Genomic DNA, 72,089 nt, shown 5'->3' with positions numbered 1-72,089 from the left:
TTATTAGGAGAAGGGGAAAGGGGAGGACTGGGGGCAGATCCGGGGTGACCGGCCAATCAGACACTGCTAAAGAGTTTGAGTTACATTTGGTTTTGCCCACGCTTAGAACAAAGGAGCTCAGAGCACGTGGCAGGAGCAAGTGTCTTTGGGAGGGGGAGGGGAAGCTCAGAACAGGCAGCAACAATTCCCTATTTTTTTTTCTTTAAAGCTGGGTTGTAACTCTTAGTAACTTAAAAGTGCATAGAACAGTAACAAAACAACAGTGCAAACCATAAGTGGAATCTATCATCCCTAAAACTCGACAGTACCTAGGATGCCTTTGAACTAGTTCCCCAGTCAAAACTCAGGGGTTTAGTCAGGACATCTATGGTATGGAGTATTAGGACGAAGATTTACAGAATACAGTGCAAAACCTGAGTGCAAAACAGTGCAACTTAATTTAAGGGATTAACATCAAAATCTGCAGTAGGGGGTTTACATGAGGGTGCAAAATCAGGATCCTTTTTATGGCATCTCTTCCAGGAAGCAGTTTTAACCTCCTTAACTTTTGAGGAAGTGACATAAGGTTTTACCCATTTCCCTGGGATCCATCTCAGTCCTTGAGGGGTAGATACACTGGCATACCCACATCCCCAAGTTACAAGTTTGTATGGTCCTTGGATTTTTTGAGTCTCTGGGTCCCGGATCAGGACTTCTGGATTTTCCTTCAGTTTCTGTCTCCTGGTGTTCTGGAAATGACGATAGATGGGAGGGTTTGGATCCTCAAAGGTACCATTCAGGAAGTTTATGGTAAACAATGCTTTGCTGAGTCTGAGAACAAGTGAGTTGAGTTTAGTGGCCCCTGATTGTTGTAGCAGCATTCGCTTGAGGGTTTGCTGGGCACGTTCAACAATGCCTTGTCCGGCTGGGGAGTGAGGAATACCTGTAACATGTCGAAATCCCCACTGCTGACGGAAGTTTTTAAACTCCTGAGAGGTGTAGGCAGGTCCGTTGTCAGTTTTTATCTCCTCAGGTATACTGAGCACAGCAAAAGCTTGGACAAGATGCTTTTCAATGTCCTTAGCCTTTTCACCTGCATGTGCAGAGGCATACATAGCACCAGAGAAGGTATCAATAGAAACATGAATGTATTTTAATCTCCCAAATTCAGGGAAATGTGTAATGCCCATCTGCCACACTTCACCACTATTAATGCCTCTGGGATTGACCCTCATGCTCAGTGATGGAAGCTGTAGCTTCTGGCAGTTGGGACATGTTGCCACTATTGCTTTTGCCTGTGTCCGCGACAGATGGAACATGCGGATAAGAGCAGTAATATTTTGATGGTACATGGCATGGCTCAATTTTGCTTGTTCAAAAACTTGGGGGAGCTTTGGCAAGTCAGCTGATAGAACTATGTCTGCTGGCATAGCCAGAGCATCAGCTCTACAATTACCTTCTGCAATAAATCCTTGCAGGTTTGTATGTGACCTCACATGCATGACAAAATAGGGATGCTCTCAGTGGGAAACCAGATTAATTTTGAGAGCAAATCATAAATCTTTTTGTTTGAGATTTCTTTTAGGAGAGCATGCTCAGCTCTAACTCCAGCTACATATGCTGAGTCTGTGACCAAATTAAAGGGTTCTTTGAACCTCTCAAATGCTCTAACGACAGCTGCTAATTCAGATACTTGTGGTGATCCTTGGATTACCTTGATGTCAGATTCCCACTTTTGCGTCTTTGGATTTTTCCATGTGACCACGGACTTTTTACTTTTTCCCGAAGCATCAGTAAAAACGGTAATCGCATCAAGGGGTTTTCTACTTTGCATCTCTCGAGGGATGAAAGAGAATGGCAGATTAAACATGCCATGTTTTGGGTAATGATTGGAGATTTGGCCTGAGTAACTATCCAATGCAAATTGTAAATTTATATTATTTTGGAGTAGGTGATCTAATGCATCAGTTGTTGCAGGTAAGTAGATGCATGCAAAGTCACATCCTGCCAGGGTGCGGAGCCTTGCTCTACCCTTCATGATAATTTTTGCCATTAGTTCTTGTGGCTGTGTGATGGTTTTAGGAGGTTGGAGTGGAAGGAATACCCATTCAATTATGATGAGGGGTTCCTTCTGCTCTTTGTCCCACTGAAATATGAGGCCGTGAAAGTGTGGTACCTTCCCTAGAATGACAAGCTTAAAGGGTAGGGAGGGCTGATACCTGTGTGCTTGTCTGGTGGAAATGAGCTCTTGTATCTTTTTGAGAGACTGCCTTGCCTCTTCTGTCAGGGATCTAGGGGATGCCAGACTGCCTTCCCCTTTTACCAGGTTTGCAATAGGAGCTACATCCTCTGTGGTGAATCCTAACCAGGACCTTAAACACTTTAGTGTCCCACAGATCTCTTGCACTTCCTCTAATGTTTTTGGGTTATTATTAATGGTGACAGGTGTTGGGGTGATAGAGGTTTCTGTGATTTTGAGTCCGAGGTATTTCCAAGGGCTTGTTCTCTGCATTTTTTCTGGTTGTAATTCAAAGCCCTTGGCCTCTAGGGCCTCAATCACCATGTTAAGTGTCTGCTCGAGATACTGATTATTGGGAGCACACACCAGCACATCATCCATGTAATGTAGGATGATGGCTTTCTCTGCCTTGGCACGGATGGGAGATAGAATTTTAGCAATATACTCTTGGCAGAGAGTTGGGGAATTTTTCATACCTTGGGGAAGCACAAGCCAATGATAACGTTCCATGGGAGTTTCACAATTAAGAGATGGTACAGAAAATGCAAATCGGGGGGCATCTACAGGGTGGAGTGGAATATGAAAGAAGCAATCTTTAATGTCAAGAACAGCTAAATGCCAATGTTGTGGGAGCATTGAAGGTGATGGCATACCTGGTTGAAGGGGTCCCATGTCTTCAATAACCTTATTAATTTCTCTAAGATCTTGGAGTAGCCTGTATTTGTTCTTTCCCGGTTTTTGTATTACAAACACGGGTGTGTTCCACGGGCTGTTAGTTGGAGCTATATTTCCTTTAGCCAATTGTTCAGCTACTAATGTTTTGAGTGGCTCTAAGTTTTCTTTTTTTAGCGACCACTGGTTAACCCACACAGGTTCATCTGTTTTCCAAGTTAATTTCTGTGGATGGCACTCTGCTCCAGTGGCCTGCAAGGGAAAATTTTGATGTCTAGGGGTGATATCAATTTTTGTTCCCCACTGAGACATGGCATCCCTTCTCCACAGGGTGAATTTGGTGTTTAGGACATATGGACAATGTGTCGCTATTTGTCCTTCAGGACCTTCGAGTGGTGTATTTGGATTGCTTTGCAATTTGGGTACCTCCAATCCCTTGTATGATGCCCTGAGACTACAATTCCCATTGCGCAGGCCACTTATCAAATGGAATGACAGACACATCAGAACCTGTGTCTATCATTCCCATTATACTGACTTTATGTGATTTGTAGCGGAGCTTACATTCTATTACAGGTTTGTCGTTTCCCAAAACCTCAGTCCAACAGATGGCTGGGATATGACCATCTGTGGGCAGGTATTTGGGCAGTGGAATGGCCTGTGCAATGACTTGACCCTTTGGCATAAAGTACGGTGGATATATACATTGTACAATTAGGTTAGAACACTCGTTCTGATCCATTTTCATGAGTGTGGGTGTAACCTCTATCCCAGCAGGTGTTTCCCGAGTGTCCCCAATAACAAAAAGGTATGTAAAGTCTTGCATGTGGTCCACATTCTGGAATGAGATGGGTATTACAGTCTGTTTGTTGTTGTTGAAATGGTGTGCTTTATCACAGGTTACCTTAAACCTGAGTCCAGAAGTCCAAGTTGCTTTGTCTGCAGCCCTATTTATGTCTGAACGCGGAGCTGTTAGGACACGTTGAGTCACTAGTTTCCCTGCTGTTGACCTGGGGAAACAGTCTTTGGAGAGTTTTTATCAGCAGTTATAATCGTTCTGCAATTGCGAGCTACATGTCCCTTTTTCTGACAATGATAGCATATAAAGTTACCTCGAGATTGAGTTTCCCCTGTACCCGTAGCATTCTCCACAACTACCCCAACCATCCCCACTTTTTTCAAACAGGGAGCAGCTGTGTTCAGCTGCACCTTCTTTGTACAGACTTCGAGGATGAATTCAACAGTAAGGGGAGGATGCAGAGGGAGAGTGAGGATGACTCGTTTGCAAGCATCATTTGTATTAACTTGGAGAAGTTCGAGTAAGAGCGCTTGTTGGAGGTCAGGATTAGGGACCTGGGAAGAGACAGCTTCGCACAAACAGTTATAAAAGTGAATAATATTTTCATTTGGCAATTGCTTGATGGTGGTATAATGAGATGTAGGAGTCTGAGATGGTAGTAATGTTAAGGCCTTTTCAGCAGCAGGTGTGATTTCAGTAAGAACTGGACGAGGGATAAGCATTGCTTGTTTTTGAGGATTTGCCATATTATTGTCACCAGATAAAAGGTCTAATGTGATATAATTGTTGTCAAAGTCAAGGTAATTGTCTGGAGTTTGCCACAAAATTTTCAATAAATCAGATAAAATTATTTTCCATTGCTTTTTCCACATCATAAAATCACCAGGTGTGAGAAGAGTTTGCATCAATGTAATTAAATCATGAGGTACAAGTAAGTGAGTTGCAAAAGTAGCACTTAAAAGGCTCTTAAAATAATTACTCTGCATTCCAAACTCCTTAATTGCCTTGCACAAATCCTTAATATTAGACTAAGGAAAGGGTTTCCAGTCAGGGTTCGCTCCATTGCTAGTACGAGAGAGTGTAGTAGAAGCAGTTGGAGTTACTTACTGGTAGCCATGGGTTCCAGGATTTAGAGAGGTAGTCACAGGATTGTGGGAAGCAGGGGCAGGGAGTGGAGGCTGTTGGGGTTTCCTCCCCCTGCCATGGAGCCCTGGGAGAGGAGCCCTGGGGGGGAGGCACGGGGTTTCCCTGCCCCTGGTCAGCCTCATTCCCCATTGGTTGTTTTGTGTTTCCCTGCACAGGCAAAGGACCCTCGGGTCCCGTGACTGTAACAGTTCCTCGGCAGAGCCCCGGCCATGCGGCTGGAGAAATAAACATCTCTCTGAAACATCTATCAAGAATCTGTCTGTCCATATATATTTCTTTTCCACGGGACTCCTGGTTTGAGATATGCGTGTTACAGTAATCCCCGCTGTAAAAGGAGGCGGGGACACAGCTGGAGGAGGGGAGGGGTTGGGGGCGGGGTTGTGGGAGGCAGGGGCAGTACTTGATTCATGGGTGGGAACAGAGGGAGGGGTGAAACACGACGCTGTGGGGGCGGGGTTGGGGGCGGGGTTAGGGGCGGGGTCAGGTTCTGACACTGGAGTGGGAGGGGATGGGGACAAGAAGGGATTTGTGGGGTGGGGAAGAAAGGGATTGTGGGAGGTGTAGTTTGGGGATGAAGAAACATTGCATCCGCCATTATTGGAAACAAAGAAACTTAGAGAAAAGGGGTTGGGGGGAGGGGTTTTTTCCCGGGCTGCGTGCACATGGCAATGGCTGGCCCTGGGAACAAAGAGATCAGGGGAGAAGGGGTTTTTACGCGCGCTTGAAACATGAGGGCTAGAAACTGGGGAAAAGGGAGTGGAGAAGAGGGGTTGGAAAGGTGCTGGGACGGGCTCCGGATTCCCATCTAAGGCAGGGTGCTGAGGAAACACGGGTGAGCCAGGAGGTCGATAGCTCTCCTGTGCTAAAAAGCAGTCTGCTCTAGCTGTGTTTTCCAGCGTAGGGGAAGAGGGGTCCGGGACACAGGGGTTGGAAGAGGGTATAAGGGAATTAACAGGGGGGTTTTGCAGTGGCTTTTCATGTACTGCCTTTTTCTCCGGCAAAGTATAACTTAGTAACAGGAGAGGAAAGAATTTTGAAACTGTTTCGTCTCCTGCACGCCTAAGAAAGGTGAGTTTTCTCCCCACCTTATACCAAAATTCAGCAGATCTTTTGTCTTCAGAGGTCAGATTAGGAAAGTACTGAAAAAGCCATTGTACAAAAGATTGAACTCGATTTTTAGGGTATTTATGCCCAGTTAAAGAAAGGTAGCTTTGAACTTGGTGGTATATTTCTCTATGGTGTGCAGAAACCTCAGATCCCATTATGAATACACCACCACCTCAAACCTCAACCCCAACTCGCCAAAAAGGAGGGAAAAAAAGAGAACGTTTGCACCGGCACCAGCTTAAGACAGGAGCCCCTAAACCAACAGGGAAATACTCACCAGAATTCTGGATTTACCACAGGAAAGCAGGTCCGGAGAAAAAAAACATGCGAGAAGGGTCTTCTGCTTACCAGCTGTTCCCTCGCCACGTGGTGTGGGGGAGGGTACAGGCTGAGGCTCTGGGCTCGATGTTACACAAAAAGTAACACCTCGCCACACAGAGCTGGCACAGCAGGACGTGCAGAGCTAACTCCAGCAGACACACAGCTGCCGGGACACCCTGAAAGTCTCTCAGAACCGGAGTTCAGAGATAGCACGTTAGGCACCAAAATGTGGAAGGTATCTTTTCAGCTTTATACCGGCTAGGCTAGTACTTTAATGCCTTAGAAAGCCTCGAGCAGCCTAGAGAGGTAGCACGGGCGATCTAGCACTTTAGTATCTCTAAAATCGGTACCTGTATCAGCTGCAAAGCAAATACCATCAGCAGAAGCAAAGAGGGAGAAATATAGCTCCCTGCTCGCTCAATTTCCTGCAGTTAGAAGCTTTCAAATGAGACAGACAACCAGAGATGTTCACAGGAAGATAGCTGAGCCAAGAGAGAGCGGGGCCTCCCTCGACCATCTCTTTTATTAGGAGAAGGGGAAAGGGGCGGACTGGGGGCGGACCCAGGGTGACCGGCCAATCAAACTGCTAAACAGTTTGAGTTACATTTGGTTTTTGCCAGCGCTTAGAACAAAGGAGCTCAGAGCACGTGGCAGGAGCAAGTGTCTTTGGGAGGGGGAGGGGAAGCTCAGAACAGGCAGCAACAACTGTTAGCTCTTCATTTTGATCTGCTGAAACAATTGATGGAAAAACAATGAACCCTAGGATGCTACATCTTTTCTTGCCTACTATTAAAAAGTCTTGTCTCTTCCAAGAGTTTCCAGTGACCCCTGTTGGTATCACTCCATTATTTTCATTCATAAAACATACTAATTTGGAAGTTGCCAATTCGCATTGCGCCCCTGGTGGTAGCAACTCTGGGTCGCTGGGGAATCTACAGATGGTCTGGCTAATGGAGTTTGAGTGACCTTCTCTGATAATTGTGTTCCCTGTGGGATCACGGATTGAGCCGTTGCCATAACTTGTGTCGTAGCGCGTTGGCGTCCCGCGCTCCTTTTCATATTCCCGGAAGAGGTAAAAGATTCCCATCCACATCTGTTCTGGCGCAACATTGATTGGCATGATGCTTTCCTCTTCTACATCTTGGACAGAGGCCTGACGTTTTCACATTTTTTTCAGGTCCTGGACAATACGTTTTTAGGTGTCCATATTTTCTGCATTTAAACCATAGTCTCCCAGTGAATTCTGCAGCCATCACTTCTGTGGAGTTACTTTGTTGCAGATCTGAACAAAGGGCTGCTACTTGCTCTTTAAGAAGTTTTCCAAGTTCTTGTCCAAAAGCATTTGCTTGGACTGCTGCAACATGCTGAGGTGTGCCCACCTTACTGCATGCTTCTATCATTTCAGCTACGGTCACTTGACCAGGTATAGCACTGATTATACGTTTGCACTCTGCATTAGCGTTTGCAAAAGCAAGACCTCATAGCAGATATGGTTTTGCCGCTTCATCACTAACTTGTCTATCCAAGGCTTGCGTTAGACGATTGACGAATGAGGTAAAAGTTTCAGCAAGACCTTGCTTTATTTCTGTGTAAACGCCTTCTGGGGTTCCAGTTGGTGGAATTTGTAAGATTGCTTTTTGCGCTGCTTCTTTGATATCTATAAGCACATTTCGAGGCAAAACCACTGCCTGATCTTCTGGTCTAGCATGAGGTTCATCACCAGCCAATTGCTCTAATGTGAGAGCTGCATGTGGTCCTCCTGCATATTTTTCTCTCAGCTCACAAAGTGCTCTTCTCCATCTTGCATCCCATAGCAGGAGTTGTGCATCTGTAAAAATTGTCAAGGCAATACTTCTACAGTCAAAAGCTACCAAATCATAATTGTTAAATGTGCCTCTCAAAAGTTGTTTGAACTATGGACTTCCAAGTCCATAATTCTTTACTGCATCCATTAAATCTTTGATAACTTGATGATCCATAGGTTGCCATACAGGAGGATTTTGATTTTGTCTGGAATACGTAACCGGCATTACAATACTATCTGTTTCAGCCATAGTAAAATCTCTGTCTTTGAGTCCTTTTTTCCTAATACTTGACCAGTCTGTTGTAGCAGACGTATCTCTTGAAACATATTTGTCAGGTGAAACCATGTCCATACCAGCATTTCGTGAACTTGCAGCTTGATTGGACTGCAGGGATGCAGGTTCTACTTCACTGAAGAATCCATGCATTCCATCTTCTTCTCCCCCTCCTGGATGAGGAATAGGGGACGATATTCGTGGTTGAGCACTGTAAAAGGTAATAAACGAGGAGTGGCTGAACCTGCCATCGCAGGTGGCTTTGATCTGGACACGGGAGGAGAGGGTACAGTGGATCTGGACAGGGTACTGCCACCATGCAGGATGGGTGAGGGCTGGGGACCCAGTGCACCAACCTCTTGAGGTAGATAATCTCTTGCACATTCTCTGAGTCAGAAATAAAGATGATGAACAAAGTCATCCAAAAGCTGAAAGCAACAATGGAAAAATGAGGGATTAGATGCCTGTTGTTGTGGAATTCGAAGCCTTGAAGGAGGTATACGAGAAGTTGGAGTTGTACTGCTTGTTGTAAGAAAATAAGATGAAGATTTAGAAGATATAGGAATGCCTTCTGAAGCTGTGATGGTCACCATATCCTCCCCACTGAGGTCCTTGTCTTGGGGTGACCTTATGATGTGTATCCCATATCGCTGCCTATGCCCAGAAATTAATTTCTGTGTCTTTCTATGCCTCTAAACTGAGCCTGAGAGGGGGAAGGAAAAAAACTGATCAAAACTTTCTCAAAGCAGTTTGCAGCTTGTTCAAGGTCACACAGAGATAGCAGGTTTTTTCCCCCCCAGCTTCAGCAGGGGAGCGAGGAAGCACCCGGCTTGCTGCTTTCCAGTCAGCTTTTGGCCAGTTGTTTCAGTTTCTTGTTTTCCGGAGAGAGACTGAGAGTTGGATTTTGCTTTTCCTTCTCTGGAATTCCGGATTTTCTCCCTTTTCTACTGGACTGCTTTCAACCTCAGAGCACATCGGGAGGACTTTCCATCGGGCACAGAGGGCCTGGCCCTGGCCCAAGCCCCAGCTCCGAGGAGACCAAAGGGAGGACTCGAACACTTTCCCAGGTTTTTCCTCCACAGCAAAACATTTTATTATTTAGCCTTATTTTCCTTTCCCGTGTGTTTGGTAAATAAATAGTTTTATCTCCTTCACTTTCCTTCGAGGAAAATTTATTTTTTCCCGAACCTGAGGGGGGGGGAAAGGGGTGGTTGTGCCTTCTCTCAGAGGATATATTTCTAAATTTGGCCAAACCGGAACAGTCCTGAACAGGCACTTGAGGATGAAAAAGTCCCATAAAATCAGCTGAGCGTCCCTGAGAAGTTCGAGAAGAATGTGCATGAAGTGGAAAGTTTCGCTCCAAGACTTCACTTTTAATAGGAATAATACGTGGTTTGTCCTGTTGTGATGGAAGGGGTGTCAGTATATATTTGAAAAAGTCCTCTTTCTCTTCTGGAGATAAAATCGATTTTGTCTCACTGTGAAAAACGAGGTTCACTCTCCTGTGAGAATTTAAAGAGTTTAATATAAAGACAATAAGAGACACATAAAATAAAGCAAAGGGATAATGGCCAGGTGCCTTGGCACTCTGCCAAGAGCACACGATGCTAGAGGTGAGTCCTTTTTATACCATTTTTACTGTCTGTTCTCTATTCATATTAAAACTTTTCCTGGAGCTGCTCTGCATGGCCACTCCTTGGTTCCGCCTTTTTAGAGCATGCGTAGTCTTCTGCCTTGTGGTTTTATTTCTTTTGATTCTTGGGGTTGGGCCCGCTAGGTAAGAGTCGATGGTAGGGTGGATCTCTTAATTCTCCAGACAGTCAGGGCTGATTGCAGCTTTGGGCCTCTTTGCCCCCTGGGCAGAGCGGTGATAAGGGCTCTCGGACTCTCCTGGCCTCCTGTTCTCCGGGCAGAGTAGCCTTTGGGCCCTTTTGTTCTCTGGACAGAGTGTTGATTAGCAGCTTCTCGGGCCTCATCCTCTGCTCGCTTGGAGGTTATCTTACTTGCTCATGCTAACATTTTTGCTAAAACGAGAGAAAACTACATCCACACAGCAAAAAAAGCATTTCTAACATTATATAATATCTACCTTAATACTTTGCGAGAAGCCAATATTATAATATATGTTTATAACACTCACTGAAACCGTGTGAGAGATGTGGTTTAACATCATGTGATTGTCGTGATAATTCTCTGAGTGGTGTTGTCAGAGGAATGACGGGGGTACATGCGATGGTGACACGGTAGTTGCTGAAATGCCTCGGCTGTATGCCCTTGGCCGTGGCTGCGGTGCAGACATGGGCTGTGTTGACACAGAGCTGGTGGGAGCTGTAGCTGCTGAAGGCATGTACGATGGAGCTGCAGTAGCCGATGGAATTGCAGTGCTGGCTAGAGGTGCTGTGCCTACCGGCGGTGCTGGCGTAGCAGCTGAGGCGTCCGTGTCTGGCAGACGTGCGGGGCTAGCAGCTGGGATCGGGGGTGGGGCCGGCCTGGTAGTAGAAACGCTGGGGCAGGGGACCAGGGGCACGGCATGGCTGGAGCCAGGGGCGTGGCTGACGCCCTGGCCAGGGCTGGGGGCAGGGCTAGGAGCGGCTCGAGTCGTGAGCGGCGTTGCCGGGGTAACCGCGGTATCTGCGGATGGGGGGGTTATGCCGTACGGCGCAGGCGTGGAAGCGAGGTTCCGCAAACGCAGAAGTAAAGCTGGGTTGGCAGCAGTGGGAGTTATGACGTCAGAAGCAGGCGCCGCCGCCGCCGCCGTGGCGGGCAGTTCAAACGCGGAAGCGGCCGCGAATCCGGGCTGCGTGGGGGTAGTGGGAGGGCTAGATGGAAGCTCCGGGACCGCCCCTGGCCACGCACATGGTTCATCTGATGGGAGGACCCCAGGTTCGGGAGGTACAGATCTGCCCCTGACTTGCGCTGTAACGGGTGGTTCAGGTGAGATAGAAACCACGCCCTCCGAGGCAGACTCCGTCTTCAGGGAGATGGTTAGGGACCCCCCCCTCCCCCCCGGGCATGCGCGCATGAAGGGAGCTCTAAAATTGCCGTATCATGCTCCTCCGTCGGACCGATCAAAAGGTTTCATTTTGGGTCCGGCAAAAATTCCCGTTCCGCCTCTGGAATGGCCACACTTCCCCCCCCCCCCCGCCGCCTGTAGTGCGTGCAGGAAGGGATAATCACTTTTGCTAGGAATCTCGGGGACTTTCGCACGAACATCGCGTTTTCTGCCCGTCTCTGAGGGTGGGAAGGGTTTGAGCGGGGTTTTAAAATCTCCCGCTGCTTTTACGGGTGTCAGCGAACTCTCTGCAGGAGTTTTAAACATCTCCGTCAGAAGCAGGAGGTGCCAGCTCTAGAAGCGTTTCATAAATTATTCTAGCTGGACATATTAATTTCTGAGCCGTTTCATCTCTTAGAGACTCGCGTAATGATATAGAATAGAATTAATATTCTCCCAAAAAAATGGTAAATACAAATCTCCAATTACTGCATCAGGAAACTCTCTTTTCACCCAGGACAGCAAACAACGTATTTCTTTTTTAGATGCTGGTAAGGGATGGTTACGAACTAGGTTTTCAAAACTATGTATTATATTTGCCTCCGCTTGGGACGGAACTGCACCCATAATTTGTTTCTTGGTCTAGTTATGGACAGCTTACTGTGTTCTTGGTAGATGTTATCGGCTCGTGAAATCCCAGTCCGAGTTCCGTCCTCCCCCCTGTGCACCGAGGTTAGGAGATCCTGGAGCTTCAAGGCCAACCCCGGGGTTTCTTTTCTTTCTGTTTCTAGTCGCGTGCTGCTGTCCAAAACGTTCTGGGTTGCTTTGTTCCGATGAGGCCGAACACGGGGCACCAACTGACACTGAACCGTGCCATAAATCAAGTCCCTCCTGATGGGAGAGAATTTTCTAAAAGTTCTTGCAAGGAGTTTCAAAGATAAACTGAGACTTTTCCTGGAGTTTCAATGCTGCCGGATAGTTGTTTATTAAGTCTTATCAGAGGAACAGAGCCACTAGCGTGACCCAGGCATAACATAGAGCACAGAAAAGCAGGAGTGGAGCCTCTCTATCAAGATTTACACAGCCTTTTAAAGATATTTTAACCAATAGTTACTAAAAACATATATTATTTTCACTTTCCTACCAATTATTCAGTAACACAGGCAGGAACTGTGGAATTCTCTATCCAATCATTCCAAACTACTTTTACTGCAGAACATGGAGTAGTAGAAGAAGGAGAAGAAGGTTTAGAGAACAACAACAATCCTCCATTTTGATATTTTTTACTCTTATCTATTTACTACAAAGAGAAGCCCAAAACCTCTAAATTTTTCACCCTGTGAGATCTTACATAGTAGTCTATCACCTAATTCACACCACTGTATTTTCTAGTTCCTGTCTGATCGTTGGTAATTTTTTCCAAGGTTGAAAACAGTGTTGTTCAGGGGGGTAAGAACCCTTCAAAACAGGCAGAGAAATATTCTGGGCACTCTGGGTTCCTAAAGGTGCTTCACACACAAAAGGTATTCATCACCCCGACAATTCCATGTGGCCGCCAGGACAAAGACAAGAAGGCGGATGCTCCCCGTAAGTCGCAGGTATCAGTCATGTCCATGTGGCCCCCTGGGACAAAGACAAGATGGCAGGCACTCCCTGCACCTGGCTCTCCCCGTCCCTGAGCTTGAGAGAATGGATAACAATGATGGGAAAAACCCCTAAAAGCTAGATCATCCGTGCTGCAACATGCTGCCGCTTCAGACTGCTGCACTGGGCTTGGCTCCACTCTGTTTCACTACTGCTTTGGACCGCTCTGCTAGGCTCCATTCCGTGTGGCTGTTGCCGCTTTTCAGAGTTATGTCCCAGAGCCGCATTTGCTGCTTTTCAGAACCACATTCCAGAGCTGCGTCTCAGAGGAGTGGGAAGGGAATGGGCGGCAGCAGTGGCAGAGGACGAGGTGCAAAGGGCTGATCCCAGCAACCCCCTCCAATGAAGAGAGGGAGACAAATGGTGCCATTTCCAGGGGTGTGCTCACCTTTTCTTCCCCCCCAAAGCTACACCCCCCAGCAATGATGTAGGTGATATAGAATAGCAACCTAGCCATGCCCACATGGCTCTAAACTCCACCTCCTCTCTGCAACCAGAATAAATGCATATTTAAATGAAAAAAAAAAATTTTTTTTAAAGCAAAAACACAAGATAGTGAAAGCTATTCCAAAGGAAACAAAGCTGGTTAATTTTTTTTTCCAAAACTTCAACCTAAATGAGTATGTTAAATAAACACCCAGAGAACAGTAAGTACTCACTGTATTAGCAGATACACAAGTAATTTCACCAAATGAGTAAAAATAATTTACATGCATATTTATAACGCATGTTCTTTACAATAGCCTTTTGGGAAATATTTCCTATTTGTTTTTGATAAGGGGTTCTACTCAGTCTAACCAATAACAGGTAATAGGAAGAAATACAACTGAATTTGGCAGCAACTACAATGGTGTTATAAACATATATTATAATATTGGCTTCTCGCAAAGTATAAAGGTAGATATTATATAATGTTAATGTTTTTTTGCTGTGTGGATGTAGTTTTCTCTCTTTTTAGCAAGAATGTTAGCAAGTGTGAGCAAGTAAGATAACCTCCAAGCGAACAGAGGATGAGGCCCAAGAAGCTGCTACTCAACACTTTGTCCAGGGAACAAAAGGGCCCAAAGGCTACTCTGCCCGGAGAACGGGAGGCCAGGAGAGTCCGAGAGCCCTTATCACGGCTCTGCCCGGGGGGGCAAAGAGGCCCAAAGCTGCAATCAGCCCTGACTGTCTGGAGAATTAAGAGATCCACCCTACCATCGACTCTTACCTAGCGGGCCCAACCCCAAGAATCAAAAGAAATAAAACCACAAGGCCGAAGACTACGCATGCTCTAAAAAGGCGGAACCAAGGAGTGGCCATGCAGAACAGCTCCAGGAAAAGTTTTAATATGAATAGAGAACAGACAGTAAAAATGGTATAAAAAGGACTCACCTCTAGCATCGTGTGCTCTTAGCAGAGCGCCAAGGCACCCGGCCGTTATCCCTTTGCTTTATTTTATGTGTCTCTTATTGTCTTTATATTAAACTCTTTAAATTCTCACAGGAGAGTGAACCTCGTTTGTCACAATGGTATATCCTAGGAAGACTAACATGATTATATCGGTTAAAAAAACTAGCAGTTTGTTGGGGTGTTAGGAGTTCTCCTTTTGTTTTTGTTTTCTTTTTTCTCTTAAGGAATTTTACCCCATAGTGTTGCTAGGAGACAATAACGACTGGATACTTAGACAAAAGACAGCTCGGGGGAGGGGTCCATCTGGCTACTCTTTTACCTGGGGTTTTCTTGTGTAGGGCAGAGATGCCGTGAGATTTGGACTGGGAAAAAGGGGCTGGGTGGAGCCCCTAGCTCTCTTGTGCTCTCAGCATTTGGAGGGGAGAGAAGCTGCAGTTGCTGTGGGGAGAATTCATCACCACTGTGGGGTTCTGCCTTCTGCTGCCTTCCTTCGACCGTGAGTGGAGCTCTGCTTGCTGGAGCAGCCATTGTACTGGGACCCTATTTAACACCCTACCTCACTAAAAGTGGGACTTTTTTTCACCATCTGCTCGGGTGCCTCAGGGGAAAACCCTGGGATACTGAGCTTGCCTTTCCCTGCCCTGCTCAGAGCTGGGCCGCCGCTGCCCTACCCCTGCCCTGAGTCTTCGCTACACTGTAGCTACACACCCCCTTCCTGCTGAGATGTCTCGGGGTTCCCACTGCAGCTATGGAGTTTGATACATCTTGTCTACCACCCGGGATTTTGTGCTCATTCCTGCTGTTCCAGTTTGCTGCTCCCGAGGGTCCCACTGAGGCACCGCGATCAGCTGCCCCTGGGGGTTTGTGAAGCAAGCCTTTCTTCCATCCCTTCCTGGCTTGTCTAAGCTGTCATTACCACGTGCTCCCCAAGCTAGCGCCACAGTGCCCCCTGCAGCCGCGGGGAGAATCATTACACCTGCCCTGCCCACCGGGAGCCGCCAGCGCCCCTGCCGGCTGTGACCATAACTACACCAAAGGGGAAAGTGCCTGACAGCCGAGAAGGCTGTCACTGGGTTTCTGGTTCTGTTTGTTGTTACTGGTGAAAGGAATGAGAAGGAGGTGTCTTTACAAACAAACTGTGGGTCTGCTGGTAGATAAAGCCAGATACTGAGAGGTGAAAGAAGCAATGGGAGGAACCATAAATTCCGTAGGAATTCCACTAAATTGACACAGACTGTTACTCACTCAAGACTGCTAATCCTTGGATTTAGAGAAAAAGAAGAGAGACACAAGGAAAAGAATAGGGGGGGTGGTTTACACATTAGAAAGGGGTTTGTATTAAGCGATTTGGGAAGTCTGTACCTCTCAAGTACCTCAGCCAATGGGGAAAGAGAGAGGGCAATGCTGCCGGGAAATTAGGATAAAAAGGAGGCTGTGTCCTCCAAGTATTTGAGAGACCCCATGGGAAATGCCCATGACCTCTCCCTTTATTCAAATAAAGTAACAGGACTCCTCTGTCTCCTTTTTGGACATAAACCTCTGGTGTTTGAGGATTAATTTTCCTGATGCTGACATAGTTATTGTTGTTTGTTTACCTTGTTTTATATATATTAGTAAAGAACTGTTTTTCCTATTTCTCATATCTTTGCCTGAAAGCTCCTTAATTTCAAAATTATAATAATTGGGAGGGAATGGGGTTACATTTTCCATTCTAAGGGAGGTTCCTGCCTTCCTTAGCAGATACCTGTCTTTCAAACCAAGACACAGTTGACTTCAGAATGTTAACATTTATGAAATATGAGTTTACTCAAAATACAAAATTAAACTATATAAAATAACTAGAATAATGGAGAAAGTGACAAGGATTGCTGAAAGATTAGACATGTTAGATACTTTCAAAAAATATATCAAGCACTGCACATACTCGTGGAGAAGCATGGGTTAAAACATAAATATATTCATGTAGTCTTGAAGAACACAGCAAATTACAGGATAGTTTTTGCTTGTAAAAGTTGAAAATAAGCTTACCTGAACCAAAGGTCTTGAAAGAATCTGACTTCCAAAACTGCTTGGTTTTTCACATATCAACATGTAACATGTTTATTCTAGGAAAGAGTCCAGACCTCACATATATGTGTTTTAGAAGAGGAAGGAAAAGGAAAAAGGAAACCAAAACTCCCCACAAAAATAACCCTTCACAAACCACTTATCATGATTTCATGATTGTGATCTACAGAAAAAAACCCAAAAAAGTCATTGATCATGTGCTCTTTAGTCAGAAAAAAAGTTAAATACCAGATCCTGTATATGGTAAAAAGGATATGTCCTAGTGTATACTAAACCAAGCAAGCAATTAAATTGAAATTGATTTATTCTTCCTCTTTTTTCCCCCCTAAGGGTAATCCTATGGGACAGCTCCCCATTAAATTTTCATTTCCATTACGATACTTTTAAAATCAATTTTATTGCAGCCAAACATTGTTCATATACCTGTCCATAAAATAAATTGTGATATATACACAACACTACGTTACAGGACATAAGTTTATAAGTTTTGGCAGATTCTGTTTAACAAAATGGAAATTGAATAACTTTAGTACTTGGAGGAAGTGAACTTCCTTATTTTGGTACAAATGTTTTTTGTCTCCCTGTACTCTAACCATACCTAAACTGGTTTAATAAACTAACGTTATTGTGTAACATCTCACTGTTTTCTCTTATGTTCTGATTCTAGACAGAATTTTTCATATGCTTCTTCAATTTCTGGATCCATCTTGTTATCAAGGTCATTAAAATACCTAAAAAACAAAACCAAAACCCCCCACCAAAACTGTTAAGTTTATGTACAGATTTTCAGAAACAGTAAATAGGTGAAATATTTACATAGATGTCAAGGATAAAACAGAGCTTATGGGCACTAGGAAAACAAACAAAAATCCCAAAGCGGCATAGATATGTACAAATTACTACAGTATTTGTCACCATTTTAGATCATCTTAGGCTGCCCACAGGTTAAAAGACAGAAATATTTCCAAGATGACAAAAAAATGCAATAATGCAATACAAGCTTTCAAAAACGTAATAACACATTTGCACAGATGCATTTACAAAAAATATTATTAGCATCATATTAGCAAAATTTTAGTTGGTTAATGTCCCAGTTTGTCATGGTTTAGCATAGTTTGGGTTTTTAGTTAAAGAGGGCTCCATCAGCCACAGAAGTGATTCTTTTGCAAAGAGGTGCTTACAGCTTCCTCTAGACCTGACAGAACCAATCAACTGGCTAGTTTGAATATTGGCAACTTTTTAAAGCCACTTAAGAAGCTTGACACGCCTCTGTGATCCACATTTAAGAACGAACAAACCCCGGGAAAGCTCTCTTGCTTCTGGCTTTTGGACAGGTAACTGGGGGGGCCTGCGGCACGGCCCAGCGGGGCCGGGCCAGGCCCTGCTTGGCACGGCCTGGCCGGGTCGGCCGTGGTGCGGCTTGGCTAAGATCTCAGCCGCTTCTGCTCACTGGACACCCAGCGCAGCCCCTCAGTGCAGCCCAGGCCAGGCAGGAGACAGCCATCCTGGAGCCGTGCGGCCCTGTTCCACTCGCAGCCCTGCTCCGTGCAGGTGGCCCGGCGGCGTGGCTCGGCCAGGCCGGCCCTCACCCAGTGCAGCCGAAGATTCATCTGAGGCTGCTGCCCTGCAAAGATCATGTGACCAACAGCGATAAGCAAATTCCAGCTGCGGGGTCCAGGTGAGATTAACCCTTTTAGTGTTGTAAGATTCCTCCAGAACAGATGAAGCCTGCAGACATCAATCCTCTCCCAAGTCAAAAGAAAAGGAAGGGTGAGGGCACGTGAAGAAAACACCATAAACACACCAAAGTCAGTGAAGAAGGAAGAGCTGAAACCCCGAGAGAGGAGAAAGAGGAGATGCTTCAAACCTAGAAGCTGAAATTCTGTTGTAAAGCTGTGGTGATGGACTATGATACATCGGAGTACCCATTGTAATTTCATGAAAGCATGGGGGGTGGAGTGTTCAAACTGCAATTGTGAGCAAAAGTACTTGTGCTGAAATAAGCAAATGTTGAAGTAGCTGTGATTTGATGAGAAGCTTGAACAGAGAGAGATGAAAGTGATGAAGACCCTTGCTCCCAGGGAAGAAGACCTCTGTTCCTAGAGATGAAGATGCTCCCAGAGATAGGTGAAGAGAACCTTTACTTCTGAACAGCTCATCCTTAAAATGGTACCCCATTAGCTCAAGATTGAACCCTCGAAAACAGTTGTGGGGAAAGCTGTAAGATGAGGGAAGGGACTTTCACATGTGAGCAGAGAACCAACCCGGGTGGCTGTCTTGCTGTGACATTGAAGCCATGAGAGAACTTCTTTGTGGAGGTGTCTCCATAGCATGAGCAAGAGAGACTCCTCTCCCTAAGTGAACTGAAAAAGATTACAGAGGTGGTAAACTGACTGAAAAAATCTCAAGGGTTGTCTTTTTACGTTGTCAGTGGGAGAAGGGAGAAAGGTGGGGGGAGGAGAAGTGTTCTGAAGGTTTAGTCTGACTTTTTTTTTCTTTCTTTTAGTTCTGTTAATGAACTTCTTTATATTCTTTTAAGTTTTGTGCCTGCTTTGCTTTCTCCTAATTCTTATCTCACAGAAGCAAAATAAATAAGTAATGGATATTTCGAACCGAACCACTACACTCAATTGGTGTTTCTGCCTGGTTTACGAACTGAACCCGCTACACAGTTCAAATACTGAATCAACTGTCTTGGTTGCACACTAGTCAGAAAAATATATTTATAGAGAAAATCCGTATTCCTATTTGCTGATATATGAAAGAAGGCAACCTTATTTCACCTCCCTTTTGTATCTGCATTACCTTCTATTACATGTTAACCAGTCTTTCGGAAAAGATCTGTCTCATTTAGGTCACAGAAAAGACTGTATCCCATTAATGATAATCAGTATTGTGCAGAGTGGAGACTGAGTTTCAAAAAAATCAAGATGGGAAGTGATAGGGATCACTTAAAAGCTTTTTTTTCTCCTCACAGATACTGAGAAATAACTTGAGTGTTCCCTGTTTTCTCTAGGTCCAACTGGAGTTTTCATCACCATAAACTAGGACAATGGAGTTGTAGCATGAACATGATAGTGTGTATAATTCTAAACAGCCTTAAAGAAATCAACAGCTATTGACTCTCATAAAGTATGCATTAGTTTCAGGTGCACAGTTTATTGCCTTCTGTGCTTTAGTTCCAAACAAGGGAATCAGCATGCACATTAAAGCAGTTAATATATTTATTTTGTTTGTTCTTCCTTTCCTGTAGAAGTGTAGACTTGAGAAGAAACTCAAGAACCCTTCTCCCTGATGTCAGTCATGAGAAATAGCTGATAGAGGATCAGGATAGATTTGTCTAAACTTTTCTTAAGCCTTCAAAGAAGGTTCCACAGTCACCTTGCACGAAGATTGACTGACAGTCTTTCACATGCCACTTTTTAGATTTGCTATGTTTAACTGCTGTCTGTATTCATTTTGCATTTAATTTGTTCTAAACACAACAGTTCACAAGGGTAGTTTTTTCCACAGTATGATCTTGTTGATTTCTGATTACATCACTAATTTAGCTTCCAAAGTTCCTGTAACTCCCCTCAGCTAGGTACCATCTAAAAATTTTCTAATTTACTAACAAAAACATTGATCCAGACTAGCACTCTTATCACACATGAACACAACACTGAAAATGCTTTTGAGTATCAAATCATGATCTGAAAGTCCTCCTTCAACCAGTACAGAGCTCAGAGCAATTTATTTTAGACTGTATTTCTTTCACTGATTTCCTATCAAATTCTTATAAACTGGTGTCAGAAAGTGAGACTATATTCCCATCTACTGCTTCCCCTTTTACCATTAATTGAAGGAATACTACTTATCCTGAAGAGAAAACCTTAACAACCTTCTCCCTTTGAAAGACACTGAAAATTTTGTAATTAGCTAGAATGAATTCAGGTTGTCTCACTACCAACACCTGAAGGTATGATGCATCATTTTGCTTGAAAATTTTTTTCTAAAATGCAGAAGAGAGTATGTTTGCACATGTGCAAAAATATATGAAGTTTAATTGCCCTACTCAGTTGGATAAATATAAAATGTTTCAAACTTGTGTGATTACAAACCAACTTATACCTGTGATGCCTTAGGTTTTAACGTTTATATTTTTCAAATCCTGTACTGCCTAGTGTGTAACTGAAGTTTCGTGTGGCCTGTTAACTACCGTTCTCGCCTGCTGGTTAGACATAACAAAGCCTCTCTAGGTTTGCTCTTCAAGGACAACTTGATTGTCCTAGGCCCCAAAATGTGTAAACTAAAGCCTTTGAAGAGGAGGGGCAAACTCAGGGTAATTACATCATTAACTGAAGTTATAATTGGAGAATTAACCCTGATATGCAAATAGACCAAACTTATAAAAGTGTGAAGATCCTGTGACCCAGGGTCCATCTTGGGTGTAGCCTTTTGACTGTCCAGGGTGTACCTTTGAAGGCCCTTTAAATAAATACCTACTTTTATTCTCTTATTCTTGTCTAGCCTCTGTTTTCAGGTAGCCACTTTAAAGCATCACCTGAACAAACACATAACTTCCATTGTAAAACTAAATAATAATTATTAATTTCATTTTTTACAAGATTGGATTCCTAAATTTGCAGTAAAAATAACTAGTGTTAGAAAAAAGCCCAAAACCACCCCACAACAACTATCACTCAAAAAGAAAACATACTGATCTCCAGGTCCTGATAAAGCCATGCCATTTTCTTCATAATCTGGAAACAAATCCTCTCTTTCAAGCAGTTCTTGGTATTTTTCTTGGTAATCTGCCATAGTAAAAATGAGACCCAGTAATATATTAGTCCTCTAAATTAACATATATCTATACGGTTTGAAAATAGCCTATTTAATGAAACCATAAATGGCATGAAATATATTATCGAAAAAACTCCCACTACAGTTTTTTCTCAGGACATCAATCAAACTCCAAGAATGATACCTACCTTCCCAAAGAAACAAAGGTAGTCACAGTTGTCTTTACCTCAAATGATGTCGTGCCATGTTGCGCTCAGATTATAGGAAAGAAAGAAACAAACCCTCTTGCTACTAACAATGGACAAACAAAAGAAGACCTGGGGAAACCAAGTGCTGAGGACTATGGCACAAATTCTTCTGAACTGTATGAACTCAACTGCACATTCTCCATTTCAAACATTTACCTTCTTTTAACACAGAATAAGGCATGTGTTACACAAAGCCAGGAGTTAAGCCATAATTTTGTCTGTTAAGTTGTATGAGTTTCAGATATTTTAAGAACAACTTTTATGTACTTCAACAGGACATAATTACAACTTTTTAAAGATTGAGAAAACAGGGGACATACCCGGATCTGCTGCAGTGAAAGGAACACCATCAGAAGTGTAAAATGTTGGTTCATTCTAAGAATAAAGTTATACAGTAAGTTATATGAGTTCAGAGACAGATGTTCGTAGCTTTTAGCAATGTGATTGTCTATGAATCAAATTCATATTAAACTAAGGAACTGAAATATCAGTACATTCTTACCATAAAATAGTTAGGGTCATTTTCAGGAGTAGCTTTTGTATGTGGAGAAGTTTCATGAACTCTACCCCAGTTACTTGATCGTAGTTCCACTACTTTCAGAAGCATATGTTTCACATCTCTGAAATAAACAAAAGCAGCACAAAAGTTAGAATGATTTGTGCTAAACAATAATTGGGCTAATGGTTGGCTCATGGGGGAGGGGAGGAGAAGGACTTAAACCAAACAAACAGAAAACACAAACAGAAAACAAATATACACAACCATCTCATTAAGTGGAACATTAATCTCTAGTAAAAGATAAAAAACAAAACAAAAATGAAAGAACCACTCCCCCCACAAGTGCTACATGAAAGTGACCAACATATCACCTTACTTTTTGTAAATGAGAGTTTTTAAGGAAATATTTTGGACATGGTCATTATTCTTGAAGATTTTTAGGGTGTTCTGTTTAATATAAAAGCAAAATACTGCAAACAAATTTATCTTCTCACCTGCTACAGTTTGCATCCAATACAACATTTTCAATTCTCTGAATCATTTCCTCCATATCATTCTTTCCTTTTTCTTTCCAGGCATCTTCTAAAACCGAGCCTGTCAACTAAAGACAAGGTATTAGGTTTTGTTGGGGTTTTTTTTGCTAGTATTTTTTTCTCTTTTAAAGTGAATTATAAAAGTTTAAAAAACTGTCAACAGAAGAGTTTCTTTAACAATCCATAGCATTTAGATGCCCTATGTGACTACCTGAGGGTTGAAGGTCCCAATCTCCTAAATCTTTTTGTTGAATGGATTAATGACCACATAAATAGTTTATTTTAGACTACAGACAGTATGGTAACTCTATGTCCAATGTTGCCTAGAATTTTGTCGGGGTGTCCTCCCCCCGCCATGTAGCCCTGGGAGAGGGGCCCTGAGGGGACAGACACGGGGTTTCCCGAGCCCCTGGTCAGCCTCGTTCCCGATTGGTTGGTTGGTGTTTCCCGGCGCGGGCAAAAGGACCCTCAACTCAGACTGTGAGGGTTCCTCGGCAGAGCTCCGGCCATGCGGCTGGAGAAATAAACATTTCTGAAACATCTACCAAGAATCCGTCCATATATATTTCTTTTCCACGGGCCTCCTGGTTTGGGGCATTGTGTTACAGTAATCCCCGCTGTAACAAATGGTGGGTAATGCGGGCAGAATGATCCCCGATCCCTAAGCGACTGATATGTGTGAGTAAACCCTAGAAACTTTGGATTCCTCCTCTTGGTTTTGTTTTTCTATTCCATATCTAAACTATGGAGGAACCGTGGGAAGACTCTTGGCTCTCAGAGCTGCATATGGACATTTATCTTAAAATGATTCTTTAACAACGATTTGTAAATTTTAGCTTGATTCAAGCTCAAAAAGAACTGAAACATTTCCTTTCATGGTTGTTTAAGAACTTTTTCTATGTTTCTTGGGATTTAATTCTTACCAAAGACTTTTGGAACACCGTTTGGACACAGTTAATTTTTGAGTCAAAATATGTGCTGATGGAAGAATATTTTCGTGAATATTATTTAATTACCGAGACTGTTGAGCAATGTCAGCTGTGTCCTGGCGAAGGGAAGCCTGCCTCAGGGACCGTGCGGCCTCGGCCACGTGGACCGAGCCCTCTGCGAGCAGCAGCGAGGCGGTTCCCGCGCACGGGCGGAGCCACACGAGCCGCAGTGTTGGCGGCAGAGCGAGGCGCGGCGGGAACGGGACGACCCGGTGGAGCCTGCCCGGCCCCACGCAGAGCATGGTGGAGCAAGCCCCGTGAATGCCCGACCGAGAGGGGCGGCGGGCGGGCGGCGGCTGGCTGCGGTGGCGGCGGAGCAGAGCCACGCCCAGCCAAGACGCGCGCTGGAGGGTCATCGCTCGGGGGTTCGGCCAAGATGCAGCGCCTGGCATCGGCAGTGAAGCTGTGACCAGAGGAGGCGACACATGGAGAACTGAGCGGCGCGGCCCGGCTCGGCTCGCGCAGCCCCGGGAAGAGCGCACAGGCACGAGCAGCTCTGGAAATTCTGGCACGGGAGCGAGCGAAAGAGAAAGCAAGAACGCAGCGAGACAGAAAACAGCAGCCACTCGGAAAAAGGAAAATATCGGAGCTAAGGTTTTAGGAATAGTAAAGTGGTATAATGTTAAGCAAAATTATGGTTTTATAACAAGGTGTGACAACCAGCAAGACATATTCGTGCATAGAACTGCTATTAAAAAGAATAACCCTGAAAAATGCATCCCAAGCTTGGGAGATGGAGTAGTAGTAGAGTTCAAAATTGTACTAGGTAGAAAAGGGTTACAAGCATCGCAGGTCACTGGGCCTGATGGTGTTCCTGTAAAAGGCAGTATATATGCTAAAAATCGTAGTCATGTTAGACAGTATCTCCATTGTAAGTCCCCCCTACAGTCTCCCTTTCCTAATCCCACCTTTCCCTTTTACCCTATATCCTATTACCCCCAGTGTATTCCCAATCAGTTTTTTTATCCATGGTTTCCCTCACAAAACCATACCTTTGCCAATTGTTTCCCCAAAAATCCCTTTCCAATGCCAAGTGGGGGATGAAAAGGGGGAGGGAAGAAATTAAACCCTCTCCTGCCTCAGTTTCCCCACAAAGCATGCCCACAGAGTCCTGTCTCCCTTCTGTCAGCCTTGAGATGTTCCACAGAATCTGTTTGGACATTCAAAGACTCAGGAGGGTGGCTTGTTTTGTTTTGAAACTGTCCTTGTTGTTTTCAATGTTAAGTTTTACATCTCTTTTGTTAAAAATAAACGGGTGAGATGTTGGGGTCTCCTCCCCCTGCCATGTAGCCCTGGGAGAGGGGCCCTGAGGGGAGGCACGGGGTTTCCCTACCCCTGGTCAGCCTCGTTCCCCATTGGTTGGTTTGTGTTTCCCTGCACAGGCAAGGACACTCGGTCCAGACTGTAAGAGTTCCTCGTCAGAGCTCCGGCCATGCGGCTGGAGAAATAAACATCTCTGAAACATCTAACAAGAATCCGTCCATATATATTTCTTTTCCACGGGACTCCTGGTTTGATATATGCGTGTTACAGTAATCCCCGCTGTAACAGAATTTCACAGCCACTTCCCTCACTTCAGTCTTGAAATGCGATCTTGAAACAACTCTCCAGTGATTTAATTACACTGTGAAACAGTCACATTATAACAAAATGCATTTTTGAAATATTGCAGTGATTTCTTGTAAAAAAGCATTACATTTCATCATCTTTCTGAGGTTGTGTATCAGTGGGACATGGAGATTGCATTTGACCATACAATTACTTGTGTCACACTGACACAAAAATATTGCAACATTCTGAATCCTGTTGAAAGGACTATCAGCATTTGTCAGATTTTAATTGCTTTAAATACATGCTATGAAAAGAGAGACCATATTTTTGCAGATGATGCCACAGGCTTACCTGATAATAACAATAGGTTAGTAAGCTTTAGAAAGACTTCAGTCAACATACCTAGAAACAGATATGCCAGAGAATTTCACCTGGGTATGTATAAAGAGGAGCCAAGAATTATCTGACCAAGCCAACTTGAGTTTTAATACATAAAATCTGTGAGACTGAAGCTGTTGCTGAGAGAGCTTTAGCAGCAGACAGTCTAGAACTGCTATGGACGAAAGCCTTTTCTGTTAAGAATAGGTACTTAATTCATTGTCCAATAATTGCATAGTAGGAGATAAGAGTTAAACTACAAAAAATTATTTTGCCACTATGGTCAAACTTAATAGCAGTTCCTAATCTACTCAGCATAAATACTACATGATCTAAAAATGCTTGGAATGGTGTCTGATGATACAAAGGAATAAAATGCAAAGATAAAAGCAAGCACTTGTTTCACATTCCTAGTTTTCTATTGTGGTCCTGCATTGATCCTAGGTAATTATATAACAACCCCAAGAAGGTTTAATTAAAAATAAATATACTGCAAAGCAAATAGGTGGAAAGCCTGTATCCACCACTATACTACATGGAAAGGACAACAAGAGACATCTATTGCTTCAGTAGTGAATCCAATGTTTCATGAGGTAGCCCAGTCTAGCTACAGATACACTTCAACATTTGTAGATACTTGGAGTTTCCCTCTTCATTCAGGACTATGATGATATATTAAAAAAAAAATAAAACCCCAACTTTTTTTCTTTTTTTCTTTTAAAACTACTGTCTCACCTGTTGCTGTGACCCAGCCCACTGCGGGACTCAGGCAGCGAGATGCCAATCAATCCCAGCCCATCCCCTGGATCGAGTTTCCCGAAGAGGCAGACTAAGAGGGTGGGTCGATGGGCGGCTCAGAAGACTAAGCCAAACCCCCTCGGGCTATGCCCGGGTACAAGCCGCCTCCCCCGGTTCGGGAAAATTCTCGGTTACTCGGTTGTTCACTGGTTCTCTGTTATAACTCCCGCCTCTCAGTTTCCCCCAGTGGTTCTTGTTAAATTGTATCCTCCCCCTGCCTTGTAACTCATTGGTTGTTTTCCCCTTTCGCCGCAGTTTTCAAATTCCCTATAAAACTGAGGACAAGATTCGGGGGGGGCATCCCATCACATTCCATCCCTTCCAAGCTTGTTCGGGTTGCGAAACTTCTAACAATAAACCTGTTAGGTGTCAGACCAGAACAGCCTCTCTCTTTCTTTGTCTCCAAGCTAACTTGAGTCGATACCATCGGCTCCTGCTGTGTTTCCTCTGCTGAGAAGCAAGCTAGCTAGCTCAGCCAGCAGCACCTTTCTTGATGCCAAAGTCGCTTCAGCGACGCACAGAAGTAACGCAACTGGACTCTCTCTAACCGGGGGCTCGCCAGAGCTTCTGCCTCGAGCACAAGTACTGCATTAGGTTGGCGCACTAAGCATGCGGCTCACGCGCGTGGATCCCTGCGACGTTGTGGCTGTCGGTGGACAGCGAGAAGAAGCGACTTTGGACTTGCCGATGCCTCTCGGTGCAGTCCGCTCTGTTTTAGGAGCAGTGCCCTGAGAGAAGGCTGCTAACTCCCACTGATTCTGCACTGAACTGATTTTGGAGAGCAGCCGTGCCACGGAGAACCCCACCTGTGCTTTTTAGTTTGGGACCGGATGCCTTTTAACTGATTTCTGAAACTTGTGTGAGTATCCCCGGCCCCTAATATTTTGTTTCTTTTTTCATTTTGCGGGTGGCGGGTGGAAGAAGTGTTGAGAGAGAGATGGGATCAAAACTCTCTCAGCCCCAAAGAGAGGTTTTTCTCCCAAGTTGTGAAATCCCTTTCAGTTAGTGGGTTTAAATTTTCAAAGGGTCTGTTAAAACAGTTTGTTCGCTGGCTTTTCTTTTACCTTCCTCAAGTGTCTCCCGCAAATTTAAAATCTCCTGCCTTCTGGCAGGCTGTGGGGGATAAGATTACTGATTTAAAGCGAAAAGGGGACTCCTCTGAAGAAAAATTCTTTCCTCTAGCTCTAGTCCTTCGGGACTTGCATAAAATGGATCAGAAAGTAAAAGAAAAGCACAAATTCCCTCGCAGCTCTTCCCATATCCCTCCTTCCTCCCCTCCTGCTCCTCATCCCACTTCCCCTTCGTTGGAAAAACCGAATGGGGTGATATGCCCAGAGGCACAGAGTTGCTACCTTCTCTCTGACCCCTCTCAGTCTTTTCAGCCACCCTGTCGAGTTAGCCCCGGCCAGGCTGCCTTGACCCCTTCCCAAACTCCGTATCCCTCGCCCTCTTCCCCAGTTTTAAGCCCAGGAAACTGTTCTAAATGCTGTTTGCCATTATCGCCCCCCGACTCCACCTGGCTGAACAATGGCGCTGACCGCATGGCACAGTTCACCCCTCCCCCCTCTTCTTCTTCCCACAGTCCCTTTTGCCCTCCTACCCCCAACCCTTTCCTATCCCCGCCCCAGACATGACGTCATCGGGCTCCTCCCACACGTCGGGTACTGCCCCCTGCGTCGGGAATCCCCGCCCATCCTGTGACCACTCCTCCTGGTCCTCCAACCCCGCCCACTGTGGAGGACTTTCTGGTTCCCACGCCCCCTCTTCCAGTTCCGACGCGGTAGAAACCGGAACCAGCGCCATCTTGAAATCGGGTCCGGCAGTCCCCTCAGCCCATTCCTACCCCTTTGCTGCTCCTGTAACATATGATTGAACTGGCAATAATCCCACATGGAAACCTTATGATTCTGCAGGGCTGAAAGAGCTTTGCAAAGCCCAGAAAGAATCTGGGAGGGAAAGTCAGTATTTTAAGAACCTCCAGAGAATAACTCTCAGCGCTACAGTGATAGTTCCGCATGACCTCAAAAGCATTTTCTCCTGCTTGCTTTCCCCATCTGAGTTTCAAATGTGGGAAGAAGGTTGGAAAAAGCAACTGAGAGAGGTCATCCCGATTTTACTGCAGGATCCAAACAATGCAGGGGTTTCTATGGATCACTGTTATAAACATATATTATAGTATTGGCTTCTCGCAAAGTATTAAGGTAGATATTATATAATGTTAGAAATGCTTTTTGCTGTGTGGATGTAGTTTTCTCTCGTTTTAGCAAGAATGTTAGCAAGTGTGAGCAAGTAAGATAACCTCCAAGCGAGCAGAGGATGAGGCCCGAGAAGCTGCTAATCAACACTTTGTCCAGAGAACAAAAGGGCCCAAAGGCTACTCTGCCCGGAGAACAGGAGGCCAGGAGAGTCCGAGAGCCCTTATCACCGCTCTGCCCAGGGGCCAAAGAGGCCCAAAGCTGCAATCAGCCCTGACTGTCTGAAGAATTAAGAGATCCACCCTACCATCGACTCTTACCTAGCGGGCCCAACCCCAAGAATCAAAAGAAATAAAACCGCAAGGCAGAAGAATACGCATGCTCTAAAAAGGCGGAACCAAGGAGTGGCCATGCAGAGCAGCTCCAGGAAAAGTTTTAATATGAATAGAGAACAGACAGTAAAAATGGTATAAAAAGGACTCACCTCGAGCATCAGGTGTGCTCTTGCCAGAGTGCCAAGGCACCTGGCCATTATCCCTTTGCTTTATTTTATGTGTCTCTTATTGTCTTTATATTAAACTCTTTAAATTCTAACAGGAGAGTGAACCTCGTTTTTCACAATTGGGGGCTCGTCCCGGATCTACACCTCGCCTCTGAAAAGCGTGGGAGGATTCAAGAAGCAAAGGGTAACGCGCCTCCTGCCCAAATTGGCAGGACCCTTGCTTAGCATCCTCTGACGCGGTTTGGTGGCAGCAGGGCAACACCCGGAGGACAAGAAAGACACAAAAATAAAGCAAATGAAAGAGAGCGCTCTCGACAAAAATCCCACGGACACTGGAAAAGAAACAGGACTGGTAAGTATTGTCCAAACAAAAAGGGGGTGGTTACGGGAGATGAGTGTGTGTGAATGAGACGCGGACTGGTTGCCCCAGATCTGCGAAGCGAGTGTGGCAGTCTCTGAGTGCTGCAGTTCCATCTTGTTCGCGAGAACAGCGGCCAGCGAGGAGACGAAGCGAGAGATAAGAGGAGTGAAAGAATCTCCCGGGGGTGACTGGGACAGGGTCCCAGGGAAGGGGTTGCAAAGTGGGAGCTACCTCCCCCCATATGCTGGGTTGAGGAAAACTCCAAGAGCACCCAGGGTCTAAAAGTACCCCAAGAGGAGTTGGGGTTGGATGCTAGCAGTGCTGGGTTGAGGGAAATCCAAGAGCACCCAGAATCCTAAGGATTACTTCATACCCATGGGTGGATACTAACAAGTGACTTGAAAGAGGTACCTTATTATTCTGTTGTGAGTAAGAATGAGTGAACAAATACTAAAAAGGAGTGAATGTGTGAATGAAAGACTGTGTAATTAGAAGTTAACTTTGTTTTTGGGGAAGGTGGGCTATAATAAATTTTTTTTGTTTTTTGTACTGTGAAAGGGTGGGTAGTATTTTACAGCAGTGAAGACTGGTGTTTTAAAGGAATGAATTAGTATTTCAAAGGGGGGGATAAATTGGTATTTTGAGTAAGTTGGAATAGAGAACCCCTGGAAAAATGGGACAACCTAGTAAATTAAGTTCAAATTATAAAAAGGTGCCAGAGGATATACCCCAAGACAGTCCCCTTGGGGTCAAACTCGCGAACTGGGAAACTGATCCTTCTACAAAAGGAAAAGATAAAGTAAAAATGATTCAATTCTGCATGAAAGAGTGGGTAAAAAAGGAAATCAGATCTGATCATGTGTACTGGCCAAAATATGGGTCTGATGAGGCATGGATTTGCCAGGCTCTAAATGTATTTGTAAATTCAAAAGAGCCATCTCACCCTGAGGAGAGAGAATATGCTTCTTGCTGGACAGGAATTACAAAACCTCTGGGAACCAAAGTCTTTAAAATATCAGAAACCCCAGAGGAAAAGCAAACAGAAAAGAAAAGAGGCTGGGACCCTTTAGAAGTATTGCCCCCGCCGCCAGCACCAGAAGCTGCACCCCCCCTCCCAGCTCCGGGGCTTCCCCCGCCGCCAGCACCAGAACCTGCCCTCCTCCCCCTGGCTCCGGGGGCCTTTCCCCCGGCAGCCCCGCCTCCGCCCGCACCGGGGGCCTTTCCCCTGGCAGCCCTCCCGCCCCAATGGAGCAGGGGGGGGGGAGCCCTGCCCCCGCCCATGCCAGGGATCCCACCCTTCCCGGGAATCTCGGGAATCCCAGCAGCCTCAATTGAATCAAGAGGAACGTCACACGTCCCGGCTTCAGCCCCCACCTCTCCTGCCTTGAGAAGCCTGGCTTTAGTGCCGGCCCCCGCCTCCTGCGCTCCGGAATATTTGGCTTCACTGCCACACCCCACCCCCACTCTCTGCACCGCAGAATATTCGGCTTCAACGCCGGACTCTGAATCTGCCCCTCCTCCCCAGGGGAGTTCGGTGCTTTCTTCCCAAATAAACCCTCTTCTTAACGAAGGAGCACCATACCAGAATACAAGAGGTGCCATTAAGGCTCAGAGGCAGCCCAACAATCCCTCCATTGCTAAACAAACAGAGGGAAGCCGAGAAATTCATTTATTTCCATTAAGAGAAGTACCTATGGGAGGGGGAACCGGCTTTGTGAATGCTCCTCTAACCTCTACAGAGGTTAGGAATTTCAAAAAGGAAATTAAAGGATTATTAGAAGACCCCATAGGTACAGCTGAACAGTTGGACCAGTTCCTAGGTCCCAACATTTTCACTTGGGAAGAAATGCAATCAATAATGAAAATAATATTCTCCCAAGAAGAAAGAGAAATGATTAGAATTGCTGGAATAAAGATTTGGGAAAGAGAAAACCAACAAGGTCCACCCGGGGATCAGAAAATGCCCATTACACCTCCTAACTGGAACCAAAATGATGAAGCTGGGAGGGGACATATGAATGATTATCGTAATTTGATAATCAAGGGAATAAAGGAAGGGGCACCCCGAGGACAAAATGTCAGAAAGGCCTTTGAGGGGCAGCAAGGGAAGGAACAAACCCCGACTGAGTGGCTGGAGAGGCTCTGAAAAAATATGAAACAATATTCTGGGATAGACCCGGAGTCCCTAGCAGGGCAAGCTCTGTTAAGAGTTAACTTTGTCACTCATGCCTGGCCAGATATTAGGAAAAAATTAGAAAAAATAGAAGACTGGTATGAGAAACCATTACAAGACCTAGTAAGGGAAGCTCAAAAGATATATGTCTGGAGGGATGAAGAAAAAGCCAAAGTGGAAGCAAAGATCATGATAGCCACTATGCGAGAGAGTGCCTTCCAAAAATATCTAAATCAAAAGCCTTTAGGTAACACTCCTAAACGTTCAAGATTCAGAAATGGTGTAAAGGAGAAAAATAAAACCTCAGCACAGTCAAGTTTCCAAGAACAACCCAGGGATGCCTGTTTCTATTGCAAGGAAGAGGGGAATTATAAAAGAGAATGCCCCCACCTGAGGAGGGATCTGAAAATATTTCAAGAGACACACACAGAAGAAAAATAGGGAAGTCATGGGCTCTATTTTTTGGGGGATAAATACCATCTGGAGCCTTTGATAACTTTAAAAGTAGGCCCCCAAGAGGAAGTATTAGAATTTATAGTTGACACTGGGGCAGAAAGGACTTGTGTGATGAATATTCCAAAAGGGTGTGATGTAAGTAATGATATGGTAAAAGTAACGGGAGCAAAGGGGGAAGGATTTAAGGTCCCTGTCATTAAAGGTGTGGTCATTGAAGGGGAAACAAAAATAGGGATGGGGGATGTTTTGTTAGTTCCTGGGGCTGACAGCAATTTATTGGGAAGGGATTTACAGATCCAACTGGGGATTGGGGTCATACCAGAAGAAGGGAGAATGACGGCCAAAGTGTTAAAACTTAGCCAAGAAGATGAGGGAAAAATTAACAGAGAAGTTTGGGCTGGGGAAGGGAATAGGGGTGGACTAGATATTGACCCCATAAGGGTCACAATTGAAAAAGAAGAATGTCCCATTCGTGTACGTCAGTACCCTATATCTTTAGAAGGGAGAAAAGGCTTAAAACCAGTAATAGAAGAATTAATAAAGGATGGGACACTAGAACCTTGTAAATCCCCTGTTCCGGTTTGGCCAAATTTAGAAATGTATATATACTCTGAGAGAAGGCACAACCACCCCTCCCCCCCACCAGGTTCGGGAAAAAAAAAATAAATTTTCCTCGAAGGAAAGTGAAGAAGATAAAACTATTTATTTAACAAGCACACGGGAAAGGAAAATAATGTTAAATGGTAAAATCTTTTGCTGTAGAGGAAAAACCTGGGAAAGTGTTCGAGTCCTCCCTTTGGTCTCCTCGGAGCTGGGGCTTGGCCCAGGGCCAGGCCCTCTGTGCCCGGTGGAAAGTCCTCCCGATGTGCTCTGATGTTACAGCAATCAGGCAGTCCAGTAGAAAAGGGAGAAAATCCGAAATTCCAGAGAAGGAAAAGTTCAGCTCTCAGCCTCTCTCCAGAGAACAAGGAACTGGAACAAAACTGGCCAAAAGCTGACTGGAAAAAAAACTGCCAGCCGGGTGCTTCCTCGCTCCCCCCCTGCCCCAGCTGGAAAAAAAAACCTGCTATCTTTATGTGACCTTGAACAAGTTTCAAACTGCTTTGAGAAAGTTTTGCTCAGTTTTTTCTTCCCCCTCTCAGGCTCAGTTCAGAGGCATAGAAAGGCCAATAATTAATTTCTGGGCATAGGCAGCGATATGGGATACACATCATAAGGTCACCCCAAGACATTCCACCCCTTATCCCATATTGTTGGCTCAATGCCCAAACTAAGATATTCTAATTCTCCACACACATTAATACATATGTAAATATATATATATAGCTATGTACAAACAGTGACAGTGACAATCAGCAAGCAGGGGTATACTGGCATTTCACACTACAGGTGGTTTTCACATAACAATCAGATCTCCCTGTGGTACACAACGTGTTGTGCCATCTTTCTGCATTACCCACCATGTGCAACCAGGTCCCTGAGCAAAGACAACCCCACGGATGGGTTTGTCTGTACTCGGGGCAGAATTTATCCACACAGTCTTTCCTAACAGACCTCTGACATGCACTACTGGGACCTTATCTCCATCTGTTGTATGCAGGGATTCAGATTGGGCTGGACCAGCTCTATTGGTAGAACCTCGGGTGTTAACTAACCAGGTGGCCTTTGCTAGATTCTGTTCCCAATTTTTGAAAGTTCCCCCACCCAGTGCCTTCAAAGTGGTTTTCAACAATCCATTGCACCGTTCCACTTTGCCTGCAGCTGGTGCATGGTAAGGGATGTGGTACACCCACTCTATGCCATGTTCTCTAGCCCAGGTATTAATAAGGCTATTCTTAAAATGAGTCCCATTGTCAGACTCGATTCTCTCAGGGGTGCCATGCCTCCAAAGGACTTGCTTTTCAAGGCCCAGGATGGTGTTCCGGGCAGTAGCGTGAGGCACAGGGTAGGTCTCCAGCCATCCAGTGGTGGCTTCTACCATTGTGAGCACATAGCGCTTGCCTTGGCGGGTTTGAGGCAGTGTGATGTAATCAATCTGCCAGGCCTCCCCATACTTGTATTTGGACCATCGCCCACCATACCACAGAGGCTTCACCCGCTTGGCCTGCTTGATCGCAGCGCATGTCTCACAGTCATGGATAACCTGGGAGATACTGTCCATGGTTAGATCCACCCCTCGGTCTCGTGCCCACTTATAGGTGGCATCTCTGCCCTGATGACCTGAGGCATCATGGGCCCATCGAGCTAGGAACAACTCTCCCTTGTGTTTCCAGTCCAAGTCTACCTGTGACACTTCTATCTTTGCAGCCTGATCTACCTGCTTGTTGTTTTGGTGCTCCTCATTAGCCCTACTCTTGGGGACGTGAGCATCTACATGGCGGACTCTCACAACCAGCTTTCTTACTCGGGCAGCGATGTTTTTCCACTCTGCAGCAGCCCAGATTGGTTTTCCCCTACGCTGCCAATTAGCTTTTTCCCACTTTTCTAACCATCCCCACAGAGCATTGGCTACCATCCATGAATCAGTGTAGAGGTAGAGCTTTGGCCACTTCTCCCTTTCAGCAATGTCCAGGGCTAGTTGAACAGCTTTGAGTTCAGCGAGTTGGCTTGATCCCCCTTCTCCTTCAGTAGCTTCTGCAACCCGTCGTGTGGGGCTCCATACGGCTGCTTTCCACTTTCGTTTCATCCCTACGATGCGACAAGAACCATCGGTGAAAAGAGCGTAGCGTGTGTCTTCTGATGGCAGTTGGTTGTACGGTGGAGCTTCTTCAGCGCGTGTCACTTGTTCTTCATCAGCAAGACCAAAGTTTTCACCTTCAGGCCAGTTGGTAATTATTTCCAAAATCCCAGGGCGATTCAGTTTTCCGATTCGGGCGCGCTGTGTGATGAGAGCAATCCATTTGCTCCATGTGGCATTGGTGGCATGGTGGGTAGAGGGAACCTCTGCTTTGAACATCCACCCCAGCACCGGTAGTCGTGGTGCCAGGAGGAGTTGTGCCTCAGTGCCAATTACCTCTGAGACGGCTTGGATTCCTTCATAGGCTGCCAAGATCTCCTTTTCTGTTGGGGTGTAGTTGGCCTCAGACCCTCTGTAGCTTCGGCTCCAGAATCCCAGTGGTCGACCTCGAGTCTCACCAGGCACCTTCTGCCAGAGGCTCCAGGACAGGCCATGGCTTCCGGCTGCAGAATAGAGCACGTTCTTCACTTCTGGTCCTGTCCTGACTGGGCCAAGGGCTACCGCATGAGCGATTTCCTGCTTGATTTGGGCAAAAGCTTGTTGCTGTTCAGGGCCCCAATGGAAATCGTTCTTCTTGCGGGTAACCAGGTAAAGAGGACTCACAATCTGGCTGTACTCGGGAATGTGCATCCTCCAGAAACCTATAGCGCCTAGGAAAGCTTGTGTTTCCTTCTTGTTGGTTGGTGGAGACATTACTGTGATCTTATTGATGACCTCAGTGGGAATCTGACGCCGTCCATCTTGCCATTTCACTCCCAGGAACTGGATCTCTCGGGCAGGTCCCTTGACTTTGCTCTTCTTAATGGCGAAACCAGCTTCCAGGAGAATCCGGATAACTTTCTCTCCTTTCTCAAACACTTCTGTTGCAGTGTTCCCCCACACAATGATGTCATCAATGTACTGCAAATGTTCTGGAGCCTCACCCTTTTCTAGTGCAGTCTGGATCAGTCCATGACAGATGGTGGGACTGTGCTTCCACCCCTGGGGCAGTCGGTTCCAGGTGTACTGCACGCCCCTCCAGGTGAAGGCAAACTGAGGCCTGCACTCTGCTGCCAGAGGAATGGAGAAAAATGCATTGGCAATGTCAATAGTGGCGTACCACTTCGCTGCTTTGGACTCCAGCTCATACTGGAGCTCCAACATGTCCGGCACAGCAGCGCTCAGCGGTGGAGTCACTTCATTCAGGGCACGATAGTCCACAGTCAATCTCCATTCTCCTTCCGATTTGCGCACAGGCCAGATGGGGCTGTTGAAGGGTGAGTGGGTCTTGCTGACCACCCCTTGGGTCTCCAGCTCACGGATCATCTTGTGGATGGGAATCACAGCATCTCGAGTTGTCCGGTACTGTCGGCGATGCACTGTCGAGGTAGCAATTGGTACTCTTTGTTCTTCCACCTTCAGAAGGCCGACTGCAGACGGGTTCTCTGATAGCCCAGGCAAAGTGTTCAATTGCTTAATGCCCTCTGCCTCCACAGCAGCTATTCCAAAAGCCCACCTGAGTCCCTTTGGGTCTCTAAAATACCCGTTCCGGAGAAAGTCTATGCCCAAAATGCATGGGGCCTCTGGGCCAGTCACAATGAGATGTCTCTTCCACTCATTTCCAGTCAGGCTCACCTCAGCTTCCACCAAGGTCAAATTTTGTGATCCACCTGTTACACCAGAGATAGAAACAGATTCTACCCCCACATGCTGCGATGGAATTATTGTACACTGCGCACCAGTGTCAACCAAGGCATCATATTTTTGTGGTTCTGATGTACCAGGCCAACGAATCCACACAGTCCAAAAAACACGGTTTTCCCTGACCTCTACCTGGCTAGAGGCAGGGCCCCTCTATGCCTGGTTATCCTTCTTTCCCTGGGCCTGTATCTTAGAGGTTCCTTCATGGGAATTGGACATGCCGTCGTCTTTTCCATCATTTCCGGCAATTTGGCTACAGGCAACTGGAGCTACTTCCTTTTTGGTAGATCCTCCTTTCTGAGACTTGCGCTCCTTCAATTCACTCACTCGTGCTGCCAGAGCAGAAGTGGGTTGTCCACCCCACTTCCTCATGTTTTCCCCACTGTCACACAGGAAATTCCACAGCTCACTTCGTGGGATGTACCTTCTCTCTGGGGAACGTCCGCGGAGAAGGCACTCTTTAATCTCCTGGAAATTCTTTTCTATCTTATCTTCCATTTTCTGCATACGTGTTTCCACAGCTGCAATTCTTGCATGTGTTGGGCCATGCACAGAGTCTGCATATGCTCGGAGCTTCACTGCCATATCTTTCACAGTCTCATTTGCACCGTAGTCTGGTTTCATTATTGCTAAAGCAGAAGCGTATTCTGGTGGCCCAAGCTGTATGAGTTTTCGCCACATGTATGGAATAACTCTGGCCCGGTCTGGACTCCTCAATCCTGGGTCATGTGTGAAGACAACCTCCACCACCCCTAGTTCTCTCAGGCGTTGGATCCCTTGTTCTATGGTCTTCCACGGGGTTTGCTGCATGTAGAGATCATCTCCACACATATATCTTTCCATCACGCCTGTCAAAACTCGTCTCCAGAGACTGGTAGAGTTAGCCTCCCTTTTCATCTCTTGGTCGATCACTGGATCTTGTGACAGGGATCCCAAATGCCTCGCTTCAGCACCGTCCAGCATCACATCATCACCTGCCGCATCCCAAATACGGACCATCCAACTTATTATGGATTCATCGGACCGTCGGGTGTAATCCTTTCTTAGGCTGTGAAGGTCCTTTATGGACATGGACTCAGTAATGGTTTCTGTGCCTGAGTCCGCTGGTGGTTTTGAGGTTCCTTCCCCTGCATCTTTTGAGGTTCCTTCCCCTGCATCATCATCATCTTTCACTGGGCGATCAGTTTTGGTTGTGTGCTTTTTCCTCGTGACAGGAGCCACTGTCAGTGGCTTAGACTCTCCATCTGTTTTGGGCTGGCTGTCTGGTTTATCTGCAGCCTGAGTGACTGGGGTGTCTGCAGGCTTTGCTGATTGATCTTCCTGCCTCTCTACCTTTACTTGCTGCTGCAGTGTGCGATAGGCATATGCCAAAGCCCAACATATTGCAAGGAGCTTGTTCTCATTAGAATTGTCATTGTATCTCTCTTTCAGATATTTTCCCACCTCAGCTGGTTTCTGAATTTGTTCAGATGGGAAATCCCAAACTATCGGGTCAGAGAATTTCTTTAGGGTTTGGCCGATGTCCTCCCATTCCCCACACCACTCAGGATTTTCCACCTCTGGGTCAGGTGTCTCAGCAGTCACCCTGGAAATCTGAGCTCTTATTCTAGAGAAGCTGTGAATCATATAGAGGAAGATTACCAGATTAAATACCAGGAGGGTGGTCTCTTTAACATCCAGGGGATACTGAACATTCTCAAAAGATAACCTATCAAATTTAAAGGGAAGGGAAACCCCATCTCCTCCTCCTCTAACAATCTGGGTGCAATTACTAATAAATTCCCAAAACAGGCTACTGAAGCTAGGACTGGGGTTAGGACGGAGAAACCACTTATCATACACACGTCGAACAGCTGCCTGTACCTCTATCAACTTCTTATAAATCATTATCACTGAGCACAGCAAAATAGAAATCCTGATTCGTCTCCCTTCTCTGTAAAATTTACATATCAAGGACAAGATTGGAGCAAGTTGTGGATAGGCAAACAACCCTAGGGACCAAAAAAGCACCAGTACCTCAATGAAGCCTAAGGACCAGAAAGACATGAGTACATCGAGCCAGAGAGACATTATGAACTCAACCAGCATGGTGACTACTTTACTCCAACACAGAATAAGTAAATTCAACCCAAAATGTAATTAGCACAAGTTTTTCACTTTCCTTCGAGCCACACAGTTGGGCGCCACTAAATTTGTTCCGGTTTGGCCAAATTTAGAAATGTATATATACTCTGAGAGAAGGCACAACCACCCCTCCCCCCCACCAGGTTCGGGAAAAAAAAAATAAATTTTCCTCGAAGGAAAGTGAAGAAGATAAAACTATTTATTTAACAAGCACACGGGAAAGGAAAATAATGTTAAATGGTAAAATCTTTTGCTGTAGAGGAAAAACCTGGGAAAGTGTTCGAGTCCTCCCTTTGGTCTCCTCGGAGCTGGGGCTTGGCCCAGGGCCAGGCCCTCTGTGCCCGGTGGAAAGTCCTCCCGATGTGCTCTGATGTTACAGCAATCAGGCAGTCCAGTAGAAAAGGGAGAAAATCCGAAATTCCAGAGAAGGAAAAGTTCAGCTCTCAGCCTCTCTCCAGAGAACAAGGAACTGGAACAAAACTGGCCAAAAGCTGACTGGAAAAAAAACTGCCAGCCGGGTGCTTCCTCGCTCCCCCCCTGCCCCAGCTGGAAAAAAAAACCTGCTATCTTTATGTGACCTTGAACAAGTTTCAAACTGCTTTGAGAAAGTTTTGCTCAGTTTTTTCTTCCCCCTCTCAGGCTCAGTTCAGAGGCATAGAAAGGCCAATAATTAATTTCTGGGCATAGGCAGCGATATGGGATACACATCATAAGGTCACCCCAAGACATCCCCTCATAATACTCCTATTCTCCCAGTAAAGAAATCTGATGGAAATTATAGATTAGTGCAAGATTTAAGAGAAGTAAACAAAAGAACACGGGCCTGCTACCCTATGGTTCCTAATCCCTACACTCTTTTAAGTAAAATTCCACCTCAACATCAGTGGTTTAGTGTGGTGGATCTTAAAGATGCCTTTTGGGCCTGCCCACTGGCAGAGGAAAGCCGAAATATTTTTGCCTTTGAATGGGAAGATCCAAACACAGGGAAAAAGAACCAATTGAGGTGGACTAAACTGCCACAGGGGTATTGTGAGGCCCCAAATTTATTTGGGCAAGCCTTGGGAGAAATATTACAAACCTTCCCCACTCCCCCAGGAATACAAATTATTCAATATGTAGATGATCTTCTAATATCAGGAGAAGATGAAATTAAAGAAGCTACTATAAAGCTTCTAAATTTTCTTGGGGAAAAGGGACTAAGGGCATCAAAAAGGAAATTACAGTTTGTGGAATCAGAAGTAAAATATCTCGGCCACCTGATGAGCAAAGGTAGCCGAAAACTAAGTCCTGAAAGAATTACAGGGATTTTATCCCTCCCTCCTCCCTCTTCAAAAAAGGAGGTTAGGAGACTGCTAGGGTGTCCTGGGTTGCAGCGTATTCTATTACCATCCCCATGAGCTGTTGAAACCAGGTGGGGCAGTGTTTCCTTGCCTCCTCCCCCCAGACTATCTTGCTGTTAATGGCCCATCATTGTCCTGCCGCATGACTCACAGATAACTCCCTCCGAACTATCTTCTGTTAATGAGCCTAATCAACACTTGGCCTCATGACTCATCACCCCATTGTGAGATGCTCCACCCAGAGGGAGGAACCAAGCATCCCATCGTGGATATAAGCTGAGGCTGAACACCAGAGACACGGGCTTCCCACTGGATTTCCAGAGGACAGGAGCTACACAGCCACCACTGGACTTCCAGAGGAAGAGCAGACTGTTTCACTACAGGATCACTGCTTCAGAGGACTGCAGCCACTATTCTACCAGACTGCTACCACCACCCTGCCTAACAGGGTGTCAGGTTGTACCTTGACTCTGTCAGTTTGATAGTGTTTTCTTTTACCTTTTTTTTTCTCCTTTTCTTTAATTTCCATTAAATTGTTATTCTGACTTGGTGCCTCCCACTGGTTTGTTTTCAAACTAGCACATAGGGCTACTGGGATATTGCAGACTATGGATTGAAGGATATACACAAGCAGTAAAATTTTTATATGAAAAATTAACAGGGGGAGACAATATACAATGGACCAAAGATGATGATAATAAATTAGAAAAACTGAAGTTGAAACTAGCCTCGGTACCAGCCCTGAGCTTACCCTCACTAGAAAAACCCTTTCATTTATATGTGAATGCAGAAAATGGAGTAGCTCATGGTGTATTAGTCCAGGAATGGGGAGGGGTGAGAAGACCAATAGCTTATTTATCTAAACTATTGGACCCAGTAAGCTGTGGCTGGCCAGTATGCATTCAAGCCATAGCAGCTACTGCTATTTTGGTAGAGGAGAGCCGTAAGCTCACCTTTGGAAGTAAACTAATTGTATACACACCCCATGCGGTCCGAAATGTGCTAAATCAAAAAGCTGAAAAATGGTTAACAGACTCCAGGATATTAAAATATGAAGCAATTCTGATTGACAGTAATGATCTAACTATAGAAACAAGCAAAAGCCTCAATCCGGCCCAATTCCTCTATGGAGAACCAAAAGATGACCTGGCACATGATTGCTTGGAAATTATTCAATACCAAACAAAAGTTCGGGAAGATCTAGAAGAACAAGCCCTCTTAGAAGGGGAAAGAATATATGTGGATGGTTCATCCAGATGCTTGCAAGGAAAAAGAATGTCAGGATATGCCTTAGTCGATGGGATAAATATGCAGACCATCGAAAAAGGAAAACTACCTTCAAATTGGTCAGCACAATCTTGTGAATTATACGCCCTAAAAAGAGCACTGGAGCATTTAGCACACAAAAAGGGGACCATCTATACTGATGCAAAGTATGCCTTTGGGGTAATACATACCTTTGGAAAGATCTGGGAAGAAAGGGGTTTACTAAATTCAAAGGGGAAGGAACTGATACATGAAAGCCTGATTTCAGAAGTGCTGGAGGCATTAAAATTGCCTGAAGAAATAGCCGTAGTGCATATCAAAGGACACCAAAAAGGGATGACCCCAGAAATAAGAGGGAATAATCTAGCAGACCAAGAAGCCAAAGATGCAGCAGAAAATGGGACTAAACAAATTATGTTAATCCTGACCCCAGAAAGGGGAGAATTGGAAATCCCCAAATTTAGTAAAGAAGAAGAAAAAGAATTATTTAAGATAGGGGGAGAACAAGATCAATCTGGAAAATGGAAACTCCCTGATGGGAGACAGTTACTTAATAAGCCACTCACTAAGAGAATATTAGAAGATATGCATCAAAAAACTCATTGGGGCACTCAAGCTTTGTGTGATCATTTTCTGAGAAATTATGGGTGTATTGAAATCTTTGGGGTAGCAAAACAAATAACTGGGAACTGTATAACTTGCCAAAGAGTGAATAGGAAAATAATGAGAAAAACAACATTAGGAGGCCGCGAGTTAGCTCTGCGACCATTCCAAAGTATCCAAGTAGATTTCACTGAACTTCCTCAAGTACAAAGATGGATGTTCCTATTAGTAATAGTAGACCATCTAACTCATTGGGTAGAAGCAGTTCCTGCTACCAGAGCTACAGCTAATGTAGTATGCAAAACCCTTCTGGAACAAATTATTCCCAGATATGGAATGGTTAATAAAATAGACTCAGATAGAGGAACACATTTTTCATCCAAAGTCTTAGAACAAATAACTCAAGCCTTGGGAATAAAATGGGAATTACATACCCCCTGGCACCCACAAAGTTCAGGCCGAATAGAAAGAATGAACTAGACTTTGAAAAAAACCTTAACAAAATTAATGATTGAAACTCAAATGACATGGGTAAAATGTTTACCTTTGGCTCTGTTGAGAGTCCGAACACAGCCCAGGTCAGACCTGGGAGTATCTCCTTATGAGATGATGTTCGGATTACCCTTCCTTACCACTCAACATGAAACAGCCACTTATGAAGTAGGAGAAGCAAGTGTCAAAAAATATGTCACCACAATTGCCAGAACACTTGAAAATTTGAGGCTGAAAGGAATGATCCCTCAAACCACAACTTTAGAGTTCAAAATTCATAATATCCACCCAAGGGAATGGGTACTAGTAAAAACATGGAAAGAACAATCTTTGACTCCACAATGGGAGGGCCCTTTTCAGGTACTGCTGACGACTGAGGCCGCAATCCGGACCAAGGAACGAGGGTGGATCCATGCCAGCAGAATCAAAGGACCTGTAAAAGAACCTGAAGAGTGGACTGTAATATCCAAACCAGGTGATACCAAATTGATTCTTAAACGGAGGCCAGGTGGCAATGAACTAGAACAATCTAAATAATCCAAGGGATATGCAAAGAAACACACCTAACTGAGAAGTAAAAGCCAAATTTATAACAGTGGCCCCTGGACAAATTCTGGGACATCTTGGAGAAGAATATTCTCACTTCAAACAGGAAGGGTTGGGACTGTATCAAACAGGGAACTCTCATGTTCTGATTCTAGCCTGTGATTTGTATTAAGAAGGGGGAGAATCACAACTTCCATCAGTGCCACATCATATACCCTGTTTGAATCATTCTAATACGGGGCATGCCAGCCAGGTCAAATATAAGTAATTAATCTGGAGGGAAATTGGCATTTCACATCATCGACACCCTAGTTGTAAAAGGTGTCAAGCACAAAATCAACCCCCTTATCCAGACAAAATCATAAGCAACAAAAGCAATAACTTTGCTTTGCAGATGGGAATTGCTAGTGCCTGTTGAATGGGAAAATACCTAAGATACAATAAGATACTACAGTTAAAAAGGTGACAAAAGAAATTTGCCTAAAAGCTACAAAGGAAGTGACAAGGAAATAGAGGGCAAGACCGGGTTGGCCACTGTACTCGCCACCAAGAAGATCCAATACACCTGCTATGGGTTGCAACCTCATAGGCAAGGGAGGTGGGAGTATAAGCCATGCTGGACCTCTGTTATTCCTTCTTTTGTCACTTATCCTGGTCCCTTTCGGGACACTGGCAAGACCATGTTACAAATGCTATCGAAAGCTTTACATGGAAAGACACCGGGGTTTTTTCTTATTACTCATACCCATATCAACAGTCACTGTTATGACTCATCCAAATTAGGTATTTGCATGCATAAAGGGAAAAAATATTGGATTACAGAAAATTTAGGAACAAGTGGAAACAGACTAGGAAGTAATTGTCCAAAAGAAGAAAAATAGATTTGTTTCACAGCTGCCACCAGGGGAACAGTCCAAGATTTGGTAAAAGAACAAGTGGTAAGTAAAAATACAAAGCCAGCACAGCAACCTCGCCCTATATTCACCTCACGTCAGGACCTGTATGCAAAGCTTAAACAACAGTTAAAAGAGGAAAACACCCCAAGGTTGGGAAAAAACCTGTTTGTGGAATTGAGGGAGAGGATAGGTAAAGAACTTAACATAACCAACTGTTGGGTCTGTGGAGGAGCTTTGATGACAGAAGAATGGCCATGGAAAGGTAGCAGCGTAGGCCCGGTAGAACTCCTTAAATGGAACCGGACAAATATAAGAGGGGGCAACCGACCTGAGGGGTGGATTTTAAGTTCAACAGTGATAGGGGAAGAATGCCTCTGGCGAACTGGGAAAAACTTTCTTAATGAAGTAGGAAACACTCCCTGTAAAAGGTATAAAGTAAGCAACAAAACTTCAACGTGGTGGGTCCCAGAAAAACCAACTTGGTATTGGGCTCAGAAAAAAGGAAAAGACTGTGTATATGATAATGAAATTGGACTCTTTCAGTGTAATGACACAAGGAAAAATCCTTATTTTGGAATCCCAGAAATATCCAAATTTTGGGAGAATATAGATCAACAAGAAGGTGATTATTGGAAAGCACCAGATGGCTTATTTTGGATATGTGGGAAAAGGGCATACCCAAGACTCCCTTCACATTGGAAAGGGAGTTGTACACTAGGAATCATTCAACCAGGGTTTTTCCTTTTACCAGAACCAGAGGGAGATCAATTAGGAATACCTGTCTATGAAGACTTCAAAAGAAATAAAAGAGATTTAATTGGAGGATTCCAAAAATGGAAAGATGAGGAATGGCCCCCTGAACGAATATTAGAAACATATGGGCCAGCTACCTGGGCACAAGATGGAAGTTGGGGATATCGAACCCCAATTTACATGCTGAATCGTATCATCAGACTCCAAGCCCTTGTAGAAATCATAACTAATGAAACAGCTGAGGCTATGAAATTAATAGTCAGCCAGCAATGCCAAACCAGAGCTGCAATATATCAAAATAGGCTGGCTTTAGACTATTTACTGGCTGAAGAAGGGGGTGTGTGCGGGAAGTTCAATACATCGGAATGTTGTTTAAAAATTGATGACAATGAGGATGCCGTTCTAGATATCGCCAACAATCTCAGAAAAATAGCCCATGTACCGGTCCAGAAATGGGAATCAATGATGACTGCTAACTGGTGGGATGGCATATTGGGGAAAGAATGGTGGAAGAAGCTAGGTTTCTTCCTCTTATGTGCTACAGCTGGTCTAATATTTCTCCCTTGCTTGATCCCCTGCTTTATTCGGCTAATCACCAGCGTAGTTCAAGGCATGCAAGTTGTGGCAATGCCTACTGACCCAAAGTTGGCTATGTCTGGAACAGCACAAAAAATTATGGTATTAAAAAGACAAAGTGATATAAAAGACCCTCTCGAAGAAGCCAAATTGATCTGTGAAAAGAACGAACAGACATTAGAAGCCAAGAAAAAAGAATTATTGCTCAAGCCAAATGATTTATAAAATAGAAAAAGGGGGGATTGTTATAAACATATATTATAATATTGGCTTCTCGCAAAGTATTAAGGTAGATATTATATAATGTTAGAAATGCTTTTTGCTGTGTGGATGTAGTTTTCTCTCGTTTTAGCAAGAATGTTAGCAAGTGTGAGCAAGTAAGATAACCTCCAAGCGAGCAGAGGATGAGGCCCGAGAAGCTGCTAATCAACACTTTGTCCAGAGAACAAAAGGGCCCAAAGGCTACTCCGCCCGGAGAACAGGAGGCCAGGAGAGTCCGAGAGCCCTTATCACCGCTCTGCCCAGGGGCCAAAGAGGCCCAAAGCTGCAATCAGCCCTGACTGTCTGAAGAATTAAGAGATCCACCCTACCATCGACTCTTACCTAGCGGGCCCAACCCCAAGAATCAAAAGAAATAAAACCGCAAGGCAGAAGAATACGCATGCTCTAAAAAGGCGGAACCAAGGAGTGGCCATGCAGAGCAGCTCCAGGAAAAGTTTTAATATGAATAGAGAACAGACAGTAAAAATGGTATAAAAAGGACTCACCTCGAGCATCAGGTGTGCTCTTGCCAGAGTGCCAAGGCACCTGGCCATTATCCCTTTGCTTTATTTTATGTGTCTCTTATTGTCTTTATATTAAACTCTTTAAATTCTAACAGGAGAGTGAACCTCGTTTTTCACAATCACCGTACTGGTGAGGGGTTATTAGCCAAGCCCCAGAACCAGGCTCAAAATACACCAGAGCCGGTCCTGAATGTTGTAAGGCAAGCAGCACAGCAAGTGTTCTTAATGATGCCCCCTAAATTAGCACCTCAATTGAATTATACTGAGATTCAGCAACTGCAAAATGAGCCATTTATTGATTTTGTGGATAAACTGAGGCTCATGGTGGAAAGACAAGTGGAAGATCCAAAAAGAGCATATTATAATGCAAATTGCAAAGAGTAATTCCAATGATGCTTGTAAAAGAGTGATTTTGGGTCTTCATTTTGAACCTCCACCAACCCTAAGTCAAATGATTCGTGCTTGCATGACTTTAGTGCCTACTAATCAGCTAAATTTAAAAACGGGGGGTGGGGGGAATTTAATAAGAACTGCAGCTGCTGCGGATGCAACAGCATCTCAAAGCAATAGAAATGCTAATTGGGTCTGTCACAGGTGTGGCAAACAAGGGCACTCGGCCCAAAACTGCAGAGCTCTGGCTCCAATTAATCAGGGTTCCTGAGCTGTCTCCCCACGGCAAAATACATCGCCTGCCGCTGATGGGATGCAGCCAAAAAACTGACAGGACCGCATGGATTGGCAGGGCCACGCAGGGGAATTAATCAAGAAACTGCCACCAGAAAAATGGTTACGAGGACCACTGCAACTCAAATGGACTCAGTAACACTCCAGAGAATCGTCGTGAGTTGCGAGAACCTGAAAGACTGTATATTGTTTGTGTTAAAAGATGATGTACATTCACCAGCTGACATTTGTGTTACACCAGAAATTGTTCAAGTGGGGCCACAAGGGTTCTTTACTGTCAATATCCAGTGTGTTAACCCTCCCTATTTTCCTGCTGCTAACCAGGTTGTAGCCCAAGCTATTCTCATGCCCAGTAGTCCGCCACAGGACTACAACCCCTCTGTCTTCTGGGCTAAGGTAGTTGGGAACAACAAACCCGTGCTTAATTGCAAACTGTCTTGCCAAGGCTCGGACATCAGCCTGGCAGGAATGATGGACACGGGAGCAGACGTGACAGTCATTTCTTCCCACGATTGCACGTCACACTGGGAGCTGCAGCTGGCAGAAGGTATCGTGACGGGTGTGGGGGGATCTATATCTGTCCAGAGAAGCAAGGCAGTTGTCCAAACTGAGGGTCCGGAGGGACAGATAGCATCAGTCTGTCCTTTTGTAATTGACTCTGGATTTACATTGTGGGGCAGAGATCTCATGTCCCAGTGGGGGGCTCAAGTCGAAATTCCATCTCAACCCCAAAATTTTTAGTAAAGGTCACTGCGGAGCTCCCCTTCCAGAAATTAAATTGGATCTCTGACGAACATATCTGGATGGATCAGTGGCCTTTGAAAAAAGACAAAGGCGCTCACTGCACTTGTGGAGGAGCAATTGAAAAAAGGAAATATCGAACCATCTAATAGTGCTTGGAATTCCCCAGTGTTTGTAATCAAAAAGCCAGGGAAAGACAAGTGGTGCCTCCTACAGGACTTGCAGAAAATAAATGCAGTCATAGAGGACATGGGATCCCTGCAGCCCAGAATGCCTTCACCGTCCATGCTCCCCAGGCAGTGGAAGTTAGCAGTCATCGATATTAAAGACTGTTTCTTCCAGATCCCTCTCCAACCAGACGATGCACCCTGGTTTGCCTTCTCGGTACCTTCCATCAACCGAAAGGCTCCCATGCAGCGCTACCAGTGGCGAGTTCTGCCACATGAAAAACTCACCCACCATCTGCCGGTGGTATGTAGCTCGCATTCTGTCCCCCATCCGAAAGTTAGCAGCAAAGGCAATATTGCTCCACTATATGGATGATATTTTGGTGTGTGCTCCTAACCAACCCTATTTAGACTGGACATTGGGGAAGGTAATCGAGGCCTTAGAGGCCAATGGATTTGAAATCCAGGCCGAAAAGGTCCAGAAAACCTCTCCATTTAAATACCTTGGACTGAAAATCCATGAACAGACTGTGGTTCCCCAACAAGTCAAAATTATGGATATTCCCAAGACCTTGCAGGAACTCCATCAGCTCTGCGGGTCCATAAATTGGGTGGGCTGCTCCTAGGGCTGACGACAGAAGATCTCGCTCCTCTGTTCAACCTTCTGCGAGGGAAAGATGACCTCACATCACCTAGGCATCAAACAGAGGAGGCGAGACAGTCCATCTGTAAGGTACAGGAAGCGCTGTCGTCGTGGCAGGCACAATGCTGCACCCCAGGTCTGCCTTTTCAATTTATTGTATTAGGGGAAATGCCATACCTTCACGGGCTGATATTTCAATGGGACGAGGTGCAGAGTGATCCCCTGTTAATCATCGAGTGGGTTTTCCTCTTGCACCAACCGTCCAAAAGTATCACAACGCCACAGGAGCTCATGGCTCAGCTGGTGATGAAAGATAGATCCCGCCTCCGCACCCTTGCAGGGTGTGACTTTACATGTATCTATTTACCATTGGCAACCGATTCACTTGATAACCTCCTTCAAAACAATGAGCACCTCCAATTCGCCCTAGACAGCTACACAGGCAAAATTTCTATACACCATCCAAAACACAGACTGCTTACTTCAGTCTTCAAACTGATTCCAAAAGAAATTCAAAGCAGAAAACCATTAAATGCCTTGAAAATTTTTTCAGATGGCTCCAGTCATTCCCGCAAGTCTGTCATCCCATGGAAGGATCCCTGCACTCAGAAGTGGGAGTCTGATGTGCAGGTAGTTGAAGGATCCCCACAAGTGGCAGAACTTGCAGCCGTGGTCAGAACATTTGAGCGGTTCAGTGAACCATTTAATCTGATAACTGATTCGGCCTATGTAGCAGGTGTAGTTTCCAGGGCAGAGAGAGCCTTACTAAAGGAGGTTGCAAACCCAAAAATTCATAACTTGCTTTCGAAATTGATCCAACTGATCTCCCACCAAAAGCACCCATTCTATGTCATGCATGTGAGATCACACACTGACCTGCCAGGATTTATTGCCGAAGGGAACAGGAGAGCAGATGCGCTAGCTATGCCCATCGAGTCATCGAATCTGCCTAACAGATTCCAGCAAGCCCAGCTGAGCCATGCAATGTTCCATCAAAATGCTCCAGCTCTCATTTGAATGTTCCACCTCGCTAGAGACCAGGCGAAAGCCTTTGTGGCGACATGCCCCAACTGCCAAAAACATCAGCTTCCATCATTAGGTCAAGGGGTTAACCCCCGAGGCCTAGGCAGTTGCAAGGTATGGAAAACAGATGTAACCCACTGTCCCCAATTTGGTCTCCAGAAATATATTCATGTTTCTGTGGATACCTTTTCTGGCATGACCTTTGCCTCAGCCCACCGTGGAGAGAGGGCCAAAGATGTTATCAACCACCTAGTACAGGCCTTTGCTGTGTTGGGGACACCAAATAAAATAAAAACTGACAATGGCCCAGCATACACCTCTGCAGAGTTAAAGACATTCATGAATGAGTGGGGTGTGGATCACATCACTGGCATCCCTCACTCACCCACAGGCCAAGCCATCGTGGGATGGACACATCAAACACTAAAAAGACTGTTAGAACAACAAAAAGGCGGCAATGAGATCGCTGCCCCCATCATAAGACTTTCCAAAGCGTCGTTCACTTTGAACTTTTTAAACTGTTCCTATGACGAACCTGATCCTCCCATGCTGAGACACCTCACAAACTCTGCCGAACATAAATTGACTGAGAGACCTGAGGTCCTAATAAATGACCCTGATATTTACAAATACGTGGCCCGTACCCCCTAGTCACCCGAGGTAGAGGCTACGGGTGTGTTTCCACCCCAGAAGGTCCAAGATGGATCCCTGGGAAGTGGATCAAACCTTTTTTGAGACCACCTGCGGATGCCAAGCAAAGGAAAGAGGCTGCCACAGCCTGGAAAAGAAGAAAAACCAAGCCACCTGGAAAAAAGACTCCTCCTCCAGGCCTGAAAAACAAACCCTCCACTTCCCAGTCTCCTTAAAATTTATCTCCCTTCCCAAAATGACCCCTACGTTTTGTTTTGAAAGAGGGGGAGTCTAAGGGACCCATTGTTATTTAAGTTAATTGTATTTGTATTAATTTTATTTGTGTTACACTGTCCCTATAGTTACCACTCTTGACTGCGTGATGACCTCCTACCTGCTGCTGTCCCACCTGCTGCTACAGCTCCTCCTGTGCCACCACCAACGAGGCAAGGCATGGATCATACCGCAGCAACAAAACAGCGTGTGGGTATCGCTTGCCCAAGCCCTCAACCAGACGGGGATATGCTTGGGCACAGATGGGGCGAAGGACCCAATGTCTTCCTGCCTTGTTGGTATTCCCTTGTACGCTGAGGAGTTTGTTGCCTACACCCATGACACCCACATCCTCCACCACCACAGCCATACAGGAGCCCCAAGAATTACATCTTCAGGGGTCTGCTGGGGCAGCCTTTTGTTTTAACTCACACTATAGCAAGCCAGAACACCAATTCCCAGTCAGCCCTTTTAACAGAATCTATAAAACCCAGAGTTAGGGTCACAATATGGCTCTGTCAGTTTCCAACCCCATCGGTCACAGCAAGGTGCTGCCAGAGGGTTTATTCTTAATCTGTGGGGAGCGGGCGTGGAACAGAATCCCACCATTTCTCACAGGAGGCCCCTGCACTCTGGAGCATTTGACCACTCTCAGCCCAGACAGGGCTCAACTTCTCAAGTGGCAAAATCCGGCTAATCAGGCTGGGTCAATTTACAAAATCCCTGATGATTGTGATAATTCGGTCACTAATTGGCCTCATTCTAAAAGAGTTATCATGTCAATTTTCATGCTGTGGGTGGCGGCAGCTAAGGCCCTTGGAGAACTTGAGCATATTTCTTGCTGGCTAGGGAAAAGCGCCCAAGCCACGTCCTCCGTCCTCAGCCACCTTTTAGCTGAGGAAGAAAAAACAAAGCAGGCAACATTACAAAATCAAGCTGCCATTGATTTCCTTCTCCTCGCCCACAGCCACAGTTGCAATGAGTTTGAAGGACTCTGCTGTATAGACTTTTTGTCAAAGAGCAAGTCCATCCATGCCAAAATTAAGGAAATTCGTGCCCAAGTTGACAACCTGCGCGCAGAGGGCAGCAACTGGTTTAAAAACATCTTTTCTGCCTCCAGTCTCTCTTCGTCCACCAGGAGCTTCAGCAGCCGTATTCCCTCCATTATCAAGGACATTGTTTGGGTTTTGTTTATAGTGTTGTTAATTTTATTAGCCCTTCCCATTTTTAAGTGTTTGGTTTTGAAATCCCTTAAGCCTTCCCCCTCATTTCAAGGTAATAAAGAAGGGGGAGATGTTGCTGTGGCCCAGCCCACGTCGGGGCTGGGGCAGCGAGATGCCAATCAATCCCAGCCCATCCCCCAGATCGAGTTTCCTGGAGAGGAAGACTCAGAGGGGGGGTTGATGGGTGGCCCAGAAGACTAAGCCGCACCCCTCCTGGGCTATGCCCGGGTACAAGCCGCCTCCCCTGGTTCAGGAAAATTCTTGGTTACTCGGTTGTTCATTGGTTCTTTGTTATAACTCCCGCCTCTCAGTTTCCCCCAGTGGTTCTTGTTAAATTGTATCCTCCCCCTGCCTTGTAACTCATTGGTTGTTTTCCCCTTTTGCCGCGGTTTTCAAATTGCCTATAAAACTGAGGACAAGCCTCGGGGGGGGGCATCCCATTGCATTCCATCCCTTCCGAGCTTGTTTAGCTTGTTTGGGTTGCTAAGTTTCTAACAATAAACCTGTTAGGTGTCAGACCAGAACAGCCTCTCTCTTCCTTTGTCTCCAAGCTAACTTGAGTCGATACCATCGGCTCCTGCTGTGTTTCCTCTGCTGAGAAGCAAGCTAGCTAGCCCAGCCAGCAGCACCTTTCTTGATGCTGAAGTCGCTTCAGCGACGCACAGAAGTAACACAACTGGACTCTCTTTGACCGGGGGCTCGCCAGAGCTCGTGCCTCGAGCACAAGTACCGCGTTACTCACCTTCAGCAGTTTCACTGCACACATCAAATTATTATCCACAGGATTAGAGAAGAGCACATTTAGTAATTCTCGAAGACCTTCTTGAAGAATTTCTGCTCGTGTAACCTGTCCCTTTGTTCCTTTAATCTGCAAAATATATTTAAAAAAACCAAAACCCAACTACATTTTAAAAGACTTAAGTTTTAGAAATTAATTTAGTCACATTTTCTCTCTCAAATGCTCTATGATTTGGTTTGTGATTAACATAGTTGAGCTCTTCAGTTGAAAGAACATGTCAAATACCGTAACTATTTCTAGAATATAGAGTAGTATCCTTGCAATTCTGACATATACATAACAATGCCTGCCTAGCATTTTGTTTCTTTGCTAATAAATTGCTAAGAAAAGCTGCAAAATGCCTGGCAAGTGATCCACATCATCCCAAATTCTCAAATCCCATGCTCTTTTCCCATCCTACCTTATGCATTCTCTGCAGCTGTAGAGTACCTTACTTCTAGAAGGCATTCTTTATATATTTAAAAATTAGAAAAAATGCTTTAAAAATAAATGGTACTCCAAACTGGGCAACTTCCCCTCCCCCAAATCCTTTGGAAAGCTTCCTTTTCACTTCTAGCAAGTGAAAATTAGATTTCATGGCCCACTTATGAATACAAATGGAAGAGTCAGAGTTTTCTTTCCTCATGCCAGCAAAGCATTTTAGTAGTGTCTGCTTAAATCAAACCTTTGAAATAAAGCAGTGAAAAATATAGTTTAAGGACACTACAGCAGTCAGTGAACTTACTGAACTCACGGGTATAAGAGTCAAAGAATTTTTATGTGTACATACATTTTTTGTACATATCAGAAACAAAAAAACCTGATCTAAATACAAAATTTCATGCTTCATGCATAAGCCAAGGACTCAACCTTCAGAAGAAATATCTTTCAAGGTCTGCATTTTTAATTGTTAATTTTGAAGATTCCCATGCCTTCCTCAAGCATTTGATAATAGCTCCTATTAGTGGCTGAATACTGAATTACATGGGTTACCGATACTAATCTGCTTCCGCTAGGTTGTAACATTTTCTATGTTGTTTAAGTGTAGTAATCTGGTGGGTTTACTAGACAAAAGAAAATACCAAAAGCTTCATTCCAAAGGCGGTTTATGGCTGGTTCTTTTTATGTATTCTTACACTTTTTTTTAATCTTTATACATTTCTCTTCTGATGATCTTGTCCTTTTTCGTTTATCTGTTTCTTGGACACATTGGAATTAAACTGTTCTAAAGTTCTTTTACTTTATTCCCCTTTCCCTTTAGAAAAACAAACTCAAAAAACCCACACCTCAAATGATATTCCATTTTAGTGTTTACCTAAACACAACAAAAATTAATGAATATGAATGACATACAACTTTCTTCTTACCTCTAGGTTAAGGTAAAGTTCAGCTAAGAACAACACAAAGGCATGAAATTGTTTTCGAGCAGTCTCATCTCCTTTGGCAGCTTCATCTCTGTTTTCATACTCTGTTTGACACCTGAAAACATTAAAAAAAATCATATAATCTATAGACAACCCAACATATGCAATATGCTACTTATTTAATAGAATGCTAAGAACTTATTCATTGCATTATAACTATTAAATGCTGAACAGTAGGAAGTTTGATTTGTGAAGGAAGTGAGAGGACTTCACAAAGAATGCAGATTTTTGTTCTAGGTGAGCACTGAGATATCTGAGAAAGCAAAACGAAATAGGACAAATTGCAACATGTAAAAATTAAAAGACAGTTACACAGTTTATATATTAGAATATGGCTCCAGGAAGTTTAACATGGGCAGACAAACATCAACAGAAATAAAATAGGTGTACTCTGAAAGATGTTTTCCCCCTTTCAGGGTGCTGCCTACATTGTTTTAGATGCCTTTATACTTATTTGATAAATTCTTTATCCTACCATTTTAAGTGACAGAAGCAAAATTTAGATATAAACGCAAACAGTGAGGATTAAGATAACATCACAGTGAGGTAATTTTTTAATATTTAACAACTGTGTTCTTTTAAGTTTATCATGCCTTTACTCCTAAACATAGGTGGACTAAGGGAAACTTTTAAAATAAGAAGCAAGTCTGGAGCTTAGGAAGACAAAAGTCCTTAAAGAAAAAGACTAATTTCTAAAGAATTCTGAAGTATTAAAGAGCACTATTCCTTCAAGTGTCATACAGTAAGATTTAAAAGGAAATACATCAATTTAAAAAATGTTGCATTTTTGTCAACTGTGAAGTCTAATCATTATTATACCTTAATCCCTCAAATTCTGTAGTAACTGAAAATTGAAGAAATTTATCCTTCTGGATTTTATGCATCATAGGTGTAAAGTCGGTTAGCAAACCAACAAATAAACCTTTCACGGCAACTCCAGCCAGAAGAGTAATTAAAGAAAAAACACAATGAAATAAGCCCTGGCAAGAGTCAAAGACAGTACATATACATGCATTTCATATACATTTAAAGTTGCATACCTTTCAAATTTATCCTATAACTTGGCATCAGTACAATATACTCAACTGAAAGGAGCCTACAGAACTTGGGAGTCCTATTTTCATATTAAAAATTTAAAAATATATGTGTTAGATATCTAGTATGTACCTATGCTTTAATAATCCTCAATCTAAATTTCTATTTTAAATATGCACACTATGTTAAGAGTTATATACAAAAAAGGAAGACAACCTGAGAAAGTAACAGGCTTAAAATGACACACTGATACTGACCTTTGAAGTAACAACTGCCGAAAGCTCCTACTTTGTGGACTAATGGTTAGATGGTGAGATAGATAGTTACATAACCGTGCTCCCATGTAGGAAAAATTTGGGACAGATGTCGCCTTCCAAAATAAAAGTGGAAAAATAAATTATTCATAGAAGTCATGATTAGGTTATCAGGAAATATCTTTAAGAGATTTTTGAAAATTTGTCTTTAACAACAGTTGACTAGACAATTGAAGAACAGAAGATTAATAATTACTATTTCTCATGTTAATTTTTTTATCTCATAAACACTTTGGTATATGCATTTCAGCACTTTGAAGTTCATTATACTGATTTTGTGGCTTTAAGAAAATAACCAGCATTGTGCCATTTGTCCTCAATTCTACTTCTCCATTGTGACCTACACCAAAGAGTATCTGAAAGTCACTTTCAAACTGCTTATTAAAAAAAAACAACCAAAACCAAGAGTGGACATTATGACTTTTTTTTAAGGACCAAACTGTGTTAAAATAAATACATCACCTTCATTCAGTCTAAGAGCTATTTATCCTAGATTTTTATTTTTGGCAATAAGGAATGCTCAGGGAAAGAGTACAAGAACATGGTAAATAAAGATAAATACTTACTCCTGTACATGCTCCAGAAAACTGCAGAATAGCAAACTTCTGATTCAGATATTAAAACTGTATCATTACAGTTAACAGTTCTTGATAAGTCCTTTTCTCTAAAACAAGTCCTGTTACTTTGAATATCTACACTTTAATCATCTAAAAATAGGTGGTGGCAATGAAATTACACAGCACAAGTTATACACTGTCTGAAAAATATTTTGCTTTGAAACTGATACTTGAAAATTACAAGAGGTGGTAAAAGTAATTTGGAATCCATTAGTGTTTACATTCAACCTCTCTTAGAACTTAAAGCAGAACATTCCCTTATTTTGGCAATTTATTACTGCTCATTTGTTCTGAGCTCTCTTCTAACAAGACTTGAATTTGATATTATTTCTCAGATATAGCTTCAGTGAAAAGAGGCTCTGGTCTAAGTAATTTGATCAGCTCTGCCAAAAAAAAAACCCATGGATAATAAGAATTCATTAAACTTCTCCCTTGGCTTTATCATCTTTGAACATTCTTTTTACATCTATCAGTGCTATAAAAGTGTTTGCATCCTTCTGCTTCTAACATGTTTGAAAAAGCATCTTGCCATTTTCCTGTCAATGCATTATAGCTACTTACCTTCTACAGGCAGAGGAAAATATGCACTAAACATAACTCTACTATGTGCATTACACTGCTGGAAAGAACTGAGATATCTTTGAAAGATACAACAAATTTAAGTAATTAAGAAAGTCAAATCAACTTTAGTTTCCAGTAAGAGGCATGTGAAATAGCTAACGAGCTTTTTGGTACTTTAGTTCAATCAGTTGCTTGGACTAGAAGAGGTGGTCCCCTTTTTATAAGGCAAAACCCCCCAAACCACCACAAAACACACAAAACAAACCAACAAAATCCCAACAAAACAAACCACCACACAGTCAAAACCACCAACTACTTCAAATGTCATCTGTGTTCTGTATTTTTTTAAACCATTATCTTCCCAATTAGTTGGTCTGTATTTGTGGTTGCATCAAATACTGAAACAATGCCATTTGGGGTATTCTGACCTGGCATAGCACACAGAGACATAAATAAAATAAATAAATAAATAAATACATCTCATATCTTACTAACCAGTCATTATAGTACAATAATGTCTTCCCAGAATTATTGTTGCTTTGTAATCCCAGTTTATTTCCAACTCCAAAAAAGTCAAAATCTAAGCATGAAGGCTAGCCTACCAATACACATCTTGAGAAATTTTACTTGCTGTAACAGCAACAGTACACCATATTAACTACACAATAGTCAAGACTTAAGATATGAAGTCAAAGGGTTCTTTGGAAAACAAGCTAACTGGCACTTCACTCTGTCAAGACATAAATGGATTAGGAAGAACGGGGGGAAGTATATAATTAAGTCTTACAGACAGGCTAAGATACTTGATACCCAGATGAAGGGAAGATTGTACAGGATTTCAGTTTCTTTTATTTTAGCCTTTTTTCCTTCACAAACCTACCATCTGTAGATCTGCTCAAACATCACTGACACAGATGCTTATAAACACACTTCAGCATATTTAAATGAAGTTTTGTGATAAACCAGGACGAGTAAAAACTAATACTTGAGCAGAGGCTCAAGACAGAAGAATAAGCATAGTTGACTGACACTCAAACACTGTCATATCCTGACATACAATGAAGTTGAAATCATGTGCTTTTGGATACTAGGACAGCATTTTGCACTGAGTGAAGTTTTATTTTTCAGAAAAAATTATCTTTCAGACTGATAACACTCAATGCTTCTCAGTTAAGGAAGGCACATCCAACCCTAACATCAGACTTGTTTTAAATAGGGGGACAGAAAAAGAGGCAACATTAAAATACTTATATTAAACAAGAGTAAATGTATTAAACATCTATCAAGTTTCTTCAAATAAAGTTATATGGATATTTTCAACTTTTATTAACTTTTCTCCATGTGTCCAAATAAAGGATGAAAAAATGATGCTGCCAAACACAGCACAAGTAATCTTAATGTCTAACTAAACTGTTCTGAATTAAATGTGTATCAATTCTGTATTATAGTAAGAAACTTAAGACTCTACAGTTCTGTACTATGTGTGACAATCATGCAGGTTCCACATACCCCAGATTATTTCACAGAAAAAAAATCTGCAAGTATCTGCACTTAAAAGGTGCATAGTTTACATTCTTCAATGTAAAATTTGAAAGCAACTCAGGAAAATGGGAGATAACTAATGTAATAAATAGCAAGCAGAAGTGTGACTTCATTTTCTGCAGCAAGCCCAGAAGACAGTAGCAGCAGCTCATTTGCTAAGAAACACAGATTAAGCTGTTTTTTCCAATGGCTCCCCCAATTAGTACAGAGTTCAGCTCAAGGTCTCTGTCCTCATTTCCACGACCATCAATGGGACTAGACCTAGTTATCAGCAGACTAGCTTTCCTTTTTTCTAATTATGATGTTCTGAAATAGTTATCATACCAAATGAAGAACAAAGCCTGTCAGTAAAAAGAGCATTTCCCAAAGTAGGTATAATTTTTTTTAAATACAAAAGAACAAAAAAATATCTATTATGAACAATATTTTTTGTAGGATAGAATAAAAATGTACAACTGAGAGTCTCTGCTATGTAAATCCAGCAATTAAAATATAACTTCTTTAATGAACTGCTGTAATTTCAACTCTAGTATGTGACCTGAAAGATTCAAATACACAACAAAGGAAACAGAATAAGTTAGGGAAATTTATCAACCAGCCAAGTATACCTCACTTGAGCTATCATTACAGTTTATTGAGAAAAATCTTTCCCTATACATTTCAGTCTAAAAAGAAAAATTCAAACCTTTAAAATACTACGTAGGCACAATCATATAACAAATAATACTAGTATGCATATCTTGCACACTAGGTAACAGAGGCATAACATCCATGTTAAGACAGAATACACAGGCTACCTGTTGATATACGAGTTCAACAAGTTCTTGCAAAGTTTCATCTGCAGTGACCCAGCCATTCACTGTTTCGGCAAACTGCTCTATTTCAGTTTCAAAACAACCTGGTTGCTCGGCGAGGTGATTTAGAAAGTCTTGTACATATTCTGCCAGAGTCAGATAGCCATCATATCCATCTTCAAAGGAAGAATCCTATAGCAGTGAAAGAATATACCAGCTATTTAAAAGGAACCTTAAATAAAGTTGTCACAGTTACTATCTCCAGAAATAACCATATAGCCCTTAGTCTTGAGTAAATCCTGATGCTCTGCATACTTGATAGTGATCTTTATTACACATTTCACTTAAACATTTTAGCAAATATAGACCTCTGCATCAAAAAACTCTAGTAGTCGAGAACTAGGTAACATGTTTTTATAGAGATTAAGGTCTCCCAGCAAAACACATCAAAAGACAGATTAAAAAGAAATTAGTTTGCCAAATTGACTGTAAGATTAACTAACAAACTAACACATAAGTATACCTGCTAAGAATAAAATTACCAAACTGAGGCTCAACAGCCTTTCCTGATGCACATACAAACTGTGCTACAGCTATATGAACTGTAGAAGAAAAAATAATTGAAAATTGGAAACAAAATATTTTGAGCTGACCTAGAGTGCAAAATGCTCCAAAATATGCAGGAGGGGGAGAAATTCCAGAAATACAATACAGTGTAATGTTCCCATGTATAAAATATAGCCAGGAAATAATGCATACTTTATCAATGTTTATGCTCTTGCTGATGGAACAGAAAGCCGCTCTATTTGGTTTGTGTGGCCAGGTTTTGGTAGCGGGGGGAACTGTAGGGGTAGCTTCTGTGAGAAGCTCCTGGAAGCTTCCCCCATGTCTGGCAGAGCCAACGCCAGCCAGCTCCACGACGGACCCACCACTGGCCAAGGCTGGGTCAGTCAGAGATGGCAGTGATGCCTCAGGGATAACATAGTTAAGAAGAAAAAAAAGTTATTGCGCAAATGTAATTGGGGCCAGAGGAGAGCAGAGTGATATGTGAGAGGAACAACTCTGCAGACACCAAGGTCAGTGCAGGAGGGGCAGGAGGTGCTCCAGGCACTGGAGCTGAGATTCCCCTGCAGCCCGTGGTGAAGACCATGGTGAGGCAGCTGTGCCCCTGCAGCCCAGAGAGGGCCACAGGGATGCGGAGATCCACCTGCAGCTCCTGGAAGAGCCCATGCCGGAGCAGGGGATGCCTGAGAGGAGGCTGTGATCCTGTGAGATGCTTGTGCTGGAGCAGGGTCCTGGAAGGGACTTACAGACCCATGGAGAGAGGAGCCCACACTGGAGTAGGTTTCCTGGTAGGACTTGTGACCCTCTGGGGGACCCACACTGGAGCAGCCTGTCCTTGAAGGACTGACCCTGTGTAAGAGTGACCCACGGTGGAGCAGTTTGGGAGAGCTGTTGCCTGTGGGGTGGACTCACATTGGAGAAGTTCATGGAGAACTGTCTCCCATGGGAGGAACTCCACGCTGGAGCAAGAGAAAGACTCTGACTCCTCTCCTAGAGCAGTGGCAGGAACAATGGGTGATGAACTGACCATAACCCCCATTCCCGTCTCCCTGTGTCGCTGGGGGAAGAGAAGGTAGAGCTGGGAAAGGGGGGGAAGGTGTTTTTAAGGTCTTATTTTACTTCTCATTATCCTGCTCTGATTTTTGTTAGTAATAAATGAAATTCATATCTCTAATTCAAGCCTGTTTTGCTCATGACAGTATTTGGTGAGTGATCACCTCCTGATCCTTACCTCAACTCATGAACACTTGTTATATTTTCTCTCCCCTGTCCAGCTGCGGAGGGGAGGGAGAGAGAGGCTTTGGTGGGTGCCTGGCATTCAACCAGGAGCAACCCACTAATTTTGTCCATTCAGAAATGAATGCATGTAACAGTCTCTAAAGTCAATGCTGTCCTGGATAATTACAATGCTAGTATATGAGAGGAATAGCATAGGAAGCAATATACTTTGTGATGTAACTAGTAATAACATAGTACCAATAATTCACCTTTTCATACTGTACAAAAGATTGTGAAAAGTATCTCATGAGATCTCAGAAGAGCAAGCAGGAACCTGAAGAGGGACTGCTAAAGAGCTGACATAATTAGTGATTCAAGACATAAGGGTAACATACAAGATATCAGAATTCTCAGCTGATCTACTATTTAATGTGAAAAAGATTTAAATATATCTACTCTAATGAAAAATCAAGCTAAAAATGATAACCACTTTTTCTTTACTTTGTGGACATAAATACACTGATAAGGTTTATAATTACATTCTCCCTCTCCCCACCATCCCTCCCTTAACAAGGGGATATCCTTTACTTTCTGTCTTCAAAATACCTCATTCTCTCCTCTACTGCAAAACAACATGGATCTGTGAAAGATAAAAGCTCTGGATATGAACCGTGGAGAAAGACAGATATACATTGCTGAAAATCCTTCCCATTTTGTAATTAAAAGGCTAACCACAGAGGCTAAACTCAGCACCACATTCATCTACCTATACTAATTATGCAACTTCAAAGGCAGTCTAGGTTTTATTAACTATGCCAGGGAACAGAACAAATGGGAGAGGAAAAAATAATAATTTAAACTTTATTATATGCTGTATATTGCTAAATTTGGAACACTCAATACTTTAAAAACTAATTAGATTTAGTCCAGTAACTTCTAGACATAAACCACTCATGTTTCTCACTGGCAGATTTTAACCTTTAACAAAGGAGATAGAACCATGTACTGTATCAACTAAGGGAAAGTAAAAGAAATTCCTCTTGGTTATTTTTAAGCAGCAGCTAGCTAACAGGAGGCTATAAGTTCACACACTCATTATAAATTTACGATTCAAAGTCATGAAAGTTGACTAGAAATTTTCTAATAATCTAAATGATTTCTCAGTCAAGCCAACACTTCTAATCCTTCTCCTTTATGTTTGATAGCTATCAGATGGGATCCTGGATTATTCACAACAAATAAAAGAGTCACTAACTTTAAGATAATAGATTTGCTTCTCTTCTACTAAGAATCAGTTCATGAGTTTAAAGACATAATGAAAAGGCTAAGTAGGTACTGAAATTCCTCCAAGTTACATAAAGATAAAACCAGAAAGTCTATGGAAAAGATCCACGAGCCAAATTTGCTCTCTGGCTCTGTTTCAGTACATGTGCTAATTACCACTTTCCTATACCTGAAAAGTATTCATAACATTTCCACTTAGGAACTTAGTCATCAATAATTTATTATTGATTTGATTTCTTGAGACTTCTTAGGAACAAGTTTTGGTTTTTTATCTTCAGATTATACCTACTCAGCAAGTATACAATAGTTATTGCAAAATTAGGTATAAAGACTGTTGCAGGTACATACCTCATATGACATGAATAGGTGATTTAGTTGGCACCTTAATGTATGACTAAAAGTATAAACTCCACCAGTGAGGCTGCTTAGCCTCCTTTTGGAAATTAGTTGAAGAAAAAAAAAAGGAAGTGGAGGGGAAATTCCACCTAAGATAATACAAATCTCACTCCTAAAACTATGAATTGAGATCATTATGCCCTTCTGATAGAGTAACAGTCATATTATTCTCATATACCCATGTCAGAGAACAAGTCTGACATTTCCTACTGGCAATCCAAACCCAAATCTAGTTACCAGTTCTACTGCAGATACTCACAATTTCCAATGGGATGGACAGCTGTATGCAAAGAGAGAATCCCACAGAGATCTTTCCTCCCCAAAGTCCTGGCAAAATTTTTCTGAAAAATCTAGTATGCCTTGGATGCTGTAGCCCTTAAAGTATCTTCACAGGTAGCTAATAATTCTGAGTATCAGAACTAACTGGAGATTAAATAATCTAACAATCAAATGTTATACGGACACACATAGTAATTACAGTAATGTACAATCAAACAAGGAATCAACCAACACATTATTTCTAAAATAATAAATGTTTAATAAATAGCAAAAAACAACATGAGTTTTCAGATCTAAAAATTTCAGGGAACATTATAAATGAAAGCTAAGTATAACTTGTAAGTAAGAAAAACTAAAGTTTCTCAAAATTGCTTTGTTTCAAATTTTAAAACCCATGGTGAAAAATCTGTGTAATAGTAAAGTGTGCTAAATTCCTTATTTTTATTGCAGGTAGACCCAGTTTATAAAATTAATTCAGCCATTAAAGTAAAAAAAAAAAACAAAAACAAACCTCGAAAAAACAACAACAAAAACTAAAAAACAAAAAATCCCCAAACTTGGTAATAGTGAAGGACTAACAAGTCTGAAACATCACTATTCTATCCCTAGTATACTCTGATTAGATATGGGTTCCTACAACATACTTCCAAATAAATGTTCTAGGTTTTGCTACCATTTTAAGACTTATTTTTGTTAACAGATGAGTCACTTGTATTCATAACATTCTTACAACATGCCCGTGTGTTTTTGCAAAGCAGCTGAAAAGCAACATTGCTGGACTCAAAACTTTGTAATTATACATATGCACACTCATGCCATCCCAAATGGCATTTTTTCTTTATTCATAGAAACCATGTAACATGTACTGGGGCAAAGTAGTATTTTTTCCTCCTAGATTATCCATTCACAGAAGCATGTTTGTACTGGCATTTGTCAATGGTTGTATATGACTATGGGCTTTTATTATTCAGGATGGTGATTTTATCCAGTAAGCTGCCAAAGCTGGTAACATCCAGATAACATTGATTTTACTGGTGAGAGAAAAACCCTTCAAAATTCCAAACCACCATGTTTAGTATTCAAATCAAGTATTTTCCCCTAAAGGTATTCAAAATATATTTGTTTCAGTATAATTGTTTATTATCATTTGATTGTATTTGTAAAAGCAATAGTTCCCACCTACTTATACCAGTACCAGTTTATCTGCCTGCATAACAAAAAGATATTCCAAGAATTCACATAGATCTTCCCTAGAGTAGAATTACTGTAGCAACAATATGGAAGACAAGGAGAGTAGAAAATAAGTACCAACTTTTATTATGTGATGAATGTACAATACAGATCAGAGATTACCCTTAGCCTGGCTGCAAATGTATTTCATATTAGGTATGCTGCTAGGAATGAGCCCAAACCTACTTTTTTGCCCTCTGGTGATACAATATCCCTGAAGGAATTAAAAGACATATGATGGTACATAAAGTTAGGCAGTCATGGCAAATCATACCCATGGCACAGTAAATTTAGGAAAGGTAAAGGCTATGCTTAGAAAAGCTAAAGTTCAAGCTTTCTCCCACACTTGCTTCAAAAACCCATGCAATCTGAATAAAAGTGCAGCTAAGTTTTTAATGAAAATGCAGTGCAGATGTAACTATAACAGAGGCAGTTGTGAAAAAGACAGCTTACGCTGATGTTGGGTGTAATCAATAAGGAATGTAGTTATCTGGAGCAAACTTCAAGCAAAATACTAAAGGCTCTCAGTATAACATTCACTTATCCCAACATTCTGACTGTGTCTGGAGGTTATCATCCAAATTTTTGAAATCTCTTCAGCAAATGCAGCATTCAAGTTATCTGATACACAAGAGCACAAGAAACATTGTTAAATTGAATATAAGTAAATTGGCATATACTAAGAAGAGAAGACAAACACTCACTGCAAAGTTCTGGTTATATCCTGACGGATAAAACTCAGGTGCTTTAACAGACAACTTTGATGTTACTAAAGGAGCCACAGCCACCTGAGATTCAGCCATTTCCGGTCCAGAATCAGGAACTGAAACTTTTTCTTGTGATCCAGATGGAATTCTTGCCTGTTGCAGGTGTTCTGAAAAGTTTTTAATAAATGTTTTTTGTTAATGGTTTTTCTTAGAAACCACTAAATTAGTATGTATTCGCACAGAGTACACACACAATACATCACTTTTTGGACTTTAAATATACTTTTACTTATAATATAAATATACTTTCCTCCAAGCTCAGGAGGGATGCATCCCAATAAAGAGGAAGTCAAGCAAAAATACCAGAAGACACCTGCATGGATGAACAAGGAGCTCCTGGACAAACTCAAACACAAAAAGGAAGCCTACAGAGGGTAGAAGAAGGGACAGGTAGCCTGAGAGGAGGACATTGTCCAAGCAGCCAGAGATCAGGTTAGGAGAGCAAAAGCCCTGAGAGAATTAAAATTGGCCAGGGATGTCAAAGGCAACAAGAAAAGCTTCTATAGGTATGTCCTACCTGACAAATTTGGTGGCTTTCTACGATGGGGGTTACAGCCATCTGGGTGGATGAGGGAAGAGCAGCTGGTATCATCTACCTGGATTTGTGCAAAGCATTTGACACTGTCCCACACAAAATCCTTGTCTCTAAACTGCAGACATAGATTTGACAGATGGACCACTTGGTGGATAAAGAACTGGCTGGATAGTCACACTCAAAGAGTTGTGGTCAATGGCTCATTGTCCAAGTGGAGACTGGTGACAAGTGACATTCCCCAAGGGTCGGTATTGGGATCAGGGTTGTTTAACATCTTTGCTGGTGATATGGACAGTGGCATCAAGGGCACCCTCAGTAAGTTTGCTGATGACACAGAGCTGTGTGGTGCAGTCAACATGCTGGAGGGAAAGGATGCCATCCAGAGGGACCTGGAGAGGCTTGAGAGATGGGCTTGTGGGAACCTCATGAAGGTCAACAAGGCCAAGTGCAAGGTCCTACACCTGGGTCGGGGCAATCCCAAGCACAAGTACAGACTGGGCAGAGAATGGGTTGAGAGCAGCCCTGGGGAGAAAGACTTGGGGGTGTTGGTTGACAAAAAGCTCAACATGAGCTGGTAATGTGCACTTGCAGCCCAGAAAGCTAACCCTGTCCTGGGCTGTATCAAAAAAGGTGTGACCAGCAGGGCGAGGGAGGTGATTCTGCCCCTCTGTGCTGCTCTTGTGAGACCACACCTGGAGTATTGCATCCAGTTCTGGGGTCTCCAATACAACAAAGATGTCGACCTGCTGGAGCAAGTCCAGAGGAGGGCCATGAAGATGATCAGAGGGCAGAAGCACCTCTGCTATGGAGATGGGTTGAGAGAGTTGGGATTGTTCAGTCTGGAGAACAGAAGGCTCTGGGGAGACCTTATGGTGGCCTTTTAGTACCTGGTAGGGGCCTACAAAAAAGCCAGGGGGCGAGTTTTTACAAGGTCATGGAGTGATAGGATAAGGGGGAATGGCTTCAAACTAAAAGAGTAGGTTTAGATTGGCTATCAGGAATAAATTCTTTCCTGTGAGGGTGGTGAGGCCCTGGCACAGGTTGCCCAGAAAAGCTGTGGCTGCCCCATCCCTGGAAGTGTTCAAGGCCAGGTTGGATGGGGCTTGGAGCAACCTGGTCTAGTGGAAGGTGTCCCAGCCCATGACAGGAGGGTGGAACTAAATGGTCTTTAAGGTCCCTTCCAACCCAAACCATTCTATCATCCTATACTTCAAATATATATATATTTAATATGGATAAAGCTTTCACTAGAGCAAACTCTAGGCACCTTTCTACATGACAGAAAGTGAACACAATCAATGTTCATGTGAAGGTGACCAAAAAAAGGGTGAAAGAGCCCTCTTTTTCCCCATGAAAACATGTTTTCTAAGACCTAACCTGAGAAACTAGTAAATTTTCTTAGGATATTCTTGCTGCTTTTGGGTTTTTCTAATAGATTTTATATGTAAAGGCAAGACTTTAAAGGTCAATAAATGGAAGAAATCACTTTTTTAACATAATCCTTAAAGACACTTAACTATCATTTTTGTACACAATTTTAAAAAATAAACCAGTGAAACGGTGTTTTTTAAACCACATTTTCCAAATCCATGTTTATAGATTAGCTCCTAAATTTATTGAAAACATAATCTTGATCTGCCTGAAAAAGGTAACCAACAAATAATGCTTTATGCTACTGTTGGGTTGGGTTTATTTTTTTGTCAAACCTTTAGTCCAGAGTTAGAGAATTCTTCTGTAAGAGGAAGAATGAGAACATCTGCAGCCAGATGAACAAATGGCTAAAACACATACATACAGATGTGTGGGCACAGAAAGGGAGGGAGGGACAGAGAAACGTTGCAAACAGGCTGCAACGGTACATCATACCTTTACTTGGGCACAGGTCATAGCCCAGAAACATGACTGCTCATCTAAGGAAAAGTGCAGTTGCCAGGCCCCTACGCAGCTCATCTCCATGCGGTGGCCTCTAAGCCCCTAGGTGCGTGGGGTGGGAGAAAGTACGTGTCCCCGTGGCTAGGCCGAAGGAAGGTGTGTGGGGGAAGCCCCAGGGCTCCACTCTCAGTGGGACGGCGACGGGAATGGGGGTGGGGGGTGCCGGAGCAGCAAGCGAAGCAGGAGCAGGGCACTGTGCACAAAGAAGGGGAGCACAGCGGACTTTAGGGGGCCACTCCTCGATACCTTCGGCACCGGGGGCTTCTGGAAGGGCGGGAAAGGGGCCGCTGCACGGCGGCCAGTACCTGCGTTTCCGGTGCTCAGCGGCGCTGTCTTCGGAGGTCGCAACGGTTCCTGCTGCAGCAAGAGGCCTCCCGTTTTATCCTGCTTTTCGGCCGAGACTGAACTGTGGGAACCACTACCCCCAAGACAGGCCCCACCACAGCTCTCCGACGCGTCCGCGCCGCTGAGAGCAGCGCCTCCTCGACCCTGGCCCCGGCCAGCACCTGGAGCTCGGTCAAAACTATCCGACATATTCGGGTCGGGGTGGCTCAGGCGCTCATGGGAAGGAGCCAGCGACTCAATCTCGCTTCGCTGCGGCCCGAGCACTTCACTTTCAGTTTCACCCCCACACACACCGCCACGATGGTCGCGACCCAGGCCGGCTCACAGCGCCCCCTCGCGACCTCTCAACACCCGTCGCCATAGCAACCTCGGTGGCACCGAGGCCTAGCACCACCCGCCACCGGGAGGGGGAGGACCACGGCCCGCCAGGCGGCCGAGACTCCGGCCCACCCGGCGCCATTGTCGCCCGTAGGTGTGGGTCAGGCGTGGTGTTTGTGAGAGTTGTCCCCATCAGCTCGGCTGTTCAGAATTGATGAGTCAGCTTCCCCCTCTTCTCCCCCAACACGGGCTCGACTTCCAACTACAAACAAGTTTGGGGTTTGTTTGTGTCAGTACCGGTTCTGAGGCCTCGGGATGTATTTCAGTTACACCTCCCTCAAAAATCACAAAATATTGGAAATGGTATTTTCAAAAAGACAATATTCTCTTGTAATTGTTTTCTACAGGAACTAATGGCATACTGTGACCATAACAGGACTAAGATTGCAGCTGCACATGCTAGGAAACCTGTAGCTACAGGTGTCTGCTTTTAAAAGCATCATACCACACTGTGCATATGTGATTTTCCACAAGAAAGCCATTTGTGTGGAAAAGTTGTAGGCAAGATTGTAAATTTAAGCCAACAAAGTTAACACACCAACTTTTATATGCCAGTGTCTGGTTCCTCTTTTGGGAAGTGACCTGTTAAGTAAATTGGAGACTCAGATTATATTTAAAGATGGAGAAATACATTTATTGGTATCCAAGACTAAAGCCATCGAGGCAAGGACTTTTATGTTCCAGGGAACACCAGAACCAGACACTTCTGGAGGAATACTGGAAGCAGTAGAAAATGCAGTAACAGCCTTAGTTTGGGCCAGTGGAACTCCAGGCCATTCCCAACAATCTCAGCCTGTAAGCATTACCCTAAAACCTGGATCAAAGCCAGTAAGGCAGAAACAATATCCTTTAAAATTAGAAGCTAGAAGGGGAATCAAGAGTCTAATAGAAAATTTCAGGGAATTTGGATTATTGATAAAATGTGAGTCAGAATATACCACTCCTATTTTGCCAGTTAAAAAGCCTGGGATGAATAAATACAGGCTGGTACAAGACCTACGAGTGATCAATCAAATAGTTCAGGATATCCACCCTGTTGTAGCCAATCCTTATACCCTGTTAACAGCCCTTACAGAATATCACCAATGGTTTACAGTAATAGATCTGAAGGATGCCTTCTTTTGCATACCTCTCGATAAGCAAAGTCAGGGCATTTTTGCCTTTGAATGGGAAGATCCTAAAACTGGCCAGAAGACTCAGCTTACCTGGACTGTGTTACCGCAAGGATTAAGAAATAGTCCAACGATTTTTGGGAACCAACTGGTGTTGGGGAGGATGAAAGTTTGGTAAGAAAGTTTCACAGGTATGTAGGCTTGGCAGAAAGATCTCTGAATGTAGAAACTGAGGATGAGATAAATGAAAGCAAGTTTTGATAGAGAGTAAAAGATGTTTTGCTGAAACACTGACCACTGAATAACTGAGAAGGCAAAGGTTGGAGATGAGTTGGAAGGAGATTTTTATGAATAGGACAAAGGTATGTGACTACAAACAAAGACATATTTTTCACCAAGTAAATAAGTCTCAAGAAGAGCATAAGTAAATAGAAAACATGTTTTTACCAAAAAGAGAGATATCGCAGGCATACAAGAAATGTTGATGTAGGAAGAAGAAAAGAGGTCTGAAAATTTTCCATTGTAAGCTTAAATTGTAACTTACTTACTTACTCTTGTGATTGGATAATAATGACTGTAATATGGTAATGGTAGTAGCTATGATAGGCTATAGGCAAATGTAAAGGTATTGTGTATGATGCTTATTGGTTGTTATGTATTAAGATACTCTGCAAAGAAAAGTATATAATGCTTTGTAACTTGAACAGAAGGCGGCTTCAGGTATGCCTACAAGCTGGAGCTGACAGCTGTAGGGCTGGCTCTGGGTACCCACTCCCTGAAATGCTGTAACTTCGCCTATGCAATAAACAGCTTTCAAGAGAGCCGCCTGAAGTCCAGACATCCTTCGTGAAACTTTCTCCTATAAACTGGCAAAAGAATTAGAGGTCTGGAAAAAGGAGAACCCCTAAGGGTTGGTCCTGCAGTACATTGATGACATCTAACTAGCAACTGAAACTAATGAAAAGTGTATGGAATTGACTATCAGTCTTCTAAATTTCCTAGGCCAAGGAGGCTACAAAGTGTCTTGGGAAAAAGCTCAGACCATGAAGCAGCAAGTTACCTACCAAGGATTTGAAATAGTACCAGGACAGCGGACGTTGGGAACGGACAGAAAAGAAGCCATCTGCCAGGTACCCCAACCTACAACTGACTGAGATTTAAGAATGTTCTTAGGTATGGCTGGATCGTGCAGATTGTGGGTCTCAAATTATGGAATTTTGGTCAAACCATTGTATGAGCTTTTAAAGGAGGCCCTGCAACAACCTTTGATTTGGACTCCTGAGTGTGAACATGTGTTCTGTAACTTAAAGCTGGCCCTGATGTCTGCACCTGCCTTAGGACTTCCAGACTTAACAAAGCCCTTTGAGCTTTTTGTGCACGAATGACAGCACCTTGCCCTCGGAGTTCTGGCACAAAGGTAGGAGACTTCAAGAGGCCTGTGGGGTACTTTTCAAAACAACCTGACAATGTCAGCCAGGGATGGCCCAGATGCCTGGGAGACATAGCAGCAACGATTCTCATCCAAGAGGCCAGGAAATTGACTTTGGGACAAAAGATAGCAGTGCACACCTCGCATGCCCTAACTACTGTATTAGGCCAAAAAGGGGGGCATTGGCTTTCCCAGAGTTGTATGCTGAAATATCAGACTATTTTAATGGAGCAAGAAGATGTGGAGTTGAAAGTAACCACAGTGGTAAATCCAGCCTAATTCCTGAACACCCCGATGCAAGGGGGTGAACAACTAACCCATGATTGCTTACAGACAATTGAGCAAGTTTATGCAAGGCGACCAGGCCTACAAAACACACCCATTGAAGATCCAGAGACAGAGTTCTTTACAGATGGAAGTAGATTGGTACAAGATGGAAAACGAAGAGCCAGCTATGCCATAGTCATGTCAACCGAAATAATAGAAGCTGCACTGCTGCCTGTGGCCACCTCAGCACAAAAGGCAGAGCTCATAGCACTATGAAGAGACCTGGAATTGGCAGCAGGAAAAAGAGTAAACATGGATCAACTCGAAATATGCTTTTAGCATTGTTCATGCCCATGGAGATATATGGAAGGAAAGAGGCCTATTAACAGCACAAGAATCTCCCACTAAATATAAACAAGAAATATTGTCCCTTCTTGATGCTATCCAACTGCCCAAAGTGGCCGTACTACAGTGCAAGGTACACCAGTGTGGGGATTCCCAAATTCATGTAGGAAATAGACTTGTAGATAAAGCTGCGCGAGAGGTTGCACAATAAGGCATCCTAGCATTAATACCTGAGAAAGCTATTTCACTTCCAGAAGGTAGCCCTGGATATAGTCAAGCAGATTTAAAATTAGCTACTTATCTAAAAGCCCAGAATAAAAACAGTGGATGGCCGGGAACTCCCAATAACCAGGTCATAGTCCCACCACAACTGATGTTACAAATTGTAAAAGAGAAACACCAGCAAACCCACTGGGGAATCGACGCTATGATGACAAGTCTATGGACTCAGATACTCGGTGTTCGTATGACAAAAATTGTCAGGTCTATTACAGAAAAATGCCTGATATGTCTTAAAAATAATCCTTTGAATTCAAAAAGACTGCCTATGGGGATTACTAAAAGAGGAAACACTCCTGGGGAATACTGGCAAATTGGTTTTTCTGAGCTACCACGCCAACAAGGATACAGGTATCTCCTAGTATTAGTAATACCTTTTCTGGGTGGCCAGAAGCTTTTTCCTGCTGCACCAACAAGGCCAGGGAAGTCACCAAGGAACTCCTCAAAGAGATCATACTCAGGTTTGGAGTGCCTATAGGAATGTTATCTGATAGGGGACCCCGTTTTATATCTGAAGTGTTACAGCAACTTAGGACACAGTTTGGTATAAGTCAGGATTTACGTACTGCATGGAGACCACTATCTAGCGAAAGGCTTGAGCAAATGAATCAAACTTTAAAGAGACCAATTAGCAAAATGTGTCAGGAAACTTTCTTGAAATGGCCACAGGTTTTACCACTAGCCTTGTTACGAATTAGAGTACAGCCCCGAACTAACCTGAAGGTGAGCCCATATGAGTTGATGTTTGGGAGATCGTATTCTGTTACAACCTTCCCTGGGTCCGAGGAACAAATTTGGAATCAGGAAATTGTAGGAACCCAGAGTACCGAGAATATTTCTCTGCCTGTTTTGAAGGGTTTTTACTCCCCTGAACAACACTGTTTTGACCTTCGTCCATGGAAAAAATTGCCAACGATCAGACAAGAACTAGAAAATACAATGGTGTGAATTAGGTGATAGACTACTATGTAAGATTGTCACAGGGTGAAAAATTTAGAAGTTTTGGGCTTCTCTTTGTAGTAAATAGATAAGAGCAAAAAACATCAAAATGGAGGATTGTTGTCGTTCTCCAAACCTTCTTCTTCTTCTACTACTCCATATTCTGCAGTAAAAGTAATTTGGGATGATGGGACAAAAAATTCCGCAGTTCCTGGCCGTGTTACTGAATAATTGGTAGGAAAGTGAAAATAATATACATTTTTAGTAACCATTGGTTAAATTATCTTTAAAAGGCTGTGTAAATCTTGATAATTATGCTTTCTCCTGCATTCTCTGCTCTGTGCTGCGTCTGGGCCATGCTAGTGACTCTGTTTCTCTGATAAGACTTAATAAACAACTATCTAGCAGCAGTAATGAAGGCTGAAAGTCTCTGTCTGTCTCTCGAACTAACTCCTGGCAAGGACTTTTAAAATTCTCTCCCATCAGGAGAGATTTGATTTACGGCACAGATCTGTGTCAGGAAATAGAACAATATTTAATTTCAGTAGGGAAATCCTTGAATGAACTAAAAAGGTTTATCATTTTCTCAGAACATCTTGCCCTAGACACCCCGGTTTGTTCCTTTCAGCCTGGGGATCACAT

At 43.5% G+C, this 72,089-nt stretch overlaps 1 protein-coding gene across 1 annotated transcript; it reads right to left on the bottom strand.

The window, feature by feature from the left end:
* Nucleotides 1-17,014: 17,014 nt before the first annotated feature.
* On the bottom strand, nt 17,015-66,887 carry LOC116437450 (polyadenylate-binding protein-interacting protein 1-like). Its single transcript, XM_032095096.1, has 11 exons — nt 66,659-66,887; nt 63,827-63,993; nt 58,152-58,340; nt 54,578-54,690; nt 53,229-53,340; nt 51,826-51,951; nt 22,460-22,566; nt 21,969-22,086; nt 21,787-21,841; nt 21,136-21,229; nt 17,015-17,167 (listed from the first exon to the last, which is right to left on the bottom strand). The coding sequence occupies exons 1-11, from the start codon at nt 66,885-66,887 to the stop codon at nt 17,074-17,076; spliced, it is 1,404 nt and encodes a 467-aa protein (XP_031950987.1). The 3' UTR covers nt 17,015-17,073.
* Between the last annotated feature and the right edge of the window lie 5,202 nt (nt 66,888-72,089).

This window comes from Corvus moneduloides, chromosome W (genome assembly GCF_009650955.1).
Source record: "Corvus moneduloides isolate bCorMon1 chromosome W, bCorMon1.pri, whole genome shotgun sequence".
In the NCBI taxonomy this organism is placed as follows: Eukaryota; Metazoa; Chordata; class Aves; order Passeriformes; family Corvidae; genus Corvus; species Corvus moneduloides.
The sequence above is the reverse complement of the archived record's forward strand: the minus strand, read 5'-3'. Positions and strand labels throughout refer to the sequence as shown.

Coding starts and splice junctions, on each gene's coding strand:
- LOC116437450 (XM_032095096.1), bottom strand. CDS start 66,887: ATGTCGGATAGTTTTGACCGAGCTCCAGGTGCTGGCCGGGGCCAGGGT. Junction 54,691..58,151: donor TTGAACTCGTATATCAACAG/GTAGCCTGTGTA, acceptor TTATTTTGGAAG/GCGACATCTGTCCCAAATTT. Junction 21,842..21,968: donor ATGACCCTAACTATTTTATG/GTAAGAATGTAC, acceptor CTTTATTCTTAG/AATGAACCAACATTTTACAC.